The sequence below is a fragment of the Ornithorhynchus anatinus genome, chromosome 7 (assembly GCF_004115215.2).
Source record: "Ornithorhynchus anatinus isolate Pmale09 chromosome 7, mOrnAna1.pri.v4, whole genome shotgun sequence".
Taxonomy (NCBI): Eukaryota; Metazoa; Chordata; class Mammalia; order Monotremata; family Ornithorhynchidae; genus Ornithorhynchus; species Ornithorhynchus anatinus.
The window spans coordinates 41540704-41608891 of record NC_041734.1 but is presented as its reverse complement, the minus strand read 5'-3'; the positions used below and the strand labels follow the sequence as shown (position 1 = coordinate 41608891).

The 68188-nt window shown below is 54.6% G+C and overlaps 9 protein-coding genes across 9 annotated transcripts in view; all 9 read left to right on the top strand.

Moving 5' to 3' along the window:
* Positions 1-5615, top strand: part of LOC120638514 (keratin-associated protein 10-8-like) — an 8314-nt gene extending 2699 nt beyond the window's left edge. The window contains exons 2-5 of the mRNA XM_039912729.1: positions 1416-1791; positions 2462-2616; positions 5184-5421; positions 5560-5615. Of these exons, the coding sequence (XP_039768663.1) occupies positions 1416-1791; positions 2462-2616; positions 5184-5421; positions 5560-5615 (825 nt within the window). The remainder of the gene's footprint in view (positions 1-1415; positions 1792-2461; positions 2617-5183; positions 5422-5559) is intronic.
* Positions 5616-7871: 2256 nt separating this feature from the next.
* LOC120638513 (keratin-associated protein 4-12-like) lies at positions 7872-10762 on the top strand. The gene is made up of 4 exons (XM_039912728.1): positions 7872-8238; positions 8697-8713; positions 9989-10075; positions 10226-10762. Exons 1-4 carry the CDS (start codon positions 7872-7874, stop codon positions 10760-10762), a joined length of 1008 nt encoding a protein of 335 aa, XP_039768662.1.
* A 3125-nt stretch (positions 10763-13887) lies between these two features.
* LOC107547874 (keratin-associated protein 10-7-like) lies at positions 13888-17340 on the top strand. Its single transcript, XM_029068827.2, has 3 exons — positions 13888-14078; positions 16857-17116; positions 17285-17340. The coding sequence occupies exons 1-3, from the start codon at positions 13888-13890 to the stop codon at positions 17338-17340; spliced, it is 507 nt and encodes a 168-aa protein (XP_028924660.2).
* A 2412-nt stretch (positions 17341-19752) lies between these two features.
* Positions 19753-28589, top strand: LOC100083616 (keratin-associated protein 10-6-like). Its single transcript, XM_039912727.1, has 3 exons — positions 19753-20119; positions 23434-24261; positions 27775-28589. Exons 1-3 carry the CDS (start codon positions 19753-19755, stop codon positions 28587-28589), a joined length of 2010 nt encoding a protein of 669 aa, XP_039768661.1.
* A 3146-nt stretch (positions 28590-31735) lies between these two features.
* On the top strand, positions 31736-39269 carry LOC100083668 (keratin-associated protein 10-7-like). Its single transcript, XM_029068826.1, has 3 exons — positions 31736-32532; positions 33320-33465; positions 38407-39269. Exons 1-3 carry the CDS (start codon positions 31736-31738, stop codon positions 39267-39269), a joined length of 1806 nt encoding a protein of 601 aa, XP_028924659.1.
* A 2481-nt stretch (positions 39270-41750) lies between these two features.
* Positions 41751-42647, top strand: LOC100083708 (keratin-associated protein 10-7-like). The gene has a single exon (XM_016227566.2). It carries the CDS (start codon positions 41751-41753, stop codon positions 42645-42647), a length of 897 nt encoding a protein of 298 aa, XP_016083052.2.
* Positions 42648-45206: 2559 nt separating this feature from the next.
* LOC103164677 (keratin-associated protein 10-7-like) lies at positions 45207-52346 on the top strand. Its single transcript, XM_007669833.3, is given in 4 exon segments — positions 45207-46000; positions 48341-48530; positions 48870-48975; positions 51368-52346. Coding segments are annotated over 4 exon segments (1926 nt in total). The 3' UTR covers positions 52204-52346.
* A 4394-nt stretch (positions 52347-56740) lies between these two features.
* LOC100681893 (keratin-associated protein 10-2-like) lies at positions 56741-57550 on the top strand. Its single transcript, XM_003428484.2, has one exon. It carries the CDS (start codon positions 56741-56743, stop codon positions 57548-57550), a length of 810 nt encoding a protein of 269 aa, XP_003428532.2.
* A 5709-nt stretch (positions 57551-63259) lies between these two features.
* LOC114813150 (keratin-associated protein 10-3-like) lies at positions 63260-64063 on the top strand. The gene is given in 1 exon segment (XM_029068311.1): positions 63260-64063. A coding segment is annotated over 1 exon segment (804 nt).
* Positions 64064-68188: the final 4125 nt, after the last annotated feature.

Below are 68188 nucleotides of genomic sequence, written 5' to 3'. Positions count from 1 at the left end.
GAGAGGAAGTGGAGGCAAAGGGTGTAGATAACTCGCTAAAAGATTTTGGAAGGGGAATGGAGAGAGATGGGGGTAATACCCGGAGGGTGCTGTGGAGTCAAGAGAGGGAGTTTGGTTTTTTTTTTTTTAGATCAGGAGATACGTGGACATGCTTGGAAGCAGTAGGAAAGGAGCCATTGGAAAGTGAGTTGTTGCACTTTGAGGGAGGATGGGATGGGGGAATTATTTTGATTAGGTGGGAAAGGATGGGGTCAACAGTGCAGGTAGAGGGGCTAATATTTGAGGAGGAGGATAGAGATCTATTAAGATACTGCTGGGAAGGATGGGAGAGTCATACATCTGGCAGGAGGAGGGAAAGACTGAAAAGGAGCAGGGGAGATTTTAAGAATATCATGCCTAAAAGTGTCAATTCCATCAAAGAAGTACGTGGCAGGGTTATCAGGGACAAAAGACCGGAGGGCGCTCCGCTCCTCTGCTGCTAACCTCCTCATTCTCACCTGTCCCACCGTTGACCCTCGGCCACGTCCTACCAGTGACCGGGAACGCCCTCCCTCCTCACATCTGCCAAACTCTCTTCCCCTCTTCAAAGCCTTACTGAGAGCTCACCTCTTCCAGGAGGCCTTCCCAGATTGAGCTCTCCCTTTCCCTCTGCCCCTCCTCCCCTCCCCATTCCGCCTACTCCCTTCCCTCTGCTCTACCCCCTTCCCCTCCCCACGGCTCATGTATATTTGTATATATTACTCTATTTCTTTCATTAATGATGTGTATATATCTACGATTCTATTTTTCTCTTTTGATGGTACTGAGGCCAGTCTCCTTGTTTTATTTTGCCGTCTCCCCCTTTCAGACTGTGAGCCCGTTGTTGGGCGGGGATTGTCTCTGTTGCCGAATTGTATTTCCCAAGCGCTTAGGACAGTGCTCTGCACACGGTAAACGCTCAATAAATACGATCGAATGAACGAACGAACGAAAGAGGTGGGAGGGGCAGGGTCACAACAGGCTCGAGGAGGGTGTTAAAAGTATCTCGGAAACACAAACACACGGACCTAATACCCCATTTGAACCGTCCTTCAGTCCAACAGGAAGTGAGTGCCTATTTTTGGACAACTACACCATAAAAAGGGGGTGTCATATAATGGGGGAGTCAAAGAGACGACAGTTTACGTCTCTGTAGCTGGAAAAAGAAGTCTGCCGTTTCTGGGGGAACAGAGCCCTAAGAATAGGCCTAGGGGAGTTATGATCGTCAGTTAGGACAGTATGAGTGCTGTTTCCTGGTCAACTTCACTATGTGCTAATGAGCTGGGAGCAGGGCCTTGGGTCTAAACAATAATAAGGAAAAGGGCTCCAAGCCATGACGCGACACATCCTCCAGAGGGGTATAAGGGCTCCCAGAGTGAGAGACGTCATCATCCCAGTCGCTCAGTAACCCCCCTGAAACCCCAACCGCCGACACCATGGCCGACAACTGCTGCTCGCCCTGCTGCCGGCCGTCTGGCTGCGTGCCCGTGTGCTGCGAGCCCGTGTGCTGCGTTCCCGTCTGTTGCGAACCCACGTGCTGCCCCACCCCGTGCTGCCGCCCAGCCTCCCGCGTGGCTCTGCTCTGCCGCCCGGCCTGCGGTGCGCCCTGCGGGGCCGGCTGCGGCTCGGCCTCCTGCTGCCAGCCGGCCTGCGGCCGGGACGGTTGCTGCGGCTCGGTCTGCTGCGGGTCCGGCCCCTGCCAGTCCTCCTGCTGCCGACCGTGTTGCTGCACAACCCTCTCCTGCCGGCCGGTCGCGTGCGTGCCCGTCTGCTGTAAGCCCGTGGCCTGTTGCCCCTCCTCCTGCTGCCCACCAGGCTCCTGCCCTCCTCTCCTCTGCCGACCTGCTTGTCCCAGCCCTGCCTGCTGTTGAATGAGTTCCCTCTGATGTTAACTGCTATGAGCCTGGGCCACTCTCCTCATCAGCAGGACATCTATTCAGACCACATCTGTCTTGGGTAGTGAATGGTCAAGCCTGGTTTCAAATCAGAGGCTTCACCGACGCTCTAAGGTGGACCTTCTCCAAGAGGCGCCGCACCTCACCCCATCTCTTCGCAACGGTCACTTCAACTCAGACCAGGTCCTGTTCTTCAGGGGCTTCCTGCCCCGCCAGACACTACCCTATTCCCAGTCACAAGCAACTTTTCGGTTCCATCTAATAAACCGTTTGATAACTGGCACCTTGCAAATTAATTTTTATTCTAGCCAAGACGTGGTCACGCCCTTTCGACAGAATATCCACCACACTAACTCCAGAGCTACTTTTTCGCATTCAGTTTCGGCTTCTATTCTATATCGGGGGTCTTAGTCAAACAGGGTTTACGGGGGACTGATATGTGGTGTTCGTCTCTTCTCGTTCAGTCATCTCTACCCATTCAGAAGTGAGAAATCATACCGGTCAACCCTTCATCCAATGCTTGTTCACTGAGTAAAATTTTTACGAAGGTTTTCCTGCGGGTTTGAGGCACCTGAGACGACGCGAATGTCAAAAGCAGGACGGCGCGTTCTTCACACGGAGTGGAGCAGCTGGCGGTTTGAGCAGTGGATACCTCTCAGGCTCCCTTGGCTACGGGAAAATCCCGAGTGTATTCAATGAGTCCGTGAGATTCATGGTCGCATCTTCGCAAGGCCTTCCCCAATTAAGCCCTCTTTTCCCTGGCTCCCTCTCTCTTCTGTGTCATCTACGGCCTTGGAGATGTGACCTTTGGGCATTTGGTATTGGCTCCACCCTCAGCCCCACAAAACTTATGTACATATCTATAAATTTCATATTATAAATTATTTATTAATCTCTCCCTCTAGATTGTAAGCTCCCTGTGAGCAGGGAATGCGTCTACCAGGTCTATTGCACTGTAGTAATAATGACGACGTTGGTATGTGTTAAGTGCTTACTATGTGCAGAGCACTGTTCTAAGCACTGGGGTAGCTACAGGGTAATCAGGTTGTCCCATGCGAGGCTCACGGTCTGAATCCCCATTTTACAGAGGAGGTAACTGAGGCACCGAGAAGTGAAGTGACTTGCCCACAGTCACACAGCTGGCAAGTGACAGAGCCGGGAGACGAACCCGTGACCTCTGATTCCCAAGCCCGTGCTCTTCCCACCGAGCCACACTGCTCCCAAGCGCTTAGTTCAGTGCTCGGCACGAAGTAAGCCATTTAATATTAATAATAATTGCGGCATCTGTTATGCACTGACTCTGTGCCAGGCACTGTATTAAGTGCTGGGGTGGATACAAGCAAATTGGATTGGACACAGTCCCCGTCCCACGTGGAACTCGGAGTCTCAATCCTCATTTTACAAATGAAGTAACTGAGGCACAGATAACTGAAGTGACTTTCCCACTGGGATTAGAACCCACAACCTTCTTGACTCCCAGGTCCGACCTCTATCCACTACACCAGGCTGCTCTTCTACACCTTGCTGCTCCTCCACTTGTCTGCTACATGACCTTGGGCAAGTCACTCTTCTTCTCTGTGTCTCAGCTACCTAATCCGTAGAATGGGGATTAAGACCACGAGCCCTATCTGGGGCAGAAATTGGGTCCGACTTGATTAGCTAGCTATCTACCCCAGCAGCTTGGCACCTAGTAAGCTCTTAACAGATATTATAAAAAAGTAAGCACTCCATAAATACCAATGGTTGATTCATTCATTCATTCATTTCATTCATTCAGTGGGTTTTTTTTGAGCCCTTACTATGTGCAGAGCACTGTACTCAACACTTGGAAAGTACAATTTGGCAAGAAATAGAGACAATCCCTACCCAACAACGGATAATAACGTTGGTATTCGTTAAGCGCTTACTATGCGCAGAGCACCGTTCTAAGCGCTGGGGTAGACGCAGGGGAATCAGGTTGTCCCACGTGGGGCTCACGGTCTTCATCCCCATTTTACAGATGAGGGAACTGAGGCCCAGGGAAGTGAAGTGACTTGCCCACAGTCACACAGCTGACGAGTGGCAGAGCGGGATTCGAACCCATGACCCCTGCCTCCAAAGCCCGGGCTCTTTCCACTGAGCCACGCTGCTTCTCAACGACGAGATGGAACGAATTATTTTATGGTGTTTGCTAGGTGCTTATTATGTGTCCAGAGCTGTTCTAAGTGCTGAGGTGAAGAGTGCTTAATGTTTGCAGAAGACCGCCGAGGAGGTCTTAGGGAGAGTACGGCAACGTACACACACTCTGGCCCTTCGAAGCGCTCACAGTCACAACCTTACCCCGAGGGTTTGCCGCTTCCAAAGAAATCATGGAGCCCAGCTCCAGAAGAGACCCATCGTTTGCCAAAGGATGTTATGCATCAGAGGGTGAAACGCAGGTTCTCCTCCCAAAGGCAGCACATTTGGGACAACCCCCAGGGACAGTTACGGGGAATCTGGTCTTTAGTCAGAGGGACTGACACACAAACCAAATGCCCCGCTGAGAGCCAGAACACGGTGGCTCAGTCCGATCTGGGTCTGACTACAGAGATGGAAGATTTCGTCCCACGGTACCACGGAGTTTTAGGGGCCCTCGAAAGGCCCGTTCGTCCTACCAGAGGTATGGTCTGCGCGTGTGCAAGTGAGGCGCGTGCAGAATTCCATCAGATTTTTGCGTGCTGGCAATGGGTAACTAAACCCATAAAGAATCACCTTTTTATTTCCACTCACTAGAAATGTTTCTGGAAAAAAAGAAACGCACATATTGTCACTATCGCACATCCGTGCCAAGCTTGCTCGGTGCCCGAACTGGATCGTTCCTCAGGCACACAGGAAGGGTCTGCCTTACTTTAACATCTGCGTCTTAAAGGACAGGGCTGGACATCTCGTGCGAGCAACGTCAAGTTAGTTCTAGTTCCTGTATCCAGGAAAAGAAACCCGCTGGTTCTAAACGGCAGAGCCACCCGAAAAGGCCCAGCGTATCTCCAAGCATCAGTTAGGACAGTCAGAGCTATCTCATGGTGAACCTCACTACAAGCTAATGAGACGGTAGCAGGGAAATTGGTCTAAACAACAATAAGGAAAAGGTCTTGGAGGGTGACAGAACACATTCCTCGGAGGAGTATAAGAGCCCCCCAAAGGAAGACGAGTCATTCCAGTCAGTAACCTGACACTCGAACCACCGACACCATGGCCGACGACTGCTGCTCCCCCTGCTGCCGGCCGTCTTGCTGCGTGCCCGTGTGCTGCGAGCCCGTGCGCTGCGTGCCCGTGTGCTGCGAGCCCGTGTGCTGCAAGCCCGTGTGCTGCACGCCCGTGTGCTGCAAACCAGTGTGCTGCACTCCCGTCTGCTGCACACCCACTTGCTGCCCCACCCCGTGCTGCCGCCCAGCCTCCCGCGTGGCTCTGCTCTGCCGCCCGGCCTGTGGTGCGCCCTGCGGGGCCGGCTGCGGCTCGGCCTCCTGCTGCCAGCCGGCCTGCGGCCGGGACGGTTGCTGCGGCTCGGTCTGCTGCGGGTCCGGCCCCTGCCAGTCCTCCCGCTGCACAACCCTCTCCTGCCGGCCCGTCGTGTGCGTGCCCGTCTGCTGTAAGCCCGTGGCCCGTTGCCCCACTTCCTGCAGCCCGCCAGCCTCCTGCCCTTCTCTCCTCTGCCGACCTGCTTGCCCCAGCCCTGCTTGCTGTTGAACGAGTTCCCTCTGACCAGCGCGCCGATCAACACAGGATGGGGGCTGTGACGCTCATCCTGATGATGCTGGGCCATGATCCTCACCAACATGACTCCCATCCAGACCCCAATTGCCCTAGCCTACTGAATGAACCAGTCTGGTTCCCAAGCAGGGATCATTGGAGGGAAGGCTTCCAATCTGCTCCCTCACCTGGTCTTCCCATTTGCCATTTCACCCTGAAGCAAGCTCCGCACTCCTAGGTCTGGACCGGACCTCACCCTCTTCCAAATCACAAGCGACTTTTCAATTTGACGTAATAAACTGTTTGGCACCTGAAAAATGGATTTTTCTTCTATCTAACAGACGGTCAGGTCCTCCGGCTCAGAATATCCACAAGGATATCTAACCTTGGGCTCCACTTTCTTACGTTCAACACCTACATCGTGTGAAGTCATACAGGGTTTCGGGGAGACTAATATGTAATGATTGGAAAAATCCCATTCCGACGTATTCAGGACAAGACGCATCAACACAGGGACCTTGCCGTCGCGTGTCGGTAGGAGGCTTGTTCGGGACAGCGGTGGCTAATGCCAGAGCACCCAGGGTGAATTTGAGAGCGACCAGGGAAGGTGTTACTGGGCTGCGACCCAAGGTGGCAATTCTAGGGCTCAGTAATACCTGGGGCACATCAGAAGAATGGTTGCCCCTGGAACTCTTTGAGATCCGGGCCTTGTTGCCTCTATTCGATACCAGACTAGCAGGGGCATCAGAAACCCTGGTGTTCAGTCTGGCTCCCAAATTTGACTCAGCCTGAACTCTTTCCTCCTCCCAAAGACACGCTCTGGTCAACAGCAGAGCAACAAGTTCTTCGTAGGGGGAAGCGGCTGGTAGCTCAGACAGTCGATGCCTCCAGGGCTCCCAAATGTAAGGGAAAATCCCAAGTACATTTCATCAGTCCATCTATCACTGGTATATGTAGAGCATTCACTGCATGCAGAGTGAATGAGCCCTTGGCAAAGCACAATAGGGTAGATACACAACAACCGGGCCCTTAGAGTGCTTACAATCTCAACGCCTCCCTAGATCTTAACCTGACATTTCGGCTCGTGGCCTGGAATTCTGCGAGCAGAAAGCCCCGCGTCCTGCATCGGAAAGACCCATAGGGAACTTTGGCCAAAGGCAACATGTCACAGTTTTGCATCAGAAGAAAATGAAATGTCCCTGACAAAGGCAGCACATTCGGGGCGTCCCCGCAAGACAGGGAGAGGAGCCGTGTCCTCAGTCACGGGTGCTGACACGTGAACCGAACAGCACGTCGGGAAACGATCTCAAGAGCTCAGTCCGATCAGGGTCCGATTACTGAGCTCGGTAATTGTACCCCCATGGTTCTAGAATAGATTTCCAGGGTCCCTTGAACATCCATTCGTCATCTTCAATTTACGGCTGGCATAGTTTGGGATGCGGCATATATGAAATTCATTCAGGTTCTGCTATATTGATTTTGGTTATTTCCCCTCCCTTGAAAACTTCACGAGGAAAACACACATACTTGTACACTCCCTGTCACAAACAGACACACACACACACACACACAAATACACAGACTCTATGTTCAATTTGAACTGTCCTCAGTCTGAAAGGAAGTGAGTATGCCTCATTTTGAAAGCTCCACCTTAGCACTTTATGTTCCTACTAATAATAATAATGTGTGGTATTTGTTAAGAGCTTACTATGTCCCTGGCAGTGCACTAAAGGCAGGAATAGATTGCACAGTGTAATCGGATTGAACACAATCCCTGTCCCACATGGTGGCTGATAATCTTCATCCCCATTTTACAGATGAGAGAATTGGGGCACAGAGAAGTCACAAAGTAGACAAATGATAGACCCGGGATTAGAACTCAGGCCCTTTGCTTTATCCACTGGACCATACTACTTCTCTTGGCTCCTATCAAATCAAAGTAAAAATCGGTTCATGCATGTGTAACCGGGAAAAGAAGCCTGCAGTATTCGAAGGACAGAGTGATCCAAAAAAAGCCCAGGTTTGTACCCATCATCCAAATATTTGGGAAGGTGAAAAGCTGTCTCGTGGTCAACTCCACTTCAGGCTAATGAGATGGTAGCAGGACCAACAATAAGGAAAGGGCTCCAAGCTGAGACTAAAATATTCTCATAGCCGTGACTAAAATATTCTCCCGAGGGGTATAAGAGCCACCAAAGGGAGACGTCATCTCAGTCAGTCAGTAACCCTCCAGAAACTCCAACCGCCGACAACATGGCCGACAACTGCTGCTCCCCTTGCTGCCGGCCGTCTTGCTGCGTGCCCGTGTGCTGCAAACCCATGTGCTGCGAGCCCGTCTGCTGCACGCCCGTCTGCTGCAAACCCACGTGCTGCCCCACCCCGTGCTGCCGCCCAGCCTCCCGCGTGGTTCTGCTCTGCCGCCCGGCCTGCGGTGCGCCCTGCGGGGCCGGCTGCGGCTCGGCCTCTTGCTGCCAGCCGGCTTGTGGCCGGGACAGTTGTGGCCAGGACAGTTGCTGCGGCTCGGTCTGCTGCGGGTCCGGCCCCTGCCAGTCCTCCTGCTGCCGACCGTGTTGCTGCACAACCCTCTCCTGCCGGCCCGTGGCGTGCGTGCCCGTCTGCCGTAAGCCCGTGGCCCGTTGCCCCACCTCCTGCTGCCCGCCGGGCTCCCGCCCTTCGCTCCTCTGCCGACCTGCTTGCCCCAGCCCTGCTTGCTGTTGAACGAGTTCCCTCTGACCAGCACGTCGACGCACAGTTCGAACAGGATGGGGGCCAAGGTGCTCATCCCCACACACCTGGGCCACCAACTCTCATCCACCCAGACGCCGTTTGGCTCAGCTAACTGAACTAGCAGCTCAGCGCTAGTTTGGTTCCCAAGTGGGAATCCCCTAACCCTGTCGGAGGGAAGGTCCCAAATCACCTCTTACCTTGCTTTTCCTATGGCCATTTCACCTTGGCCCAGGTGCTCTCTCTCGAGGCAGTACCCCTTCTCGACTCCACCCTCTTCCGAGTCACAAGCAACTTTTCAGTTCCACCTAATAAACCGTTTGGCACCTTAAAAACGGATTTTTCTTCTAATAGATGGCCAGGTTCTCCAGGTCAGAATATCCAGAAGGCTATCTAACCCTGGATCCACGTTTTTACATGCAATTTCAGCACCTACTCCATGTGAAGGGCCTTGGTCCAACAGGATTTTGGGGAGACTGATACACAATACCTGAGAGATTGCTATTCAAACTCATTCGGGACAGGACACATCAGGGAACTTGCCACAGGGTGTCGGCTAATGCCGGAGCGCCCTGGGCGAACTCAAGAGTGACCGGGGGAAGGTGTGACTAGGCTGTGTGGCCCAAGGTGGTCATACTAGGGCTCAGCAGTATCGGGGCGCATCGGAGGAACGGTTCGCCCTGGAGCTCTGAGATCAGGGGCTTGGGAAAGGATCAGGATTTCTTCCTATTGCCTCTGTTTGCGGCCAGGCAAGCAGGGCCATCAGGAACACCCGCTGGTCAACCTGGCTCCCAATTTTGACTCAGCCTATATATTTTGTCCCACAAAGAACAGAGTGCTCAAAATACGGAGGAAAATCCCAAGTACATTCCATCGATCCATTTACCACTGGTATATGCGGACCACTCACTGTGTGCGGAGTACCGTGCTGAGCCCTTGGCAGAGGACAATAAGGTAGACACACAGTAATCGGGCCCTCAGAGTGCTTACAATCACATCGCCTCCCTAGCTCTTAACCTGACGTGTCGGCTCATGGGCTGGAATTCCGGATCCAGAAAGCAGTGAGTCCAGCACCGGAAAGACCCATAGGGAACTTTTGCCAAAGGGAACATGTCACTATTTTGCATCAGAAGGTGAAAATCAAGTGCCCCTGACAAAGGCAGAGCAATCGGGTCATCCCCAAAAGACATGAAGAGGAGCTGGGTTCTCGGAAACAGGTGCTGACACATGAACCAGACAGCCTGCTTGGGAAACCATCGCAACAGCTCAACCCAATCAGGGTCTGATCACTGAGCTTGGAAATTGTGCCTCCATGGCTCTAGATTAGATTTCTAGGGTCCCTCAAACATCCATTCATCGTATTTAATTTATGGCTGGCCTAATATGGGATGCTGCATGTATGGAATTCATTCGTGTTCTGCTGCGTTGATATTTGGTTACCACGATGCCAAGGAACTGCAGTATTTCCTCTTCCTTGAAACCCTCAAGAGGAAAATACACATACTTGTGCACTCCCTGTCACGGAGAGGCAAACACACATACACAGATTCCATGTGCCATATGAATTGTCCCTCAGTCCAACAGGAAGTGAGCCTGCCTTATTTTGAAAGCTCCACATTAGCCCTTTCTGCTTGTCCTCCTGACAGGCCAAAGTAAAAATCATTTCTTGGATATGTACCCAGGAAAAAAGGCCTGCAGTATTTGGAGGACAGAGTGTTCCCAAAAAGGCCCAGGTTTGTACCCATCATCCAAATATTTGGGAAGGTGGAAAGCTGTCTCGTGGTCAACTCCACTTCAGGCTAATGAGATGGTAGCAGGAACATCGGTCCAAACAACAATAAGGAAAGGGCTCCAAGCCGTGACTAAAATATTCTCCCGAGGAGTATAAGAGCCACCAAAGGGAGACGTCATCTCAGTCAGTCAGTAACCCTCCAGAAACTCCAACCGCCGACACCATGGCCGACAACTGCTGCTCCCCTTGCTGCCGGCCGTCTGGCCGCGTGCCCGTGTGCTGCGAGCCCGTGTGCTGCGAGCCCGTGTGCTGCACGCCCGTGTGCTGCGAGCCCGTGTGCTGCGTTCCCGTCTGCTGCGAACCCACGTGCTGCCCCACCCCGTGCTGCCGCCCAGCCTCCCGCGTGGCTCTGCTCTGCCGCCCGGCCTGCGGTGCGCCCTGCGGGGCCGGCTGCGGCTCGGCCTCCTGCTGCCAGCCGGCCTGCGGCCGGGACGGTTGCTGCGGCTCGGTCTGCTGCGGGTCCGGCCCCTGCCAGTCCTCCCGCTGCACAACCCTCTCCTGCCGGCCCGTCGCGTGCGTGCCCGTCTGCTGTAAGCCCGTGGCCCGTTGCCCCACCACCTGCTGCCCGCCGGCCTCCTGCCCTTCCCTGCTCTGCCGACCTGCTTGCCCCAGCCCTGCTTGCTGTTGAACGAGTTCCCTCCGACCAGCACGTCGACGCACAGTTCAAACAGGATGGGGGCCGAGATTCTCATCCCGACACACCTGGGCCACCCACTGTCACCCATCCAGACCCCGATTTTCTAGGTTAATGAACGCACGAGTCTGGTTCCCAACCAGAGATCTCCCTAATCCGGTTGGAGTGAAGGTCCCCAGGCTGCTCCTCACCTCATCTTCCAATTGGCCGTTTCACCCTGCTCTCTCAGCGCTTCACCCCTTCTGGATCCATCCTCTATCGAGTCAAAAGCAACTTTTCAGTTCCAACCAATAAACTGTTTGGTACCTTAAAATTGGGTTTTTCTTCTAATAGAGGGCCACGTCCTCCAGCTCAGAATATCCACAAAGCTATTTCTAGATCCACCTTTTTACGGTCAATTTCAACACCTACATCCCGCGAAGGGCCTTGGTCAAATAGGGGAGACTAATACATAATATCTGGAAAAATCCTGTTTCAAATTTCTCAGGACAAGATGCATCAACACAGGAACCTTTCCACAGAGGGTCAGTAGGAGGATTATCTGGGATACTGGAGGCTAAGACTGTGAGCCCCACGTGGGACATCCTGATTCCCCTCCGTCTACCCCAGTGCTTGGAAAGGTGCTCGGCACATAGTAAGCGCTTAACAAATACCAACATTAATATGCCAGAGCATCCTGGGTGTACTCTAGAGTGGCCAGGGGAAGCTGTACTGGGCTGTGACCCAAGGTGGTAACGCTAGGGCTCAGCAGTACCTGGGGAATATCCGAGGAAGGGTTTCCCCCCGGAGCACGTTGAGACCGAGGCCATAGGCCAGGATCAGGATTTTCCTCTTGTTGCCTTTATTTGAGGTCTGACGAGCAGATGATGAGAATCACCGCTGGTCAGCCTGGCTCCCAATTTCGACTTGCCCCTCCCAGGGACGTGCCCCGGGGTCAACGGTAGAGCAGCAAGCTCTTCGCAGGGTAAAGCAGCCGGTGGCCCAGGCAGTTTACACCTCCAGGGCCCCCAAATGTGGGGGAAAATACCAAATACGTTTCGTCGATCCATTTAGCGCCGGTTCGTGTGGAGCCCTCACCGTGTGCAGACTACTGTGCTGAGCCCTTGGAAGGGTATAATAGGGCAGGTACTCAACATCCCGGACCTGGCAGCGTGGTTTGCGGAAAGAGCACGGACTTGGGAATCAGAGGTCTTGGATTCTAATCCCGGCTTTGCCGCTTGTCAGCTGTGTGACTCTGGGCAAAGTCCCTTAACTTCTCTGTGCCTCAGTTACCTCATCTGTAAAGTGGGAATTAAGACTGTGAGCCCTATGTGGGACAACCTAATTCCCTCATATCTACCCCAGAACTTAGAACAGTGCCTGGCACATAGCAAATGCTTAACAAAGACCATCATTATTACTTTGAGAAGCAGAGTGGCTCAGTGGAAAGAGGACGAGCTGGGGAGTCAGAGATCATGGCTTCAAATCTCGGCTCCGCCGCTTGTCAGCTGTGTGACTTTGGGCAAGTCACTTAACTTCTCTGTGCCTCAGTTACCTCATCTGTAAAATGGGGATGAAGACTGTGAGCCCCACGTGGGACAACCTGACCACCTCGTACCCTCCCCAAGTGCTTAGAACAGAGCTTTGCACGTAGTAAGCGCTTAACAAATGCCAGCAGTATTATTGTCATTAAAGTACTTACAATCATCATGCCTCCCTAGCCCTTAACCTGACGTGTTGGCTCGTGGGCTGGAATTCTGGGTTCAGAAACCACAGTCATGATCGGGAAACACTCATAGGGACTTATGCCCAAGGGAACGTGTTGCTATTTCGCATCAGAGGTGAAAATAAGGTGCCCCTGCCAAACCGGCACCTTCAGGGCAACCCCAAAAGCTAGGGGCAGGAGCCCTGTTCTCAGTCACAGGTGCGGACACCTGAACCAAATAACCTGCTGGGAAACAAATCCCAGCAGCCCAGTCCAATCTTGTTCCTAGAATAGTAGTAGTAATCATAACGACGGTATTTGTTAAGCACTTAACTACGTGCCAGGCACTGTACTAAGCGCTGGGGTCGTTACAAGCAAATCGTGTTGGACAGAGTCCCTGTCCCACGTGGTGCTCACAGTCTCAATCCCCATTTTACAGATGAGCTAACTGAAGCCCAGGGAAGTGACTTGCCCAAAGTCAGCCGGCAGACAAGTGGCCAAGCTGGGATTGGAACTCATGACCTTCTGATTTCCAGGCCTGTGCTCTATCCACTAGGCCATGCTACTTCTTAGCAGGTACAAGGTGGATACACAGTTGGGTTGTCACCTTTGGGACTCAGTCTTCATCCCCATTTTCCAGATGAGGGAACTGAGGCCCAGAGAAGTGAAGTGACTTGCCCGAGATCACACAGCAGACAAGTGGAGGAGCCAGGGTTAGATAGAACACCTTCCCGGGAGCGCAGGGACCCCGACCTTCCACGTCCACCCCTCCTCCGACTCACTAAGTTTCTAGGGTCCATTCGACACACCACTAAGTTTCTTGAAGGTCCATTCGTCATACCTGACGTAATCTGGGATGCTGCGTGTATGAAATTCATTCAGGTTCTGCTATGTTGCTATTAGGCTACCAGGATGCCAAGGGTCTACAATATTTCCTCTCCCTTGAAAATTTCAGGGAGAAAATGCACATGCTTGTACACTCATTCTCCAAAAGGGGCAAAAACACATGCACAGATACCATGTCCAATATGAAGTGTCCCTCAGTCCCACAGGAAATAAGCCTCCCTTATTTTGAAAGCCCCCCTTTAGCCTTTTATGGCCCTGCTCCTGATGAACCAGAGTAAAACTCAGTTTGTGTATGTGTAGCCAGGAAAAGAAGCCTGCAGTATTTGGAGAACAGAGTGCTCAAAAAAAAAAAAACCCCAACAGTCCAGGTTTTCCCATCATCCAAACAGTTGGGAAGTCGGAGAGCCAACTCGTGGTCAACTCCATTTGAGGCTAAGGAGATGATAGCAGGGAAATTGGTCTAAACAACAAGGAAAAAGGCTCCAAGCCATGACATGACACATCCTCCAGAGGGGTAAAAGAGCCTCCAAAGGGAGACTAATCAACTCAGTCGCTCAGTAACCCATCAGAAACTCCAACCGCCGACACCATGGCCGACAACTGCTGCTCTCCCTGCTGCCGGCCGTCTTGCTGTGTGCCCGTGTGCTGCGAACCCGTGTGCTGCAAACCCGTGTGCTGCGAGCCCGTGTGCTGCGTTCCCGTCTGTTGCGAACCCACGTGCTGCCCCACCCCGTGCTGCCGCCCAGCCTCCCGCGTGGCTCTGCTCTGCCGCCCGGCCTGCGGTGCGCCCTGCGGGGCCGGCTGCGGCTCGGCCTCCTGCTGCCAGCCGGCCTGCGGCCGGGACGGTTGCCGCGGCTCGGTCTGCTGCGGGTCCGGCCCCTGCCAGTCCTCCCGCTGCACAACCCTCTCCTGCCGGCCCGTCGCGTGCGTGCCCGTCTGCCGTAAGCCCGTGGCCCGTTGCCCCACCTCCTGCTGCCCGCCAGGCTCCCGCCCTTCGCTCCTCTGCCGACCTGCTTGTCCCAGCCCTGCTTGCTGTTGAATGAGTTCCCTTCAATCTCCACATGATGAACAGTTTACACGAGATGGGGACCGAGATGGTCATCATGTTGCTCCTGGGCCATGATCCACACCACCAGGCCATCCAGCCAAACCACAACCGTCTCGGCTACTGAATGGGCGATTCTAATTCCCACCCAATGATCTCCACCACCCTGCAAGATGGAAGATCCCCAGCAACTACTCACCGGGTCTTCCCTCTGGCCGTTTCCCTCCAGACCAGATCCTGCTTTTCAGGAGACTCGGCCCCCTCACTGGACTCTGCCATATTTCAAGTCACGGATAGCTTTTCAATTCCACCTAATAAACCGTTTGCGTTAACTGGCACCTGAACAATGGATTTTTGCTCCACCCAAATCACGGCCACCTCTTCTACCCTAGAATGTCCACAAGATTAGCTAACCATAGAACCGTTTCCTTGTCTTCCATCTCAGCATCCGCTCAAGGGGTAAAGCCTGGGTTAAAGAGGGCATTTGGGAGAAAGATATGATAATAATTGATCATTACCATGGCCTTTATTAAGCCATTACAATGTGCCAAGCCCTGTACTAAGAGCAGGGGTGGATACAAGCAAATCGGGTTGGACGTGGTCCCACGTGGGGCTTCCGGTCTCGATCCCCATTTTACAGACGAGGTAACTGAAGCACAGAGGAAGTGAAGTGACCTGCCAAGGTCACGCAGCAGATAGGTGGTGGAGCTGGGATTAGAACCCATGACCTTCTGAATCCCAGGCCCATGCACTATTATTCACTACACTATATGTGGTGTCTAGAAGAATTCCTCTCCCTTCTCAGTCGGGACAACACGAGAACTTTGGCATAGGGTATCGGGGCAAATGGGCTACTGGGCTGTGGTCCAGTGTGGTAACTTCAGGGCTCAGCAATGTTTGGGGCACATTAAAGGAATCATTTGGCCTTGGAGGTCTCTGGAGACCAAGAGCCATGGGGAAGGATCAGGATCTCTTCTACTGCCTGGGTCTAAGAGTGGCATCAGCCATCAAGATGACACCCCACACCCAACACTTGTTCATCAGCCAGGATGATAAAGGATTTCCCACTTTCATCAACTTCCCAAGGGGAGGCAGGTGTTCACAGCAGAGCCGTGAATACCCCTTTCAGAGGGAGTAAGGCAGCCTGTGGCCTGCGCAGCGGAACCCTCCAGGACGCCCAAAGTTATCAGAAGAGCTGTACTAAGCATGTAGGAGAGAACAATAGGGTCACTACAAACAACCAAGGCCCTCAAAATGCTCACAAATCAAAACCCCTCCCAGTGATTAGCCTGCCATACTGGCTAATGGGCCCTGAGGCAGACAACATAAAACCCTGTCCCCAGAAAGACTAGGGAAGTTTGCCAAAGGGAATATGCCACTGCTATGCATCAGAAGGTGAAAAGGAGGTTCATCTTCCAAAGGAAGGGTTTTCAGGGCAACTCCCACCTACAGGCTCGGGAGGCGGTGGCTAATAGTCACAGGGTGACACACCAACCAAATGCCCTGCCGGCAGCCAAGCACAGCGACTCAGTCCAATCTGGATCTGACCACTGAACCTGCAGATGTTTGTCTCTGTGATACTAGACTGGTTTTCCAGAGGTCCTCAAAAGTCCATTTATCACACCAGTGGGAGCGTCTGCCATGCTGGGGTACGTGTGCTAAATTAATTCAGGTTCCTGGTATGCCGACATTGTGTTACCGAGTAATCCCTGGAATATTTCCATTCCCTAGAAATGCTTCAGGAGGAAAAGAGATACATAGGTGCTCTATCCCATCCAACCATGCACAACACCACAAACGTGCACACACAGGCACATAAACAAACTAAATTTCCGAGTTAGATTTTTTTCTTGGTCCCGCAATAGCTATTTCCATATTTCGAGAGTTCCACTTTAATAATGATAATGATAGTACCTGTTAAGCACTTACTTTGTGCCAAACACTGTTCTAAGTGCCGGAGTAGGTACAAGGTAATTAGGATGTCCCACACGGGGCTCACAGTCTTAATCCTCATTTTACAGATGAGGTAACTGAAGCAGAGAGAAGTTTAGTGGCTTGTCCAAAGTCACACAACAAAGAAGTGGCAGAGCCGGGATTAGAACCCACGTCCTCTGACTCCCAAGCCCGTGTTCTTCCCACTAAGCCATGCCGCTTCTCGGCCCTTTGGGCTTCTCATGTTGAGAAGCAAGAGCGATATCTGTTTCAGGAACTTCAGAGCGGAAGAGAAGCCTGCTATTTCTGGAGCACGGAGTTTCCCTCACCCCCAAAAAAGACCCAGCGTAGCTCCAAGCATCCAATCGGTTGGGACTGAACGCTGACTCAAGGCAAACTCCACTGCAGCCTAATGATAAGGTAGCAGGGCCATTGGACTAAACAATAATAAGGAAAACAGCTCGAACCGTGGCACAACACATCCTCCAGGCAGGTATAAGAGCCCCCACGGTGAGAGAAGTCGACATCTCAGTCGCTCAGGACCCACCTCGTACTCCAACCGCCGACACCATGGCCGACAACTGCTGCTCCCCTTGCTGCCGGCCGTCTTGCTGCGTGCCCGTGTGCTGCAAGCCCGTGTGCTGCACGCCCGTGTGCTGCAAACCCGTGTGCTGCACGCCCGTCTGCTGCACGCCCGTCTGCTGCGAACCCACGTGCTGCCCCACCCCGTGCTGCCGCCCAGCCTCCCGCGTGGTTCTGCTCTGCCGCCCGGCCTGCGGTGCGCCCTGCGGGGCCGGCTGCGGCTCGGCCTCTTGCTGCCAGCCGGCTTGTGGCCGGGACAGTTGTGGCCAGGACAGTTGCTGCGGCTCGGTCTGCTGCGGGTCCGGCCCCTGCCAGTCCTCCTGCTGCCGACCGTGTTGCTGCACAACCCTCTCCTGCCGGCCCGTGGCGTGCGTGCCCGTCTGCTGTAAGCCCGTGGCCTGTTGCCCCACCTCCTGCTGCCCACCAGGCTCCTGCCCTTCTCTCCTCTGCCGACCTGCTTGCCCCAGCCCGACTTGCTGTTGAAGGGGTCCCCTCCGACAGTTCACACTGGATGCGGACTCAGATGGTCATCGTGACATACCTGCCCAACGATCCTTACCGATATGTCATCATTCCAGACCCTATTTATTTGTCTTGGCTACTGAACAGTTCATCTGTTCCCAAGCAGGAATCTCCCTGGTCCTGTGGAGTAGACGATCTCTACACAGCTCACCTCATATTCAAGCGCTCAATAAATACAATTGAATGAATGAATGAACTCCCATTGGCCTTTTCACCCTGGACCGGGTCCCGTTCTTCAGTGGCTTGCGGTCCACTGGACTCCACGCTCTTCCCACGGTCTTAATCCCCATTTAAAGATGAGGTAACTGAGGGCGGGGAGGCGAAGTGACTTGCCCGAGGTCACATAGCAGACAACTGGCAGAGATGGGATTAGAACTCAGGTCCTCTGACTCATGTTCTTCCCACTGGCCACGCTGCTTCTCTTTCGCTCTCTCTGGTAAAACTAGGGCTCAGCAGCCGAGGAGCGTCCGTGGTTACCCGAAGAAACTGTCCACCCAGGATCTCATTAGAGCTGCCAGGCCATGAGGAATGATCAGGATTTCTTTTGGCTGCCTTTGTCACCCGGAGACCAGGCAAGAGAGTGACATCAGAAACACTCTGGTTACTTGGCTCCCAATGCCTGCACACTCTGAAAGTTTGGTAAAGGGATCTTCCCACAGTTCTGCCCCCGCCGAGGAGATTCCAGGGTCGACGGCTTTTCAGAGAGGGCAAAGCAGCCTCAACTGGGAGAGTGGGTACTTCCAGGGATCTCCGTACTGTAGAAATAATCCCAAGAACATTAATAATCCCAAGCACATTCATTAACAACCTACGTCTAGCAATCGGCCTGCCTTGGAGAAGCAGCGTGGCTCAGTGGAAAAAGAGCCCGGGCTTGCGGGTCAGAGGACATGGGTTCTAATCCCTGCTCCGCCGCTTGCCAGCTGTGTGACTCTGGGCAAGTCACTTCACTTCTCTGTGCCTCAGTGACCTCATCTGTAAAATGGGGATTAAAAACTGGGAGCCCCACGTGGGACAACGTGATCACCTTGTATCCCCCAGTGCTTAGAACGGTGCTTTGCACATAGAAAGCGCTTAACAAATACCACCATTTTATCGGCTCACAAGCCTGAATGCCCAGGTCAGAATCGGAAAGACCCACTGGATCTTCGTCAAGGGGAACATGTCACTGTTTAAGGCATCAACAGCCTTAAAGCAGGTTCACCTCCGAAAGGCAGCACAGTTGGGACAACCTCAGGAGACGGATATGGGCTCTTCATGTCTTCGGTGGGTGGCTCAGTGGAAAGAGCCCAGGCTTGGGAGTCAGCGGTCTTGAGTTCTAATCCCGGCTCCGCCGCTTGTCAGCTGTGTGACTTTGGGCAAGTCACTTAACTTCTCCGAGCCTCACTCACCTCATCTGTAAAATGGGGGTTAAGACTGAGCCCCACGTGGGACAACCTGATCACCTTGTATCCCCCCCCGCCCCAGTGCTTAGAACAGTGCTTTGCACATAGTAAGTGCTTAACAAATGCTATTGTTATTATAGCCCACGTCCTGCCCATAGCGAAAGCTTGGTGGCTCAATTCAATCTAGGTCTAACTATTGAGCCTGGAGATTTTGCCCTCCTGATAACTAGATTAGTTTTCTAGAGGGCCTCGAAATGCGACAAAATAGAATTGTGCGCAGTGGACACCGGGGTGGAGTATGTATTAAATTCAGCTGGGTTCTTGCATGTTCCCCCGATTAGGCCGTAAGCCCGTCAAACGGCAGGGACCGTCTCTATCTGTTGCCGACTTGTTCATTCCGAGCGCTTAGTACAGTGCTCTGCACATAGTAAGCGCTCAACAGATACTATTGAATGAATGAATGAATGAATGTTGACACTGTATTATCAGCATATCAAGCAACTAACATATTATTTCAACTCCTGGAAATGCTTCAGAAGGGAAAATAAAACCCCACTTAAACACTATCTCAAAGGTATGAGTTCTCTCTCACACACACACCCGCTCAATGCCCACCACAGGTTGACCTTCAGCCTCACATAGCATAAAACTCTTATATTTCAAAAACCCCACTTTAACCTCTTGTGTTCCTCCTCTTTCTGAGAGAGAGTGGCAACAGCTCACGTATGGGCAACCCGGAAAAGCAGCCTATTTTTACTGGAAGACACAACACTCCAAAAAAGCCCAGGGCAACGCAAAACGGCCAGTCGATTGGGAACGTCGCTTCAATCCAATGAGATGGTTTTAGGGCAATTGGTCTAAACAACAATAAGGAAAAGGGTTCAGATCACGTCACGACACATCCTCCAGAGGGGTATAAGAGCCCCCGGAGTGAGAGAAGTCGTCATCTCAGTCAGTCAGTAACCCTCCAGAAACTCCAACCGCCGACGCCATGGCCGACAACTGCTGCTCCCCCTGCTGCCGGCCGTCTTGCTGCGTGCCCGTGTGCTGCGAGCCCGTGTGCTGCGAGCCCGTGTGCTGCGTTCCCGTCTGTTGCAAACCCACTTGCTGTCCCACCCCGTGCTGCCGCCCAGCCTCCCGCGTGGCTCTGCTCTGCCGCCCGGCCTGCGGTGCGCCCTGCGGGACTGGCTGCGGCTCGGCCTCTTCCTGCGGAGACGGCCCCTGCCAGGCCTCCTGCTGCCAGCCGGCCTGTGGCCGGGACAGTTGCTGCGGCTCAGTCTGCTGCGGGTCCGGCCCTTGCCAGTCCTCCTGCTGCCAACCATCTTGCTGCCGGCCCGTCGTGTGCGTGCCCGTCTGCTGTAAGCCCGTGGCCTGTTGCCCCACCTCCTGCTAGTCTTCCAGCTGCCCACCGGTCTCCTGTAATTCTCTCCTCTGCCAAACTGCTTGTCCCAGCCCCGCTTGCTGTTGAACGAGTTCCATCTGACCAGCACGTCGCCGCACAGTTGACGCAGGGTGGGGGCCAAGGTTCTCATCCCGATGCACCTAAGCCACGCTCCTCATCAACACGTCACCCATCGAGACCCCGATTGTCATGGCTACGGAATGGGTGAGTCTGGTTCCCAACCAGGGCTCTCTCCAACCTTGCTCGAGGAAAGTTCCCCAAGCAGTTCCTCACTTGGTCTTCCCCTTGACCATTTCACCTTGGTCCAGGGCTTGCTCTTCAGGGACTCGCCACTCCTCCAGACTCTGCCCTTCTCCACATCGTGAGCCACCTTTCAGTTCCACTTAATAAACTATCTTGTACCTGGCACTTGAAAAATGGCTTCTCATTCCACCCAGGCTACGGCCATGCTCTTTAGCCCAGACTGCTCAGAAGACTTGCGAACCACAGAATTGCTTTTTTCTCTTCAGTTTCAGCACGTGCTCCACGGGGAGGGCCTTGGTCAAAGAAAGCAATAATCCCCCTGGAGGGTCCCTCTCTCTGCTCAGTCAGGACTACATGGGTTAATCAAGCAATCAGTGGTATATATCGAGAACTTACCGTGTGCAGAATACTAGGCTAAGAATACGAGATTTGGTAGATGCGATCCCTGTCCATAAGGAATTTACAGTCTATACAGAGAAGCCAGGGACCCGACTCTTCTTCGTAGGGCTCGTTAGGGAAAGCGGAGGCCGCCGTCAAAGCCAAAGCACCCTCGGCAAGCTCCGGAGTGTCCCGTGAAGGCTGCGGACTTGGGTCCAGTTCGGTAGAACTATAGGACTGTAGTGACTGAGGTAACTGTAAAGACCAGACTGCTGCCCTGGAGTTCTCTGGGCAAAGTTTGGGGACAGATCAGGATTTCTTCTCACCGATTTTGTCTATTGTCTTTGGGAAGCAGCATAATCTACTGGAAAGGGCACGTGCCTGGGAATAGGAGGACCTAGGTTCTAATCCCAGCTCTTCCACGTCTCCTGCGTGACCTTGGGTAAATCACTTAACTTCTCTGTGCCTCGGCTATCTCATGGGTAAAATGGGGGTTAAGACTTTGAGCATCATGTGGGACATGAACTGTGCCCAACTTGATCTACTCCAGTGCTTAGAGCAGTGTTTGAGACCTAGCAGTCACAGACTGCTTACCACTAAACAAATAGTAGAATTTTTTGTCTATATGGAGGCCGGGATAGCTGGCAAAATCCGAAACATCACTGGGGAGCCTGGCTTGCTCTGTATGTTTGACGGAGATATTTTCACGTAGTTTTCCCCTCCTGAGGAGATGTCCATGTCGACAGCAAGCCCTTCAGAGAGGGTCAAGCAACCAGTGGCCGGGACAGGCTTTCCGAGGTCATGAGAAAATCCCGAGCATATCAAATCAATCAATCAAGGGAATTTATTGACCACTTACTTGGTAGAGATCACTGTAGTGTGCAGATAGATAGAGTAGGTACCCATAACCCCTGCCTCAAAGCACTTACAATCACCACCTCTCCCTAGTGATTAGCCTGCCATTTCAGCTTCCAAGCCAGGAACTGAACCCTGCATGCGGAAAGACCCAGAGGGATCTCCGCCAAAGACAACATAACATTGTTGTGCATTAGGAGGCAAAAAGCAGAATAATGTCCCAAAGGCAGGACATTTGGGACGAGCCCAACAGAATGACCCAGGGGCCAGGTCACGTCACACGGGCTGGCATAAAAATTCCACCTGGGAGCCGATCTGCTCTAAGCCAACGGGCTGTTGCCCTACCTCCTGCCAATCCCACTGCTGCCCACCAGTTTCCTATACATCCTGCAGATCCTGCGAATCTCGAATCTGCTGACACACCTGTGATTCCCAAGACATCATCTGTCCAAAATCTAATTCAGGAAAGAAGCGCTTAACTCTCATTGATTTGGTATTGCTTCTTTCACTTTAATGAAAACATTCCCCGATAACAAACCTTTTCTTGGGAAAGTGAATATTCAAGCAACATGATGAATGAAAATAAAATTGTTCTATTAACTTTCCTTACAACAAGCAGAGTCGGGGTCATTCCTAAATATGGAATATCATTCCTTTGTGGAAAAAATAATTTTGGTGTTAGCACCCTGATATTTACCGAGTCCTTTTGAGAGGATATTTTTAGAGTTTGGTGAAGCACACATTAGATCCTCTGTGAGTGCACTCTGCTTCTGCCGTCATTCTCAGGTACATCTAAGGTAATTTAACATTCAATAATATGTTATTTCACTATGTTGTGTTGATAGTCATTTTGAAAACGCATCTTGATTTGCTTAATAAATGGACACCGTCTGGCAGGTAGCATATGTGATTCTATTCGTTCTTCCTTGTTTTGGGGAATGTCTCAACTCACATAAGCTTGTGTCTGTATTATTGCTTTTATGATTATCCGTCAGTAATTTTGAATCGACCTCCCATAGGGTGTATAATCCCCTTCCAAGGGTATGAGAAGAATTGCTATAAGAAGACTGTGCCCGGAGAGTACCAGTGAGATTGGGGCAGGTGTTAAACTGAAGTAGGAGACAGAGAGACACACTTAAGCAAAAGTAGGAAAGAATCCACATCCTCAGTTCTGGTAAAACCTTTGGGTCAGCCTGTGGGATTTGACTAGGAACCTGATGATAATGGCTGATAAAACCATTCAACTACAACTTTAAGAGTTGAAGTTCACCTTTCTGGAAAACATGCCAGTCACCCCCATTGAGTTTAATCCATTTGGAGGTCTACGTGGAAGGCAAATCTCTGGATTGCAGGTCTCAGACATATTTTGTCTACCCTGGTTTATAAAGTCAATCATTCTTTCATCGTTTCCCACCAGGATCGTGCCGCTGTTCATTGTCAACTATGAGAAAGATGATAATCTTGGCTAGAGAGAAAGTTCTATCTGAAAAGCGGAGGAGCAGAGCGCGCAGCTGAAGCCAGTCCAGAGCTGATACACTTCGATCTTTGATTTATGATTGGGTGCTGAGGGAGACAGGTAGCAGCCTGGACGAGCCATATCAGCCTCAAACCAAACTAAGAACGTTAAGAGTTGAGCCTATATCCACTGCTAATGGGCCGTTCGGAAGGAAACTGATCTACCCGACAACAACAAGGAAAAGATGCTCTGCCACAAATCAGGCTGGCCATGGCAGATATAAAACCCCCGCCTGGGGGGAGAGGCTCATCCTTTTTCCACTCACCTCTCCCCCTCAGCCCAACCGTACCCGGCAACCGACGATACGGACGCCACCTTCTGCCCCGGGCCCTGCATTCCCACGGCCTCCGCCGTCTCCGTCTGCTCAAGCGAGGGAAGTTGCGGGAGTCTCGTCCGCCCGCCCGGTTCTTGCAACGGTTCATCGTGTCCCCTGGACAACTGCCAAGAGACCTGCTGCGAACCTCCCTGCTGCGCGCCATCCTGTTGCAGACCTAGCCGCTGCCAGCCCGCTTGCTGCAGCGCGGGGTCCTGCCCACCCCCCCGCCGCGTGGCTCTCCTCTGCCGGCCGGTTTGCGGCGCGCCCGCCGGCTGCCAGTCATCCTGTGGCCCCAGCACCTGCCAGTTGGCCTGCACCGGCTCCTGCTCACCATCTTGCTGCCAAGACTCATGTTGCCAACAGTCTTGCTGCCAAGACTCTTGCGGCCAATCCGCTAACTGTCAATCAGCTGGCTGCGAAGACTCTTGCTGCCTCCCCACTTGCTGCAAACCAGTCTGCTGCGTCCCCGTAGGCCGCGAGCCAGTCTGCTGCGTGCCCACCCCCTGCCCAAATGCCTCCTGCGGAGACCCCTGCTGCCGGCCCTCTTGCTGCGTCTCCACCTGCCGCCGCCCCGCCTCCTGCGTATCCCTCCTCTGCCGCCCAGTTTGTAGCCGCCCGGTCTGTTGCGTGCCCGTCCGCTGCAAGCCGGCCTGCTGCGTCTCCAGCTGCTGCGCGTCTGTCCCCCGCCAGCCCTCTTGCTGTCGGTCCTCCTCCTGCGCCTCTGTGATCTGCCGACCCATCCGCGGCCGGCCCGCTTGCTGCGGGGTCACTTCCGGCCAGAGGTCTTGCTGTTAACGGGGAGCCCCGCAAAACCAGGGCCGGCCTCCACCACGCTTGGGGGTCCGCCAGTGAGCTGCTCCCCTTCCAGCCCCTTCCCTCACAGCATACTGCACATTATCCCCCAAAAGCTGGGCTAAAGCCCACCAGGCCTACTTTGGGGACCACTTTGGCACCTCAGTCTTCGCACCCCGCATAGTCCACACAGCTCCTGGCTACAGCTCATACCCTAGACTCTTGAGGGGGCCTTCCACACATCAGGACCCCACCTTATGCTGGCAAAAAACCTCTTTTGTTCCTGTTTGGAAAGTTGCTTGGCTGAGTCGTCTCCCAGTCCAGGAATCTCCTGGGTGACTCTAATAAACTGTCAGCTGGCTCCTACCCAACCTGGCTCTCAGCGTTCCGCTGCTCTCTCACTGTTTGGGGTTTGCAGGGTTAGGGTGGATTCGGCTAAATTCCGACTGTGGGCACCAAGCCAAGGGTGGCCTGATCCACTTAGTGAGAATCAGGTTTTGGCTGCCTATGACTCTGAGAGAGAGAGAGAGAGAGAGAGAGAGAGAGAGGTCGGGTGGGGAAAAGACTTGATTCTATTGATCGCCATTGTTCTCGTCTGTCCGTCTCCCCCGATTAGACCGTAAGCCCGTCGAAGGGCAGGGGCCGTCTCTATCTGTTACCGATTTGTCCATTCCAAGCGCTTAGTACAGTGCTCTGCACATAGTAAGCACTCAATAAATACTACTGAATGAATGAAAAGACCCAGGCCCAGACCCAGTTGGACAGGACTGACTGTGACGCGGAAGTACTCGCACCCCAGCTTCAGGAGACACTCCCATGCTGCCATCAGAGTCAGAGCTTGTTGGCTGCCGGCGAGACTCTCCCCACAATGACGAACTCTACTTGCAACGAAGGCTCTGAGGCATCGATCAACTCTCACATCCCACCTAACCTCAATCCTCTCCGTCTACATCTCAGCCCACCCACTTCCCTCCTCTAACACCAACCTACCTACTCTATCTCATCTCATTTGCCAGTGACCCCTGGTCACACTCTCCCTCCTCCACGGAACTCCCTCCACCTTCATGTCCAACGGCCCGCTACTCTCCCCATCTTCAAAGCCTTGCTAAAATCATATCTCCCCTAAACTCTCCCCTAACTTACCACCCTATTCTCTCTCCCTTCTACATTACCTGCACCCTTGGGTCTGTTTATTCATTCCATCATTCAATTGTATTTATTCAGCGCTTACTATTTGCAGAGCACTGAACTAAGCGCTTGGAAAGTACAATTCAGCAACAAATAGAGACAATCCCTGACAGTGGGCTCGCAGTCTAGAGCGGGGGAGGCAGACATCAAAACAAGTAAACAGACATCAATAGCACAGATATGAATAAATAGAATTATATATATATATACATCATTAATAAATAGAATGATAAATATGTACATATATACACAAGTGTTGGGGGGCGGGGATGGAGGTAGAGCAGAGGGAGTGTGTCGGGGCGATGGGGAGGGGAAGAGCGGAGGAAAAGGGGGGCTTAGTCTGGGAAGGCCTCCTGGAGGAGGTGAGCTTTGAAGGGGGGAAGTGTGCTAGCTTGGCAGATGTGAGGAGGGAAGGCATTCCAGGCCAGAGGTAGGACGTGGGCCAGGAGTCGACGGCGGGACAGGCGAGAATGAGGCACAGTGAGAAGGTTGGCACCAGAGAAGCAGAGTGTGTCTGTCGACTGGGCTGTAGAAGGCGAGAAAGGAGGTGAGAGGTAAGAAGGGGCAAGAAGATGGAGAGTCTTGAAGCCAATAGTGAGCAGTTTTTGCCATCAAAGTCAGAGCTTGTTAACTGCTGGCAAGGCTCTCCCCACAATGACAACCTCTCCTTAAAATGTTCCCCTAAGCATTTTATTACTCACCCACTCTGAGCCCCACAGCACTTAAGTATGTTTCTGTATAATTCTGCTGCTTCCCCTATCTGAAATTTACTTTAAAATCTCCCGCCCCACTAGATTGGAAGTTCCTTGAAAGCAGGGATCAAGTCGACCAACTATATTGTAACTCTCCCGAGGTCTCAGCACAATACTCTGCACACAGGGAGTGTTTGAAGAATACCACTGAGTGACTTGTGTCCACCAGGGACTCAGACTTTTGTCCAGGGCCAGGACAAGACAGAGCGGGCTTGGATACGGGCCCGGTGTGATACACGGCATATCCGGCAACTGGGGGTGATGGATGCGCGGGGGACTGCCGGGCTCCGGGAACTGCCGTTTCTTCCTGGACTCTGGGCAATAACCAGAATCCTGCTGGGCCAAAAGGGCAGGAGGTTTCCATCTTTAATCATCTCACTGATTTGTTTCCTAGGAAAGTGAGTGACATTAGAAGCATAGGTAGAAGAGGGACCAGGGCCCTAGGGTCAGCAGGAAACCAAGAGAATGCCCAAAATCCTTGCTAGATTAGATGACCAAACTAGTGAAACTTCACTAGTGTGAGGCTGGCTTTCCCACCCGGTCTGGTTATGGTTTGTGGCCGCCAGGGAAACCAAAGTCTTGGGGTTTGGGAAGCTCACTCGCCACTCGAGTTTGGAGCGGAGCAAGATGAGCCCTGAGCCTGGTGCACCTGGGCAGCCACAATCACTCACAGGAGCTCCTTCCCCAATCACAGCGAGTTCCACCAGGCACCGATGGAGCACAGGACAAGCCAAGGTGACGGGCCTTAAACCAACACCCATCCGCTTAGGGACACACAGGTTTACCCTCATAGAGGCCCTCGAGCCTTCCATCCAGGCTTCTTCTTGGCCAGACTCTCGAACCATCCCATTACACTCACGCTAGGACTTGGCTCTCAGTGACGGGTAAACTCCGCACTACCCACCATGGATGATTGTCTGCTGGACAAAACACTCCTTCAGGATCCTATTCTACAGCCCTCCCAGCCCGAGGGCAGAGGCAAAGCCACTGAATGTCAAGACCAGTTGCCTGCCAGACCTGGATAATCCCGACTGGGAGGGTGGGACATCCCAAAGGATTCTTTTTTTTAACCAGTCCAGCTATCAGGCCACTATCCCAACTCACTGGGCCTTTTCAGAGGGTTTGAGCCCCGCTCAACGGGGACATATATAGGCAGGCACACTCCAGCTCAGGCCTTAGGATCACCGGACCCGCACAGAGAATCAGGGTCCCGGGATTCTCGATTTGGGATGGTCTCTCACCATCCCTACCTGATCGACAGCACGTAAACGGTTCCCTCAGCTAAACACTGCCCGAGGCTGACCCGTGTTGACCATCAGCTTAAGTTTGGAGTCCAAGCGGAGCACACAGGATTGTTAGCCACCGACCAAACTAAGGATGTTATGGGTTGAACCCGATTTCACCGGCACCTAAATCCATCTCTAATGAGCTGTCCAGAAGGAAGCCTACCTAAACAACAACAACAACAAGGAAAAGATGCCCTGCCACGAATCGGGCTGGCTGTAGCGGATATAAAAGCCATGCACAGAGGGGAGACGGCCATCCCCAGCCCACTCACCTCTTCTCCTCAGACCACCCGTACCCAGCCACTGACAATATGGCCTCCACCTGCTGCCCCGGGCCCTGCATTCCCACGGCTTCCGCCGTCTCCGTCTGTTCGAGCGAGGGCAGTTGCGGGAGCCTCGTCTGCCTGCCCGGTTCTTACAGCGTTTCATCCTACGCCCTGGACAACTGCCAAGAGACCTGCTGCGAACCTGCCTGCTGCGCGCCTTCCTGTTGCGTACCTAGCTGCTGCCAGCCAGCCTGCTGCGGTACAGTGTGCTGCCCACCCCCCTGCCGTGTGTCTCTCCTCTGCCGGCCAGTTTGCCGGTCATCCTGTGGCCCCAGCACCTGCCATTTGGGCTGCGCCAATTCTTGCTCGCCATCTTGCTGCCAAGACTCTTGCTGCCAGGACTCTTGCGGCCAATCCGCTGGTTGTGAGGACTCTTGCTGCCTCCCCGTTTGCTGCAAGCCAGTCTGCTGCACCCCCGTATGCTGCAGGCCAGTCTGCTGCACCCCCGTATGCTGCGAGCCAGTCTGCTGCGTGTCCACCCCCTGCCCGAGCGCCCCCTGCGGAGACTCCTGCTGCCGGCCCTCTTGCTGCGACTCCACCTGCCGCCGGCCCGCTTCCTGCGTATCCCTCCTCTGCCGGCCCGTTTGCCGCCGCCCGGTCTGTTGCGTGCCCGTCTGCTGCAAGCCGGCCTGCTGCGACTCCAGCTGCTGCGCGCCTGCCCCCTGCCAGCCCGCTGGCTGCCGGGCCGCCTCCTGCGTCTCCATGATCTGCCGGCCCATCTGCGACCGGCCCGCCTGCTGCGGGGTCTCTTCCGGGCAGAAGTCTTGCTGCTGATAGGGAATCCACCGAGACAGAGCCGGCCTCCACTACGGTGGCCCCCGGTGAGCTGTTCCCCTCAAGGCCCCTTCCACACCGGTGACCGGGACGGACCCCAGCCCGCTGCCCCGGCTCAGCCATGCCAACACCCACCGATGTCACTCAGGAGGCCCGTCTGGCACCTCTGGCTTCACACCCCATCATAGTCCCCGGGCTCCCTGGCTACGGCTCAAGCACCCGGCTCTTCCGTGGGTCCTTCCGCACACCGGGACCTGGCCTCACACTCGCGAATGATCTCTCGTGTCCGTGTCTGGGAAGTTGCTTGGCGGAACTGTCTCACAGTCAGGGACCTCGTGGATGACTCTAATAAACTAAGCCGGCTGGCTCTTACGGAACCTGGCTCTCCGTATTGATGCTGCTCTGTCACTACTTGGGCTTCGCCAGGGTTAGGGTGGATTTGGCTAAATCCCTACTCGGGGCAGCAGGCCAGGGACGTCTTGATCCTCTTGGTGAGAGCTGGATTTCGGCTGCCTGGGACTCTGAGAGACAGAGGCCGGGTGGGGGCAGGTGGGAAAAAACCCAGACCTGCGCTCTAATAGGGCTGCCAGTGCCTCTGGAGGGCTCGCACCCCGGGTCCCAGGAGACAATCGCACTGCTTCCTGCAGTGCCAGGGCTTACTGACTGCTGCCAAACTCTTTCCACCACAACCAAATGTCCGTGCAACAAAGTACTTTTGACTTTAAGGGGCTCAATCAGCTCTCCCACCCCACCTAACCTCAATCCTCTCCCTCTGCAACCCAGTCCGCCCACTTAACTCCTCTAACACCAACCTATGTGGCTTGGGAGTCAGCGGTTGTGGGTTCTAATCCCGGCTTCGCCACTTATCAGCTGTATGACTTGGGGCAAGTCATTTAACTTCTCTGTGCCTCAGTTACCTCATCTGTAAAATGGGGATGGAGAATATGAGCCCCACGTGGGACAACCTGATTACCTTCTACCTACCCTACTGCTTAGAACAGTACTTGGCACATAGTGCTTAACAAATACCATCACTGTTATTATTATTATTATTACTTTTAACCTCATCTCTCTTTCCTGAAACTTGTCTCATCACCTCGTGCTCAGTCTCCTCCTGCCTGAAACTCCCTCCACCTTCATAACTGAGAGACCACCACTTTCCCCATCTTCAAGGCTTTGATAAAATCATATCCCCACTAAACCCTGCCCTGACTAATCTCTCATCTCCCCACCTTATTCTCTCTCCCTTCTGCATCAGCGAGACCCACGGGTCTCTTCCTCCTAAGCACTTTGATACTCACACCACCCCGCAGCCCCACAACACTTCCTTATACTCTGCCGCCTCCCCTTTCTAAAATACATTTTGATTTCTGTCTTCCCACTAGATTGTAAGTAGGGCCGTCTACAACTATATTGTACTTTCGCAACAGTCTAATAAAATGTTCTGCACCCAGGGAGTGCCCAACAGACGCCACTGAAGGACTTGTGTCCGCCAGGGACTCAGACTTCAATCCGGGTGCTCTTCCCCAAGACAAGACTCGGTGTCCTCGGACACAGTCCCGGGACGACAAAGCGGACACCCAGCAGCTGGGGCCGGCTAGTGCTCGGGAGGCTCCCTGGTTCTGGGAACTGGTGTTCTTGACCCCGGGGTCTGGGTAATAACCAGAATCCTGTTCACTATAGGAAGATAGGAGATGCTTTCCTCAGGCATCTGGGTGCTTGGATGCTAAGGAAAGTAAGTAATGTTAGGGGGAAGGCGGAGCAGAGGGTTCATGGCCTTAGAAACAGTGGGAAACACAGAGAGTGCACAAGAGCCTTTCCAGGTTGGATGATCACTTACTGACCGGTGGCACAGCTCTCATACTCCTTGCAATAAAGAACCACCTTCTGTTCCCAGGAACCCAACCAATCCGCAGCTCAACGATGCATTCAGACCTGACTGCACACCACCAGAGTGGACACCTGCCAGCTGGGGAGGGTCAGAGGTCAGAGGACTCCTTCACTCTGGGACCTGCTGATTCTCTCCTGGGGTCTAGGTGATATGCGGAATCCTCCTCAGGACCGGACAGGAATCCTCTGCGGTACAGACAGGGTAGGGACAGGGTTCTTGGAAGAGCAAGAACCACAGGGCATGCACAAAGCCTCACCAGAATACCTAGTAACTGCACTGTGGGCCCCTTCCCAGCCCTTGACTGGTTATTTGTGGCCCCAAGGGGACCTGTGCCGGTGCATCCTAGAATCCCACTTGGAGACCGTAGGGCAGGTGGTTTGCTCACAGCGCGGTCTTCTCCCATCACAGCACATTCCACCGGAATCTTTGGAGGACATCCCTTTCCAATCTTGCCAGCTCAATGGGGGGCAAACCCCCCACGACTCCCCACAGAGGTGTGTCTTGCTGGATAGAAGCCTCCCACCAGGAACAGGCGAGATCTCCCTTAAAACTTCCCCTAACCTACTCAGTCCCTCTCCCCTCTAACAGTCCTTTTCACCCTCTCATCCTTTCCAGCCACCTCTCAATGAAGAGATCTCCCACCCACTTCCCAGATCTACCACCTGCCCCTGCCACGAGCTGACCTGCTCAGGCCATCAACTGTCAGAAGCAGCACGGCACAGTGGACAGAGCACGGGTTCTAATCCCGGCTCCGCCACTCGTCCGCTGGGTGACCCTGGGGCAACTCACTTCACTTCTCCGAGCCTGTTACCTAATCTATAAAATGGGGGTTGAGACTGAGCCCCAGGTGGGGCAGGGACTGTGTCTGCCCCGATTTGCTTGTATCCACCCCAGTGCTTAGCATAGTGTCTGGCACGTAGTAAGCACTTAACAAATGCCACGATCGTTATCATTATCATTATCATTAACTTATGTCTGGGGACTGAATGGGACAGGGAGTAGTCGTCACGTGCTACATCACCCACAACCCAAACTAAGGATGTTGTGGGTCGAACGCGATTTCACCTGTATCTAAAGCGATCGCTAATGAGCTGTTCTGAAGGAAGTTGACCTGCACAACAACAACAAGGAAAAGATGCCCTGCCACGTACCTGACTGGCTGTGGGAAATATAAAAGCTGCACGCAGAGGGAGATGATCATTCTCGTCTTGTTCGCCACTTGCCCTCAGACCAACCGTAGCCAGCCACTGACGACATGGCCACCACCTACTGCCCCGGGCCCTGCGTTCCCATGGATTCTGCCGTCTCCGTCTGCTCGAGCGAGGGCAGTTGCGGGAGCCTCGTCTGCCTGCCCGGTTCTTGCAACGGTTCATCGTATCCCCTGGACAACTGCCCAGAGACCTGCTGCGAACCTCCCTGCTGCGCGCCATCTTGTTGCGTACCCGGCTGCCGCCAGCCCGCTTGCTGCAGCGCGGCGTGCTGCCCACCCCCCTGCCGCGTGGCCCTCCTCTGCCGACCGGTCTGCGGCGTTTCCGCCGGCTGCCGGTCGGCCTGCACCGGCTCCTGCTCGCCATCTTGCTGCCAACAGTCTTGCGGCCAAGACTCTTGCTGCCAGTCAGCTGGCTGCCAAGACTCTTGCGGTCAGTCAGCATGCTGTCAAGATTCTTGCTGCATCCCTGTTTGCTGCAAGCCATTCTGCTGCACCCCCGTATGCTGCAAACCAGTCTGCTGCGTCCCCGTAGGCCGCGAGCCAGTCTGCTGCGTGTCCACCCCCTGCCCGAGCGCCTCCTGCGGAGACCCTTGCTGCCGGCCCTCTTGCTGCGACTCCACCTGCCGCCGGCCCGCTTCCTGCGTATCCCTCCTCTGCCGCCCAGTTTGCAGCCGCCCGGTCTGTTGCGTGCCCGTCTGCTGCAAGCCGGCCTGCTGCGACTCCAGCTGCTGCGCGCCTGCCCCCTGCCAGCCCGCTGGCTGCCGGGCCGCCTCCTGCGTCTCTGCGATCTGCCGACCCATCTGCGGCCGGCCCGCCTGCTGCGGGGTCACTTCCGGCCAGAGGTCCTGCTGCTGAGAGGGAGTCCACAGAGCCAAAGCCGGCCTCCACCACCCCCAGTGGTCCCCCCAGTGAGCCGCTTCCTTTCCAGCCCCTCTCCGCACCGGCGACCGGGACGGACCCCAGCACACTGCCCCACAACGGCCGGGCCGACATCCACCTTGGCCACGCAGAAGGTCAGTGCCGTGGCCCCGGCCTTGCACCGCGGCAGAGCCCGTGGAACCAACTGGCTACTGGTCCAGCACTCAGTTCCTGTGCTGTTTCTTCTCTACCGGGACCCTGCCCTACCCCATGAAGGATCTCTGGTGCCCACCTCTTGAACGTCGCTCGGCTGAGTCCGGGAACCTCCAGGATGACCCTAATAAACTAAGTTGGCCGGCTCCTACCCAACCTGGCTCTCGCCGCCGCCGCTGCCCCATTACCACTCTGGGCTCTGTCACTCCTCTGGGCTCACAGGGTTAGGGTGGCGTTAGCCAAGTCCTAAGTGGGGCACCAAGTTCAGGATGGCTTGGCCCTCTTGGCAAGGAATGACCAGACCCCAAAGGAAAACCGGCATGGTTGGAGGCTGGGGGAAGTTCCCAGTGCTGCCCTCCAGCAAAGGGGATGACGGTGCCTCCGGAATGCTCGCGCGCCAGCTCCTCAAGAGCACATCCGTGCCCTATTCCAGCACACAGCTCACTGACTGACCCCACGGTGACAAAACGTCCAGGCAATAAAGGATCACCTCCCATCTCTCCGGCTAAAAGAAGTACTCGGATGTGACTCGGCATCGCCATATTAGATGCCCGTCAGTTGGCAGGCTGTGGTCAGGGGACTCCTCCGCTCCATGAACCGCTGCTTCCGACCGGGGCTCCACGCTATAACCAGACTCCTGAACGGGACACGAGGACAGGAATCTTCTGTCCTCAGGTACCCGGTCACCTCGAGTCCGCGGAAAAGTAGCGGCGCTAGGCTCTGTAACCCTAGCCACCGTGGAATAGCGGGAACCAGAGGACACGCCCGAGAGCTTCTCCAGGTTACAAAGTAACTCCACTGTGGCTCCCTTACCAGCTCTGGACTGATTATCTGTGGCCCCCAAGAGACCCAAAAGCTTGGACAAAGATTACATGCCACAACAATGAGGTCCAGGGGCAAGATGATCCCTGATACTGGTTTACCTGGGCTCCACAGGTCGGGTTCTGCAGGGAAGAAGGTCACAGCATGTATTACCAGGGACTGACAGAGGAACACGGGACAAGCCACGGAGGAAACCTTGCCTAGAATCCCCATCTGATCGGGGCCTTGAAACCTCATTCTTGCAGTGGCCCCTAAACCTTCTCCCTAGACTTCTCTTTGACCAACCTCCCCAGAATCCCCTTGGCAATCATGTCAGGCATGTTGTGCAAACATGGGAACATTCCATTCTACACAGGGTATCTGTTGGACAGAACCCTCACACCAACAGCGATCGTGACCACCCCAAAAACTTCCCTTGAACTACTCAGTCGCTATCCGCTCTTACCAGTCTCACTCACCTCCCATCTTTCCCAACTGATTCTCAATGAGTAGGCCTCCTGCCTACTTTCAAAATCGATCACCTCCATCTTCCCTTCTGACCCCCTTACCCCGTAGTTTATCAAAGCATTTGCATTCATCTTTCTTCTCTCCCGGACCTCCAGCTTTAACAGATCACTCACCAGTGGCTCAGTCCCTTCCATTTTCAAAGATGCCTACACAAGTCCTGTTATAAAAAATCCCCACCTGGCCCCTTCTGCATCATTCTAGGTATCGCTCCTCATCTCCCTTGACCATTTCTGTCCAAGCGAGTTGTTCACTCTCGCTGTCTCCATCTCCATACCCTCAAATCCAGCCTCCGCCCTCTCCACTCCAGTGAAACTGCTTTTTATAAAGCCATCCATGACCTCCTCCTTGCCATCTACTGCAAGGGGTGTCTTCTGGATAAGCTTTGATACTGGGGAAAATCCCCTTCTGGAAACACTAAGAAGCCTTGGTTTCTCTGCAAAACTTTCCTCTCCTGCTTTCCTCCTACCTCTTTGGCCACTTCTGTCACTATTTTATTTTCTCTTCCTCTTATTCCCATTCTAAACTGTGGGATCCCTCCAGATTCAGTTCTCTGTCCACTTTTATACTCCATTTGAACCCACTCCTTTGGGTTGTCATCCCCTTCCACGGCCTCAACTGTGATCTCTTTGCAGTTGGCTCCCAAATCTATACGTCCTAGCGTGACCTCACCCCTTCCCTAAAATTGGGCGGTTCCTCCTGTCTTCAAGACACATCTACCCATCTATCCCACCATCACCTCAAACCCAACATGTCCAAAATATGAATTCTTTACCTTCTCTGCTAAAACCTCCCCTCCACTTTCCCATCACTTGCTACAACATCACCATTCTCCCTGTCTCTCAAGCTCACAACCTTGACTCATCTCTCTCCAACTCTTCATTCATCTAGTCGATTCACCGAGTGCTTCCCGTGTGCACAGCACTGTACTAAGCACTTGGGAGAGTACAGCAGAGCAATAAGCAGACACATTCCCTGCCCACGGCGAGCTTACATTCTAAAGACTAACTACTAAGAGCACGGGTTTGGGAGTCAGAGGTCATGTGTTCTAATTCCGCCTCCACCACTTGTCGGCTGTGTGACTTTGGGCAAGTCACTTCTCCGTGCCTCAGTTACTTCATCTGTAAAATGGGGATTCTGACTGTAGCCCCAGGTGGGACAACTTCATTACCTTATATCTACCCCTGTGCTTAGGACAGAGCTTGGCACAGAGTAAGTGCTTAATAAATACCATTATTATTTTTATTACTAACTCTCCAAATTTGGCCAGGTCTCTCTTCACACCATCTCCAGAATCCACCCCTCCCCTTCCAACCAACTTGTAATCATATCGCATTGGTCCAGTCGCTTGTCATATCCCTTCTGGATGACCGCATCAGCCTCCTCGCTGACCTCCCTACTTCCAGTCTCCCCTCTCCAGTACTTTCTTCACTCTGCTGCCCAGACTGTTTTCCTATGAAATCATTCTGTGATCATCTCCCCACTCACCAAAAATGTCCAATCACTGCCCATCCAACTCCCCAAACAGAAACTCCTCTCCCACTGTAGCGCAGCCCAAACACATCTTCATCTAATATCAACTTACTTTGCCTCGTTCTTATTAATTATAATAATTATTACAGTATTTGTTAAGCACTTACTACGTGCCTAGCATTGTTCTAAGCACTGGGGTAGATACAGGACATCAGGTTGCCCTACATGGGAGTCATACTTTTAATCCCCATTTTTCAGATAAGGTAAACGAGTCACAGAGAAGCTACGTAACTTGCCCAAAGTCACACAGCAGACAAGTGGCGGAGCTGGGATTAGTACCCATGTCCTCTGACTCCCAAGTCCGTGCTCTTTCCACTAAGCCATGCCGTTTCTCTTCTTGCTCTCTTGCCATCCAACCCTTTCTCATGCCGGGCCTCCTGCTTCAATGTCCTTCCCCCTTCACAAGTGGTGGACCACAACTCTCCCGATCGTCAAATTCCTATTAAAATCACATCTCGCCATAGAAACTTTCCTGATTGATCTCTCATCTCCCCCTGCTTTGGTCCCTCCCTCCTACGTCACCTGTGTGCTGAAGTCCACTCCCCCTTAACCCTTAGGTTCTCTTCCTCACACACACACACCCACCCGCCCCACACAGCTCTTGTATACTTAGCCATATAATCGGATGTCCGGACTACATGTCGTTTATTGTCCGCCTCCTCCCCTAGTCTGCTACCTCTTTAGGTGCTGGATGATATCTGCTTATACTATTGTCTTGACTCTGAGCTCATTTGGGGCAGGAATGTGTCTACCAGCTCCGTTGTCCTCTACTCTTTCATTCATTCAAGAGAATTTATTGAGCGCTTACTATGTGCAGAGCACTGTACTAAGCGCTTGGAATGGACAAATCGGTAACAGTGACAGTCCCTGCCCTCTGACGGGCTTACGGTCTAATCGGGGGAGACGGACAGACAAGAACAATGGCAATAAATAGAAGCAAGAAGGGCTTAGTACAGTGTTCCGTGCCCAGTAAGCATGCAATAAATGCCATGGATAATGAAGTAACATTGATGATATTGTGTTCTTTCAAGTGCTTAGTACATTGCTTAGTACAGTACTCTGCACACAGTAAGCGCTCAATAAATACAGTTGAATGAAGGAATGCTGCAACAAACTCCTCACTCTAGGCTTCGAGGCTCTCCGTCACCTTGCCCCTTCCTACCTCTCCTCCCTTCTCTCTTTCCACCGCCCACCCCGCACGCCCCGCTCCTCCGCCGCCCGCCTCCTCGCCGTCCCCCGGTCTCGCCCGTCCCGCCGTCGACCCCCGGGCCGCGTCCTCCCGCGGTCCCGGGACGCCCTCCCTCCTCGCCTCCGCCAAACTCATTCTCTTCCCCTCTTCAAATCCCTACTTAAAGATCACCTCCCCCGAGAGGCCTTCCCAGACTGAGCCCCCTCTTTTTCCCTCCGCTCCCTCTACACCCCCTTCACCTCTCCGCAGCTAAACCCTCTTCTCCCCCCTTTCCCTCTCCTCCTCCTCTCCCGTCCCACCCCCTCGGCACTGTACTCGTCCGCTCAACTGTATATATCTTCATCACCCTATTCATTTTATTTTGTTTAATGAGATGTACGTCACCCCGATTCTTGTCTGCCCCTCTCCCCCGATTAGACCGTAAGCCCGTCAAACGGCAGGGACCGTCTCTATCTGTTGCCGACTTGTTCATCCCAAGCGCTTAGTACAGTGCTCTGCACACAGTGAGCGCTCAATAAATACTATGGAATGAATATTTAGTTGCCATTGCTTTTATGAGATGTTCTTCCCCTCGACTCTATTTATTGCCATCGTTCTCGTCTGCCCGTCTCCCCCGATTAGACCGTAAGCCCGTCAAAGGGCAGGGACCGTCTCTATCTGTTGCCGACTTGTTCATTCCAAGCGCTTAGGGCAGTGCTCTGCACATAGTAAGCGCTCAATAAATACTATTGAATGAATGGATAAGCAGGCATTAAATAGCACTGTTTGATAGGAATCCATTCCAGCATTCACACACCTTGAAGGCAGAGACAAAGTGCCACAATTTTGGTACCAGATATTCCCTACTACCCCTCGCTGCGCATGGCTGTTGGGGTGGACACAACTATCCTGACTCCACCACGTGTCCGCTGCGTGAACTTGGACAGGTCACTTCGCTTCTCTGTGCCGCAGTTCCCTCATCTGTAAAATGGGGATTGAGACCGTCAGCCCCATGTGAGACCTGGATGGCGTTCAACCCGATTTACTTGTATCTACCCCAGCACTTAGTACTGTGCCCGGCACATAGTAAGCGCTTAACAGATACCATAATTATCATTATTCATTAACAACCATCTCCCCACACACGAACTCATCGGGCCAGTGATGATTACTCACTGGATGTTTACAGAAGGCTTTGTGTCCAACCAAGCAGGACCACACAAACATATGCATATACTATTCCTCACCACCCATAGGCCACTACTCTAGGGTAGCTAATCAGCCACTGAAAACATGTTCGGGAAGGCCTCTCATACTCCATTCCTGCCCCGCCAATCGCATGCCAGCAGGCTTCAATTTTTGTTTGAGTGCAGACTGTGGCAGAAAACAGGCTGGAAGGGCCACATCAGCCCCAAACCAAACTAAGGATGTCATGAGTAGAAGGTAATTTCACCAAAATCTAAATCCACCTCTAACGAGCTGCTCGAAAGGATGCTGACCTACCCAACAACAACAAGGAAGAGATGCCATTCCACAAATTAGGCCAGCTGTGGAGGATATAAAAGGCCCAGATGGGGGAAAGATGGTCATTCTCGTCCCACTGACCGTTCGAAAGCAGTCCTGACATACCCAGCCACGGAAGATATGGCCGCCACCTGGTGCCCCGGGCCCTGCGTTCCCATGGATTCTGCCGTCTCCGTCCGCTCCAGCGAGGGCAGTGGAGGGAGCCTCGTCTGCCTGCCCGGTTCTTGCAATGATTCATCTTGTCACGTAGAAGACTGCCCAGAAACCTGCTGCGAACCTCCCTGCTGCGCGCCATCCTGTTGCGCACCCAGCTGCTGCCAGCCCGTCTGTTGCAGCTCACTGTGCTGCCAACCCACCTCCCGCGTGGTTCTCCTCTGCCGACCAGTTTGTGGCACGCCCACCGGTTGCCGGGCATCCTGCGGCCCCAGCAGCTGCCAATCGGCCTGCACCAGCTCCTGCTTGCCACCTTGCTGCCTACAGTCTTGTTGCCAACTATCTTCCTGCCAGCCCTCTTGCTGCCAGGATTCTTGCTGCCAATCAACTGGCTGCCAAGACTCTTGTTCAGTCCCAGTTTGCTGCAAGCCAGTCTGCTGCGAACCAGTTTGCTGTAAGCCAGTCTGCTGCACCCCCGTGTGCTGCGAGCCAGTCTGCTGCGTGTCCACCCCCTGCCCGAGCTCCTCCTGCGGAGACTCCTGCTGCCGGCCCTCTTGCTGCGACTCCACCTGCCGCCGGCCCGCTTCCTGCGTATCCCTCCTCTGCCGGCCCGTTTGCAGCCGCCCGGTCTGTTGCGTGCCCGTCTGCTGCAAGCCGGCCTGCTGCGACTCCAGCTGCTGCGCGCCTGCCTCCTGCCAGCCCGCTGGCTGCCGGGCCGCCTCCTGCGTCTCTATGATCTGCCGGCCCATCTGCGGCCGACCCGCGTGCTGCGGGGTCTCTTCCGGGCAGAAGTCTTGCTGCTGATAGGGAATCCACCGAGACAGAGCCGGCCTCCACCATCCCCAGTGAGCTGCTGCTCCCTATCCAGCCCCTCTCCGCACCGGTGACCAGGATGGACCCCGGCACACTGCCCCACAACAACCGGGCCAACAGCTACCTAGCCACACAGGAGGCCAGTCCGGGATCCCCGGCCTCACACCCGGCAGAGTCCTTGGGGTCCATAAACTAGGCTTCTGAGCGGGTCCTTCCATACACCAGGACTCCATCCTGCACTGTCAAAGGATCTCTTTCATCCTTGTCTGGAAAGTTGCTTGGCTCAGTTGTCTCACAGTCCAAGAACCTTCAAGGTGATGCTAATAAACAAAGTCGGCTGGCTCCTACCTAACCTGGCTCTCAGTTTGCTGTTGATGCTCCGTACTCGCTTTTGGCTCACGGGGTTGGGGCAACCTCAGTCAAGTCCAAACCAGTGCATCAGGCCAGGGGTGGCCCAGTCCTCCTGGCAAGGACCCCAGGCCGCCCAGGACCCCAAAGAAGAAGCCGATTTGGGTTGAGGGACGGGGAACCGCCCAGGTCGGCAGTCTGGCAGGGGTGACTGTGACAATCGAACTGCTCGCACCCCAACTCCTCAAGAACACCTGCACTGTCCCCCCTCCACTGCCCCAAAATACCACCGAGCTGTGGCACGGCTCTACTCACTACATCAAAGTGTCCTCGAAACAAAGCACCGTCTCGTATCCCCTTGGGACTCAGCCAGTCCACGGACAAGACAAGGCATTCGGGGACGTAGCTCCGCACTGACTTGGTGGCGCCGGTTGGGGCGGGTTGGTGGTCAGGGGACTCCCTCGCTCCGGGAAATGCTATCTCTGGCTGGAGATGTTGTGCAAAATACAGAGATCTACTCATGACGGGAGGACCAGGAACTCTCCGTCCTCAGATACCTGGTCACTTAGACGCCAAGGAAAGGAAGTAACCCTGGGGGGAGTGACTACCCTAGGATCTTGGAATGGAAGAACCTCAGAGAACTCCTGCTTAAGAGATTGGCAAGGTTAGATAGTTACTCTGGTGACAGTGCCTGACTGGCATTTGTGACTGATCGAGGATCCTGAGAAATGGGAAGAGACTCCGTAGTGGGACCTGAAATGTTTCCCTGCTGCTCCCATCAGGGCCGGAGCAGGACGAGCCCTGAGACGGGCGCATCTGGGCAGACAAATGTAGGGATGGTTGCCGACTTGTTCGTTCCACGTGCTTAGTACAGTGCTCTGCACACAGTAAGCGCTCAATAAATACTATTGAATGAACGAAAGGGATGCAGGAAACAGACTTCACTTGCCAGGACACCTTTTCCCATCGTAGCACATTCCACCAGCCATCAACAGAGAAGCATGGGCTGAGCAGATACGGACGCTTTGAACGGAAAAGTCACCCGCTCACGAACTCACGGTTTTCCTTTTGCAGTGACCCCCAAAGCCTTCTGTTCAGGTTTCTTCTTGCTCTGGCTCTTAGAACATCTCTTGGGAATCACGTCAGGGGCCGTGTTTAAGGGATGGAAAAACTCAACCCTACCCCCCGCTGCAGGGTGGTGGCTGGACTAAGGGCTTCTGTCAGAATAATAATGATAATCATGGTATTTGCTAAGCGCTTACTACGTGCGAGGGACTGTACTATTCCTTCAATGGTATTTATTGAGCGCTTACTATGTGCAGAGCACTGTACTAAGTGCTTGCAATATACAAATCGGTAACAGATAGAGACAGTTCCTGCCCTTAGGCGGGCTTACAGTCTAATCGGGGGAGACGGACAGGCAAGAACAGTAGCAATAAATAGAATCACCCTATCATACCCCGACACACGCTCAGAGCAGAGGCAAATTCCCGGAATGCAGACATAAAATGGTCCCAGCCGGACCTGGCCGCTCATGACTGAGAGGCTCTGGACCTGGATGTTTCCCCTCATGACAATCATCGGGCTGTCTCACCTTAGTCACTGGTTTGAGCTTTACTGAAAAGACCTCATCTAGGCCTCACACACCCACTCCACTGCTTTAGGATTGCTAGTCACTCAGTGTCAACCAGGGCCCTAAGACCACTGGTTTAGAACAGCCTGTCCTTAGACCGCTGATTTAGAAAAGCCTCCCCATCCCCTTCCCCGCTGACCAAACGCCAACATATCACACCGCGGAAACCGGCCTCGGGCTGACACGCTTTCACTGTCAACATATGTTTGGAAGCCAGGGTGGGCGGACTGAAATCTGAATGGGCCAGCTCAGCCACAAACCAAACTCAGGATGTTATGAATTGAGTTCAGTGGCCCGGGCACTTACGTCAACAGCTAATAAATCGATCAGAAGGAAACTGACGTGCACAACAACAACAAGGAAATGATGCCCTGCAACAGATCTAGCGGCTCACGGAGCATATAAAGGGCTCACACAGAGTGGAGATGGTCATTCGCAACCAACTCACCACTTGCCACTCACCGGCCCAACCGTAGCCAGCCACAGACGACATGGCCGCCACCTACTGCCCCGGGCCCTGCCTTCCCATGGATTCTGCCGTCTCCGTCTGCTCGAGCGAGGGCAGTTGCGGGAGCCTCGTCTGCCTGCCCGGTTCTTGCAACGTTTCATCCTACGCCCCGGACAACTGCCGAGAGACCTGCTGCGAACCTCCCTGCTGCGCGCCACCCTGTTGCGAACCCAGCTGCTGCCAGCCCGTTTGCTGCAGCATGGTGTGTTGCCCACCCCCCTGCCGCGTGGCTCTCCTCTGCCGACCGGTTTGCGGCGTGCCCGCCTGCTGCCAGTCGGCCTGTGGTCCCAGCACCTGCCGGTCGGCCTGCACCGGCTCCTGCTCGCCATCTTGTTGCCAACAGTCTTGCGGCCAAGCCTCCTGCTGCCAGTCAGCTGGCTGCCAAGACTCCTGCGGTCAAGACTCTTGCTGCCAAGACCCTTGCTGCCAATCAACTGGCTGTCAAGACTCTTGCTGCCAATCATCTGGCTGCCAAAGCTCTTGTTGCATCCCAGTTTGCTGCAAACCAGTCTGCTGCACTCCAGTATGCTGCAAGCCAGTCTGCTGCACCCCAGTATGCTGCAAGCCAGTCTGCTGCGTGTCCACCCCCTGCCCGAGCGCTTCCTGCGGAGACTCCTGCTGCCAGCCCTCTTGCTGCGCCTCCACCTGCCGCCGGCCCGCTTCCTGCGTATCCCTCCTCTGCCGCCCAGTTTGCAGCCGCCCGGTCTGTTGCGTGCCCGTCTGCTGCAAGCCGGCTAGTTGCGTCCCCGGCTGCTGCGCGCCTGCCCCCTGCCAGCCCTCTTGCTGCCGTGCCGCTTCCTGCGTCTCTGTGATCTGCCGACCCGTCTGCGGCCGACCCGCTTGCTGCGGGGTCTCTTCCGGGCAGAAGTCTTGCTGCTGATAGGAAGTCCCTCAAAGCCAGAGCCGGTCCAAGTGGTGCCCCAGCAAGCTGTTCCCTTTCCGGTCTTTCTCCAAACCGGGGACCAGGATGGGCCCCAGCACAGTGCCCCACGACAGCCAGGCCGAAGCCTACCTGGGCCAGGATCCCTCCCCAGTAAAGTCCGTGGGGCCACTGGCCACAGCTCAAACATCCAGCTCCTGAGTTGGTCTTTCCCTCCATCAGGACCCCATCTTACACTCGTCAACGATCTCTCGTGTCCGTGCCTGGAAAGTTGCTTGGCTGAGTTGTCTCAAAGTCCTGGAACCTGCAAGTTGACCCTAATAAACTCAAGTCAATAGGCTCTAGCAAACCTGGCTTTCAATGGTGCTACTTCTCCGATACTGCTCTGGGCTTACGTGGTTAGGGCAGTTTCTGCCAAGTCCCAACTTGGGGCATCCGGCCCGGGGTGGCCCAGCCTTCTTGGGAGGACCCCGTTCTTCCCAGGACCTCAAAGGAGAGGCCGGATTGGGTTGAGGGCAGGTACCGGGCTGGCCCTCTGGCAGAGTCGACAGTGATATTGGACTGCTCACACCCCAAATCCTCAAAAACACTTCCACTGCCCCCCCCCCCAGTATTTGAAAACACTGAGTTGTGGCGTGGCTCCACTTCCTACAACAAAATGTCCTCGAAACAAAGCACCACCTCGTATTCCCTTCGAACTCAGCCAATCTGCTGGCTGCTTCCCTTACGAAAGGACAAGGCGCTTGTGGACATGAGTCTGCACTTAGGCTCCTGCCGGGTGGGGTGAGTCGGTGGCCCGGGGACGCCCTCGCTTCCGGAAATGCTGTTTTTGGGGCCTGGATACTGTGCTAAAACCAGAATTCTAGTCATGACAGGAGGAACCAGGAGATCTCGGCCCTCAGACACCCGGTCACTTGGATGCCAAGGAAAAGCAACCATCTCTGGAAGAGTGCGCAGCGGAGGGTCTTTTCCAAGAGAAGGCCAAGGGTAGACGGTCACTATGATGACGCTGGCTTGCTAGCCCCGACTTTCTGGCTCTCGTGGCTGAGGATCGAGAACTTGGGGAGGCTCCGGAGTGGGGTCCAAAATGCTCCCCTGCCATTCCAATCAGAGCTGGGACGGGATGAGCCCTGAGAAGGGTACATCCGGGCAGGCAAGTGTCGGGACGCAGGGAAGCGATTTCACTTACTGGGACACCTTCTCCCATCACGGCGCATTGCACCGGGTATCAACGGAGAAGCACGAGACGAGCGGATGTGGATATGTTCAACGCAAACCCCACCCCACATGGACCCACGGTTTTCCTTATGAAGTGACCCCTAAGGCTTCTTTCCAGGCTTCTTCAAGGTCAGGCTCCCAGAACACCGGATCAACCAATCAATCTATGCTGTCTACTGAGAGCTTACTACGTGCAGACTCTTGTTAATAACGTTGGTACTTGTTAAGCCCTTACTATGTGCAGAGCACTGTTCTAAGCGCTGGGGGAGATACAGGGGAATCAGATTGTCCCGCATGAGGCTCACAGTCTGAATCCCCATTTTACGGACGAGGGAACTGAGGCACAGAGAAGTGAAGTGACTCGCCCACAGTCACACAGCTGATGAGTGGCAGAGCTGGGATTTGAACCCTGACCTCTGACTCCAAAGCCCGGGCTCTTTCCACTGAGCTACGCTGCTTCCCATCTCGTTCTTAGCGCTTGGAAGGGTACAAGAGAACAAGTTGACAAGTTCCCTGCTCAGTGCGAGCTGACAGTCGAGAGGATGATTCCAAAAGGGTTTGGGCTCAGTTCAACAGGGCCTCATATAGGTAGGCACGCCCATCCCATTGCTTTAGGATTACCAGTAACCCAACGCCAAACAGGATCCTAGGACCGGTGATTTAGAATGGCCTTTCCATCCCCACCCCGCCAATCGAATGGCAGCCCATCACACAGCTGAAACCAGCCCGGGGCTAACACACTTGCACCATCAATTTATGTCGGGGGTCCAGGAGAGCAGACTGGGAACTGGATAGGCCACGTCAGCCTCAAACGTAGCTAAGGATGTTGTGGCTTTTGTCCAATTTCACAGGCAGGTACACTCACCACTAATAAATTCGTTTGTTTTTTTTAAAAAAATCAAAAATAGTATCGATTCAGTGTTGACTCTGTGCCAGGCACTGTTCGAAGCGCTGGGGTAGATACAAGCTAATCAGGTTGGACACGGTCCACGTCTCACCGGGGGCTCACAGCCTTAGTCCCCGTTTTACGGACGATGCAACCATGGCACAAAGGAGCTAAGTGACCTGCTCAAGGACTCAAAGCAGACAAGGGGCAGAACTGGGATTAGAACCCAGGTCCTCTGACTCCCAGGCCCATGCTCTTTCGAATAGGCCACGCTGCTTTTCTTAATTATTCAGAAGGAAGCTGAGGTGCGCAACAACAACAGGGAAATGATGCCCTGCAACGAATCCAGGGGGCCATGGAGTATATAAAAGGGACACACAGAGTGGACATGGTCATTCGCGTCCAACTCATCACTTGTCACCAACCCAGACCGACCATATCGAGCCACTGACGACATGGCCGCCACCTACTGCCCCGGGCCCTGCGTTCCCATGGATTCTGCCTTCTCCGTCTGCTCGAGCGAGGGCAGTTGCGGGAGCCTCGTCTGCCTGCCCGGTTCTTGCAACGTTTCATCCTACGCCCTGGACAACTGCCAAGAGACCTGCTGCGAACCCCCCTGCTGCGCGCCATCTTGTTGCGTACCCAGCTGCCGCCAGCCCGCTTGCTGCAGCGCGGCGTGCTGCCCACCCCCCTGCCGCGTGGCCCTCCTCTGCCGACCGGTGTGCGGCGTGCCCGCCTGCTGCCGGTCGGCCTGTGGTCCCAGCACCTGCCGGTCGGCCTGCACCGGCTCCTGCTCGCCATCTTGCTGCCAACAGTCTCGCGGCCAAGACTCTTGCTGCCAGTCAACTGGCTGTGAAGATTCTTGCTGCCAATCGTCTGGCTGCCAAAGCTATTGCTGCGTCCCAGTCTGTTGCAAACCAGTCTGCTGCGTCCCCGTAGGCCGCGAGCCAGTCTGCTGCGTGTCCTCCCCCTGCCCGAGCGCCTCCTGCGGAGACCCTTGCTGCCGGCCCTCTTGCTGCGTCTCCACCTGCCGCCGGCCCGCTTCCTGCGTATCCCTCCTCTGCCGCCCCGTTTGCAGCCACCCGGTCTGTTGCGTGCCCGTCTGCTGCAAGCCGGCCTGCTGAGACTCCAGCTGCTGCGCGCCTGCCCCCCGCCAGCCCTCTCGTTGCCGATCGGCCTCCTGCGTCTCTACGATCTGCCGACCCATCTGCGGCCGGCCCGCCTGCTGCGGGGTCACTTCCGGCCAGAGGTCCTGCTGCTGAGAGGGAGGCCCGCGAAGGCAGAGCCGGCCTCCACTGGCCAAGATCGTCTCCCGGCAAGCCGCTCCCTTCAAGGCTCTTTCCATACCCCTGAACGGGACGAGCCCCAGCCTACAGCCTCACGGGAACTGGGCCAAAGCCCACCCGGGCCACTCGGGAAGTCAGTCCATCTCCCGGGCCTCGCGTCCCTTACCACGGCCTAGACGCTCGGCTCCCGAAGCGGTCTTCCGCACACCGGGACCTCACCTCACCTCGCAAAAAATCTCTTGTTTCTGTATCTGGGAAGTCGCTTGGCTGAGTTGTCTCTCAAACCAGGAACCAACTGGGTGACTCTAATAAACTAAGTTGGCTGGCTTTCGGTGCTCATGCTGCTCTCTCACTACTTTGGGCTCCCAGGGCGAAGGCAACCTCAGTGGATTTCCAACCGGAGGGACCAGGTATCCTTGGTGAGGATCAAATATTGGCTGTCCAGGATCCTGGAGAACAGACAGGTTCAGCTGGAGATACTTGAAGCCTTTGGTCCCACCCACCACGCAGGGCCGCCATAATCAGAATCTTAAGGGCAGAAAGCCTCCATCCCGAGCCATCCGGTCACTTTGATGCTCAAGGATGAAAAGGAACTAGGGGTGTAGAGCGTGGAGGGAACCGGCCCCTACCGGATGGCAGAGACGCATGAAATGCCAAAGACACTCGCCTGTTTAGCTGTCACCCTGGTGAGACCCACTTTCCAGTCCCTCGTAGGTTGCCCTGGGAGGCCGGTTGAAGACCCAGAGGTTTGGGCACGGAATCCCCGCCAGGGTCTCGAACTCTTCCTCCCCACTCCAGTCCGGGTCAGAGTAAGGGGACTCCCAAGACGGGTCCATCTGGGCAGCCTCAAGGAAGAACCTCCACTCACGGCGCCACTATCCCCCAGTCCAGCACTTTCAACTGGGCCATCAGTCAATCATATTCACTGAGCGCTTACTGTGTCCCGTGCACTGTACTAAGCGCTTGAGCGCTTGAGAAAATACAGCATAACAGAGGGGGGGAGATATGGTCCTAAGAAGCATAGACCAAACCAAGGTGGAGAACTTGAATCGTCGCCCCACCCTCTCAGAGACCTATTCGTTCATTCGTATTTATTGAGCACTTACTGTGTGCAGAGCACTGTACTAAGCGCTTGGAAAGTACAACTCGGAAACAGATAGAGACAATCCCTACCCAACGGCGGACTCACAGTCTAGAAGGGGGAGACAGACAACAGAACAAAACCCGCGGGCTAGTCCTGCGGTTGCCACGTAGGCTTCAATCCGGGCTTCTTCTCGGCAGGCCTCCCAAAACACCATTTAGCGATCATACCAGCGCACGTCTCTCGTTGTTCAAAAACCCCCACGTGACACCCTTCATCGCAGAGTGTCCGTCGGACGGATTCCCCCGCCAGGATCCTATTGAACCACCCACGCACCCCTAGATTGGAGGCAAATCCTTAGAATGCTTAGAGGAAGCATCACCGGTCCCGACTGCCCACTGCTAGGGTTAGGGACTCCTGGGGTATTTTCCCAAGAACTCCCAGAGCCAGCCCCCCGCGTTGGCTGGAATGATAATAGAAAGGTTTGGGCCAAAGTAACAGGACCACACATAGGCATAGAAACCACTCCTTAGGCCACCGTCGTAGGATTGCTTGTCACCCCTCGCAGAACAGCGTCCCGGGAACCCTGTTTCGGGGTGGCAACTCGAAACTCAGTGGCTCGCCTGAAGGTCCCACGGCCGAAGTCTGCCGGGGGCTGTGGCTCTTTGGCCGTCAATTTACGTTTGGGGTTGAATGGGGCAGGCAGGAGTCTGCAGGGGTTGTGGCAGTCAGAAACTAAACTAAGGATGTTATAGGTTGAACACCATTTTACCCGTACCTAAATTCACTGCTCAGGATCTTTTCAGAAGGAGGTTGACCTGCACGGCAACAAAGAAAAGATGTCCCGCCACAAATCAGGCTGGTCGCGATGGAGATCAAAGCCTCGTACAGTGGGGTGATGGTCACTCTCACTCATCTTTCGTCACCGATACCACCGCCGCACGCCACTGACAGCACGCTCTCCCGGGCCCTGCGTTCCCACGGCCTCCGCCTCGGCCACCTCCATCCGCTCGGGCGAGGGCAGTCGCGGGAGCCTCGTCTGCCTGCCCGGTTCTTGCGGTGATTCGTCCTGCCACCTGGATGAGTGCCGGGAGACCTGCTGCGAACCTCCCTGCTGGGCACCATCCTGTTGAGTTACCCAGCCGCTGCCAGCCCGCGGGCCCGACATGCTGCAGCCCCGCATGGCTCCCCTCTGCCAACCAGTTTGCGGCATGTCCACCAGCTGTCAGTCATCTGGCAGCTCCAGGACCCGCCAGCTGGGCGGCACCAACTCCTGCTTGCCATCTTGCTGCCAACTGTCTTGCTGCCAAGACTCTTGCTGCCAATCAGCTGGCTGCCGGGACTCTTGCAGCCAGTCGGCTCCCCGCCAAGACCCTCGCTGCCGATTATCTGGCTGCCAATATCCTTCCCGGGTACCCGTTTGCTGGAAGCCAGTCTACCTGACCGCACCCTGCCAAAGTGCCTCCGCGGAGACTCTTGCTGCCAGCCCTCTCGCTGCGTCTCCACCCGCTTCCCCCCCCCCCTCCCCCCCGCTTCCTGCGTATCCCTCCTCTGCCATCCGGTTTGTAGCCAACCAGCGTGTTGCGTGCCTGTCTGCAAGGCGGCTTGCTGCACCTCCGGCTGTTCTGCGCCTACTTCCCGCCAGTCCACTTGCTTCCGGTCCTCTTCCCGCGTCTCTGTGATCTGCCGAACCATCCGCAGCCAGCTCACGTAGACGGGGACAACCTCCACCGCCCCCGGTTGTTCTTCAGATATCTGCTTCCCTTCCTGCCCTTTCCACACCAGTGACCAGGACGGACTCCGGCACCGTGCCCCACGATAGCCGGGCCGAAAGCAACCAGGCCACGCAGAAGGCCGGTCTGACACCCCCAACCTCTCTCCCTGCGAAGTCCACGGGGCCCGTAAATGCAGCTTAAGCTCTCAGCTCCTCAAAGGGTCCTTCCACACACCGGGACCCCGCCTAACGCACGCAAAGGATATCGTACATCTGCATCTGGAAAGTTGCCTGGCTGAGTTGTCTCACAGTCCAGAAAGTGCTGCCCGCGAGCCCCACGTGGGACAATCCGATCACCTTGTATCCCCCCGGCACTTAGAACATAGTAAGTGCTTAACAAACGCCATCATCATCATCATCATTATTATTATTATTAAATAAACTCACGTCAGCTGGCTTCTACCGAATCCGGCTCTCAGTGCTGCTGCTGCTGCTGCTGTCGCTGCTCTGGGTTCACGAGGTTAGGTCTCAACCGAGTCTAAAACTGGGGCACCTGGTTTTCGCAAGAACCGGATGGTGGCCGCCCTCAACCCCGGAGGAGAGGCCGGTTGGCGTGGAGGGATGGGAAGGACCCCGGCCCACGCCCCGGCAGGGCTTGTGGTGACACGGGCCTGCTCCCATTCCAGTTCCCGAGGAGACATTCCCACTCGGATGTGGGAGGCAGCTGATTGAGTGCTTTAAAACTAATAGTAATAGTTTGATGTGGAGGTAGATGGGCAACCAGTTCTTAAGTGGGGAGATGTGGATTGAACCGTTTTGTAAGAAAAATCATCTGGGCTGCAGAGTGAAGTATGGATTGCAGTGGGGAGAGACAGGAGGCAGGGAGGTCAGCAAGGAGGCAGACGCGGTAGTCAAGGAGGATTAAGAGCCTGGGCTTCGGAGTCAGAGGTCACGGGTTCGGCTCCCGGCTCTGCCGCTTCTCAGCTCTGTGACCGTGGGCAAGTCACTTCACTTCTCTGTGCCTCAGTTACCTCATCTGGAAAATGGGGATTAACTGTGAGCCTCACGCGGGACCACCCGATTACCCTGTATCTACCCCAGCGCTCAGAACAGCGCTCTGCACGTAGTAAGCGCTTAACAAATACAGATACCAACATTACTGCAAGTGCTTGGGTCAGCAGAATAGCGGTTTAGATGGAGAGGAAAGGGTGGGTTTTAGTGATGTCACGAAGGTAGAAAAGCAAGCGATTCTAGAGGTGTGGACAGCAGACAGTCAGGGACAGTGGGAAGCCCAAAGAATGCCCAACGGCCTTGCCAGGTTAATACCAGGGCATGGCTCTCAACGACTGGTAAATTCCACAGCACCCACCGTGGACTGGTGTCTGCTGGATAGAACTCTAATAATGTTGGTATTTGTTGAGCGCTTACAATGTGCAGAGCACTGTTCTAAGCGCTGGGGGAGACACAGGGGAATCAGGTCGTCCCACGTGAGGCTCACGGTCTTAATCCCCATTTTCCAGATGAGGGAACTGAGGCCCAGAGAAGTGAAGTGACTTGCCCACGGTCACACAGCTGCCGAGCGGCAGATCCTCTGCTGCCAGGGCCCTATTCTAATAATAATAATAGCGTTGGTATTTGTTAAGCGCTTACTATGTGCCGAGCACTGTTCTAAGCGCTGGGGTAGACATAGGGGAATCAGGTTGTCCCACGTGGGGCTCACAGTCTTAATCCCCATTTTACAGATGAGGGAACTGAGGCACAGAGAAGTTAAGTGACTTGCCCACAGTCACACAGCCAAGTGGCAGAGCTGGGATTCGAACTCATGAGCCCTGACTCCAAAGCCCATGCTCTTTCCACTGAGCCACGCTGCTATTCTACCACCCACACACCCTGAGGGCAGAAGCCAGTCACCGAAATGCGGGAAGAGATGTTGCCTGCTGGTCCCGTCTGGCCACGGTTGGGGGTCTAGGGACTCCTAGAGGATTTTCCTGCCGACTCAGTCACAGGACTGCCTCAACCCATTCACCGGACGATGCCAAAAGTGTCCGGACCAAATTGAACAGGGACACATATAGGCATGACTAGCTCTCCACCGGCCACTGTCGTAGGATCTCTAGTCACCCACAGTGGAACAGGATCCCGGGGTCACTGGCTTGGGACTACCTCTCCGACCCCATCCTTACCTGGTCAGTCACATGTCTGAGGGGCCTAAAGCTGAAGCCCTCCCGGGACTGACAAACGTTCACCACTGACTTATTTTGGGGGGGGGGGGGGAAACAGGGGTGACGAGCAGTCGCGATGGGCTGTGTCAGCCACGAACCAAACTGAGGATGTTATGACTCGAACCCATTTCACCAGTACCTAAATCCATCACTAATGAGACGTTGAGAAGGAAGTTGACCGGCACGACGACGACAAGGAAATGATGCCCTGCCACGAATCGGGCCAGACACGGTGGATATAAAAGCCCGGCACGGTGGAGAGACGGTCATTCTCACCTCACTCATCCCTTGTCACCGATCCAACCGCGTCCAGCCACTGACGACATGGCCGCCACCTGCTGCCCCGGGCCCTGCGTTCCCATGGATTCTGCCGTCTCCGTCTGCTCGAGCGAGGGCAGTTGCGGGAACCTCGTCTGCCTGCCGAGCTCTTGCAACATTTCTTCGTATCCCCCGGACAACTGCCAAGAGACCTGCTGCGAACCCCCCTGCTGCGCGCCATCCTGTTGTGAACCCAGCTGCTGCCAGCCCGCTTGCTGCAGCGCGGCGTGTTGCCCACCCCCCTGCCGCGTGGCCCTCCTCTGCCGGCCGGTCTGCGGCGTGCCCGCCGGCTGCCGGTCGGCCTGCACCGGCTCCTGCTCGCCGTCTTGTTGCCAACAGTCTTGCGGCCAAGACTCCTGCTGCCGATCAGCTGGCTGTCAAGACTCTTGCTGCCAAGACCCTTGCTGCCAATCCGCTGGCTGTCAAGATTCTTGCTGGCAGTCATCTGGCTGCCAAAGCTCTTGCTGCATCCCCGTTTGCTGCGAGCCAGTCTGCTGCGTCCCCGTAGGCTGCGAGCCAGTCTGCTGCGTGTCCACGCCCTGCCCGAGCGCCTCCTGCGGAGACTCCTGTTGCCGGCCCTCTTGCTGCGTCTCCACCTGCCGCCGGCCCGCTTCCTGCGTATCCCTCCTCTGCCGCCCAGTTTGCAGCCGCCCGGTCTGTTGCGTGCCCGTCTGCTGCAAGCCGGCCTGCTGCGACTCCAGTTGCTGCGCGCCTGCCCCCTGCCAGCCCTCTCGCTGCCCATCGGCCTCCTGCGTCTCTATGATCTGCCGACCCATCTGCGGCCGGCCCGCCTGCTGCGGGGTCACTTCTGGCCAGAAATCTTGCTGCTGATAGGGAGCTCCACCGAGCCAAAGCGGCCTCCGCTATCCCAGAGAGCTGCTCGCCTTCCAGCCCCTTTCCTCAACAGTGACGAGGATGAACCCCATCATGCTTATCTGAAAGAGCCAGGCCAATGTTTTCCAAAATCCACATGATCCCAGTCCTGCGCTCCTGGCCCCGAGCCCTGGAAAAGTCTGCAAGAACCCTGGCTGCCGCCAAAACACTCGGCTCCTGCAGGTGTTCTTCCGGACACCGGGACCCCGCCGCACACTCGCAAAAGATCTCTCGTGCCCGTGTCTGGGAAGTTGCTTGACCGAGTTGTCTCACAGTCCAGGAACCTCCAGGGTGACTCTAATAAATTAAGTCAGCTGGCTCCTACCCAACCTGGCTCTCGGTGCTCGCTGCTTCTCCGTCACTACTCCGGACGCTCGCGGGGTCAGGGCGGCCTCAGACGAGTCCCTACCAGAAGCGTCGGGCCTGGGTTAGCCCGGCCTCCTTGGGGAGGACCAGTTGTTGGCTGCCCAGGACCCGGAAGGAGAGGTTGGGTTGTACTGTACACTGAAGCCCTCGGGCCTACAATGGATCAAAGCTTAGAGTGATCTCGGACTGCTCACACTCTGGCTCTCCAGGAGATACTCCCACTGCCCCCATCCAGCGCCAGATCTCACTGGCTTGGTGGTGCCCATAACAAAAAGGTTCCCACATAACGACAAACCCCTTTGTGTTTCCCAGGAACTCAGGTAGGCTTCTGGCTAATGGATATATTTTGAACGTGACTCCACACGGCCATATTACACTTCTGCCTGCTGGGCCTGCTTAGTGCTCATGGGACCTGGGGGCTTCGGATGATAACCGGAATCCTCCTCGGGACCAAAGGCCAGGGATCCTCCACCCTCAGCCACCTGGGCTCTTTGATTCCTAAAAAGCGAAGTGGCCTCGGGGAGGCAGGCGGTGGAGCGGCCAGGGATTTGGGAATGGTGGGAACCAAGGGAATGCAAAGAGCATGACCAGGTTACGGTAGTCACTCAGTGTGGCTCCCTTGCCAGCCCTTGACTGGTTAATTCTGGCCCGTGGGAGACACAGACGCAATGGCAGAAACTGCACGCCAGGGTCTGGAACTCCCCGTTGCTGTCCCAGTTGGGTCCAGAGCAAGAGGAGCCCTGAGACCAGAACTTCCGGGAAGCCACAGGTGGGGACCACAGGGAAGATGATTGATTTGGGGGCTATGGGACCTTCCCCAATCATAGCATGCTCTTGTCTTGTCTTATGCTGCCTAGTCTTCGCCGACCCATAGCGACGCCATGGATACATCACCCCCAGAATGCTCCACCTCCCTCTGCAATCGCTCTGGTAGTTTATCCAGAGAATTTTCTTGGTAAAAACCCACAAGTGGTTTACCAATGCCTTCTTCCACGCAGTAAGTTTGAATCTTGGCCCTCTGCCAGACACCAAACGGAGAAGCAAAGGACAAGCCAAACCGAAGGCCTTCGGTGGACATCCCACCCACTCAGGGATCTGACTCTTTACCCTCGCGGAGGCTTCTAAGGCTTCTATCTAGTTGGGTTCTTGGTCCCAAAACATCCCTTTGCGATCTTGCCGGAGAATGATTCTCAATGGATACGTGGATGACTCCCCAGTCTTTATCTCCAACACGGACTTCTCCTCCTCCCTGTAATATCGTATTTCCTCCTGCCTTCAGGACATCGCTACCCGAGTGGCCCACCATCACCTCAGAGTCAACATAGCGAAAACTGAACTCCTTATCTTCCCTTCCCTTCAATTTTCCCATCGCTGCTTTCATCAGCACTATTTTCCCTGCCTCTCAAGTTCACAACCTTAACTCACCTCTCTCCTTCAATTTTCACAGTTACCAAATCCTGTCAGGGCTATCTTCACACCATCTCCAGAATCTGCCCCTTCCACTCCATCCAAACTGCTACTATATCATAGTGGTCCAAACACTTGTCATAGCCCATCTTGATGACTGCATCAGTCTCCTCACTGATTTTCCTTCCTCTAGTCTTTCCCCTCTCCAGTGCATTCTTCATTCTGTTGCCCAGATCATTTTTCTAAGAAATCATCTGCTGTCGTCTCCCCACCTGTCAAAAGCACCTTATATTTCCCCATCCATCTCCCTTTCAGTGCCTCACCTGCAACTTTAAGGGCACCCAACTAGGTCTGTCTCTCTTCTCTCACTACAGCACAGCCCGAAGATGGATTCGTCGGTTCGATTTACTTTGCCTCACTCTCTCTGTCTTGCCATCCTCCTCTCGCTCATGCCCTCCCTCCCACCTTGAACTCTCAATGGCTTCATAACCGGCAGACCACCACTTTCCTGATCTTAAAATTCCTACTTAAATCCCATCTTGCCAGGGAAGCTCCCCTGACTAATCTCTCATTCATTCATGCATGCAGTCAATCAGTCATATTTATTGAGGACTTACTATATGTAGAGCATTGCATTACGCGCTTGGGAGAGCGCAATACAAAAATAAATAAGCAATTTTCTGTGCACAATGAGCTTACAATTTAGAGGGGGAGACAGACAATTCATATAAATATATTACCGATGTGTACATAAGTGCCGTGGGGCTGGGAGAGAGGATGAATAAATGAAGCAAGTCAGGGCAATGCAGAAGGCAGTGGGAGAAGAGGAAAGGGAGGCTTAGTCAGGGAAGGCCTCTTGGAGGAGATGTGCCTTTGAAGCAGCAGGGGAGTAATCTGTCATCTCTGAGGAGGGAAGGTGTTCCAGGAAAGAGGGAGGACGTGGGCGAGGGGTCGGCAGCAAGATAGATGAGATGGAGGTACAGTGAGAAGGTTAGCGTCTCACTGTGGTCCTTCCCTCTTTTATCACCTATACACCTTAGTTTGCGCCATCTAAACACTTAGGAGCTGATCTTCATCCCTCACAGTACTTACATACCTATCCTTATAATCATATACCTTCACTACCATCTCCCCCGATAGAGTGTAAGTTCTTTGAGGTGATGGTATCTGTTTATTCATTAAATCGTATTTATCGAGCACTTACTGTGTGCAGAGCACTGTACTAAGCGCTTGGAAAGTACAATTCAGCAATAAAGACAATCCCTGCCCACAATGGGCTTACAGTCTGGGGGCGGGGGCGATAGTAACTCTAGGATTTGCTAAGCACTTAGTATGTGCCAGGCACTATACTAAGCACTGGGGTGGACACAAGCTCATCAGGTTGGACACAGTCCCTGTCCCACATAGGGCTCACAGTCTCTATCCCCATTTTACAGAGGAGAGAACTGAGGCCCAGAGAAGTGAAGTGACTCGCCGAGGCCACAGGGCGGACAAGTGGCGGAGCCCAGATTAGAACCCATGACCTTCTGACTCCCAGGCTTTGGAGTCAGAGGTCATGAGTTCGAATCCCAGCTCCGCCACTTGTCAGCTGTGGGACTGTGGGCAAGTCACTTCACTTCTCGGGGCCTCAGTTACCTCCTCTGTAAAATGGGGATGAAGACTGTGAGCCCCACGTGGGACAACCTGATTCCCCTGTGTCTACCCCAGTGCTTAGAACAGTGCTCGGCACATAGTAAGCGCTTAACAAATACCAACGTTATTATTATTATTATTACTATCTACTACACCATGCTGACTTCCCTATACTGGAACGTTTTTGCCATTCTCCCTCAAGTATTCTCCCTCAAGTGCTTAGTATAGTGCGCTACATAAAATAAGCACTCGATAAATAGCTTAGACTGACTGTTAGGATCCCATTCCACCACAGACACACTGTGAGGCCAGAGGCAAAGCGACAGAGCAGTGGATAGAGCGTGGGCCCGGGAAGTAACAAGGACCTGGGTTCTAATTCTAACTCTGCCACATGTCTGCCGGGCGACCTTAAGAAAGTCACTTCGATTCTCTGGACCTCAGTTATCCGTAAAATGGGGGATTAAGACTGTGTGCCCCATGTGGGACAGGGACTGCGACCAATCTGATTCATCTGTACCTACCCCAGCATTTAGTACGTAACAAGTATCGTAATTATTATCATCGCCATCATATTCCCTGCGGGCCCCAGTTGCAGGGTTGGGTACGCCCGCAGATCATCCTGCCTGCCCTAAGGGAACTATCCGTCTCTCCTGAGTGTTTACAGGAGAGCTGTTGTCCGAGCAAACGAGGACACACAAACACGTGCGGACATCCTCCTCCTCCCCGCCCCCACCCCCCTGAGCCTGCAGAAACCATTCCCGTAGGTTCCCTAATCACCCGTCGAGGAAGATGACCCCGGGATCACTTTTAGGACGACTGGCAGGGGGTTCAAGCAGCAGCCTGAAAGAACTGCATCTGTCAAAAAAACAGACTAAGGATGCTTTGAGGTAAGCGCCATTTCACCAGCATCTAAATCTACAGCTAATGAGCTGTTCCAAAGGAAGTGGACCTGTACAACAAAAACAAGGAAAAGATGCCCTTGAGACAGCCAGGGTGGCTATAAAAGCCCCGCAGCAGGGAGGAGACGGTCAGTCTCATCCAGCTCACCACTGGTCACCAACGAACCCAACCGTAGCCAGCCACTGACGACATGGCCGCCACCTACTGCCCCGGGCCCTGCGTTCCCATGGATTCTGCCGTCTCCGTCTGCTCGAGCGAGGGCAGTTGCGGGAGCCTCGTCTGCCTGCCCGGTTCTTGCAACGTTTCATCCTACGCCCTGGACAACTGCCAAGAGACCTGCTGCGAACCTCCCTGCTGCGCGCCTCCCTGTTGCGTACCCAGCTGCCGCCAGCCCGCTTGCTGCAGCGCGGCGTGCTGCCCACCCCCCTGCCGCGTGGCCCTCCTCTGCCGACCGGTCTGCGGCGTGCCCGCCGGCTGCCCGTCGGCCTGCACCGGCTCCTGCTCGCCGTCTTGTTGCCGACAGTCTTGCGGCCAAGACTCCTGCTGCCGATCAGCCGGCTGTCAAGATTCCTGCTGCCAAGATCCTTGCTGCCAAGACCCTTGCTGCCAATCCGCTGGCTGTCAAGATTCTTGCTGGCAGTCATCTGGCTGCCAAAGCTCTTGCTGCATCCCCGTTTGCTGCGAGCCAGTCTGCTGCGTGTCCACCCCCTGCCCGAGCGCCTCCTGCGGAGACCCTTGCTGCCGGCCCTCTTGCTGCGTCTCCACCTGCCGCCGGCCCGCTTCTTGCGTATCGCTCCTCTGCCGCCCAGTTTGCAGCCGCCCGGTCTGTTGCGTGCCCGTCTGCTGCAAGCCGGCCTGCTGCGACTCCAGCTGCTGCGCGCCTGCCCCCCGCCAGCCCTCTCGTTGCCGATCGGCCTCCTGCGTCTCTATGATCTGCCGACCCATCTGCGGCCGGCCCGCCTGCTGCGGGGTCACTTCCGGCCAGGGGTCCTGCTGCTGAGAGGGAGGCCCGTGAAGCCAGAGCCGGCCTCCAGATCCCCTTCTGGTCCCCCAGCTCTCCTTCCAGCCACTTTCCACACCTGTGACCAGGACGGAAGCCGGCACGGTGCCCCACGACAGCCGGGACCACACGCACCTACTCAGGTGGCCAGCCCAGCCCGACTGGCCTAGTCGACGGGGCCCTTGGCTTTGGCTCCCACACTTGGCTCCTGCACCGGGTCTTCCACACCATGGTCCTGACTTAAATTCCCAAAGGATCTCTCCTGTCCGCGTCCGCCAAGTTCCTTGGCTGAGTTGTCTCACGGGCCAGACCCTCCGGAGTGACTAATAAACTCATCTCAGCTGGCTCCTACCCAACCTGGCTCACCGTGTTGCCTCTGCTCCGTCAGTATCGCGGGCATATAGGGTTAGGGTGGCCTCTGCCGAGTTCCAACTGGGGCACCCGGCCGGGGATGGTCTGCCTTCTGAGATTGGCTGTCCGGGATCCCAGGGTAGAGGTTGGTCTGGCCCGAGGCACAGGGAATCAGCCAGGCCTGCGGTGACCTTGGAATGCGCACATCCCATCTCCTCTCGGGCTAGAGGTGAAGCTCTAGCGACGACGACAGTGTTCACACAACAGAAAATCACCTTTTGCCTTTGTCCGCCTAAAATCCCCCGAGCCAAAATCACGTGCCCTCGGACTTGCCTCCCCACCAACAGAGCGGGCACCTGGGAGCTGGAGGGTGGTGATCCAGGGACTCCCTCCCTCGGGGCACCGTTCTTTCTGGACCCGGGCTCCAAGCAATAACCGGAATCCCGCTCAGGCAGGACAAGAGGCCAAGGACACGACACCTGGTTGCTTTGAGGCCAAGGAAAGGAAATGGCACTGGAGACACAGGCGGTGGAGGGGCCAGAATCTTTCGGACAGCAGGATCTCAGTGAATTTCTTCCTAAGAGCCTCAGCGATGGCCACTCTGCCGATGCCCTATTCTACTCCATTGACTGGTTGCCATGTCAGGCTCCCAAGGGACCCGGGGCAGGTAGAAGCTCCCTGCCAGGGCTTTTAACTCTCCTTTTCTGCCCCAGTCAAGGCCAGAACAACATGGGCCAGAGGGCTGTGCGTCCAAGGAGGCATAGACAGGGATGCGAGGAAGAAGCTTGGCCTGTTGGGACATTTTTCCCATCGCGGGCACTTTCCACCAGACACTGATGGAGGAGCACAGGAAACACCAAGGTGGAAACCTTGAAAAGACATCCCACCACCTTCTCAGGGCCCTGCAGATTTACTCTCACGGTGGCCCCTAAGGTTTCTAGCCAGGTGTCTGGTCCAGCCTTCCGAAACTCCCCTGGACATTCACTCTAGCTTGTTGTGGGCAGGGAACGGGTCAACTCCGTCACGGTGTACTCTCCCAAGCATTTAGAACAATGCTCTGCACACGGTAAGCACTCAGTAAATTCCACTGGTGTGCAAATGGCACAGGAGCCTCCCCCACTGCTAGCTGCCGGATATAGACCCTTCCCACCAGGATTCCATTTGACCACCTCCACACCCGGATGGCAGAGACTAAGCCCCAGGGCTTGAATAAGATATCCCCTGCTGGTCCCGACTGGCCTTAGATAAGATGGGAAGCAGCGTGGCTCAGTGGAAAGGGCCTGGGCTTCGGAGTCTGAGGTCGTGGGTTCGGCTCCCGGCTCGGCCACTCGTCAGCTGACTGCGGGCGACTCACTTCACTTCTCTGTGCCTCAGTGACCTCATCGGGAAAATGGGGATTAACTGTGAGCCCCACGTGGGACGACCTGATTATCCTGTACCTCCCCCAGCGCTTAGAACAGTGCTCTGCACAGAGTAAGCGCTTAACAAATACCGACATTATCATTATTATCATAAGACGGTCAGACACCCAAGGGCTCTGTCCGCTAGCCCAGCCATCGGGCCGGCTCTCTCCCTTTCCTGACCATTTTAGAAGGAGTTGGGCTCATCCAATCTAGAGCTCTCACAGATGCACACCCAACTCCTTTGATGTTTTGGGGAGTCAGCCCTAAAACCCAACCAAAATAGGCCCTGGAGTCACTTTAGGAGGATTCCACCCCAAACTAGCCCGGACTGGGTTCTAAATCCCTCCAGCTCCTCCCCACACGGAATGGCAAACCCTGAATCCCTTCCCCCCCCCCCCCCCGCCCCGGCCCCCTCCCCTGGTCTCTCTGATGTCTCTCGGAGAGTCAGATGTCTCTCTCAAGACAAGTGAATCTCTCACTGGCTAGCCGACCATCCCTCTCCTTGGGCTGAATAGAATAATGATGTTGGTATTGGTTAAGCGCTTGCTACGTGCCGAGCACCGTTCTAAGCGCTGGGGGAGACACGGGGGAATCAGGTTGTCCCACGTGGGGCTCACAGTCTTCATCCCCATTTGACAGATGAGGGAACTGAGGCACCGAGAAGTGAAGTGACTCGCCCAAAGTCACCCAGCTGACGAGTGGCCGAGCCGGGATTCGAACCCATGACCTCTGTCTCCAAAGCCCGGGCTCTTTCCACTGAGCCACGCTGCTTCTCAGGAAGCTCACAGAAAGATCACTCTCCCTGCTCCCTAAATCCGCACGCCTCCCCAGAACCTGTAACCTCTCCTCTCACCCTACCACAGGCAGACACCCTCAGAGAGCTCAGTAACCTTTAATAGTCTTCTGGCAATATTCGAGAAGCGGCGTGGCTCAGTGGAAAGAGCCCGGGCTTGGGAGTCAGAGGTCATGGGTTCGAATCCCGGCTCGGCCACTCGTCAGCTGTGGGACGGGGGGCGAGTCACTTCACTTCTCTGGGCCTCAGTTCCCTCATCTGTAAAACGGGGATGAAGACTGTGAGCCTCACGTGGGACAACCTGATGATCCTGTATCTACGCCAGCGCTTAGAACAGTGCTCTGCACCTAGTAAGCGCTTAACAAATACCGACATTATTAGTAACTGGGTAATATACAAAATTTCTGCCCAAATAGTCTTTCCCTAGGGTCTAACCCTTTCCCCACAACCCCTAGAGCCCTCTGTAATTTTTTGTTGGTTTTGCAGGTATGACACCACCAAACTCCACCCCTTACTCTCCATCCAACCCGCTACCACATTAATACGAGCACTGATCTTTAGAACAGTGCTCAGCGCTTGGAACAGTGCTTGGCACATAGTAGGTGCTTAACAAATACCATCATTATCATAGAGAAGCAGCGCGGCTCAGTGGAAAGAGCCCGGGCTTGGGAGTCAGAGGTCATGGTTTCGAATCCCCAGCTGTGTGACTGTGGGCAAGTCACTTCACTTCTCTGGCCCTCAGTTCCCTCACCTGGAAAATGGGGATTAAGACTGTGGGCCCCACGTGGGACAACCTGATTCCCCTGTTTCTACCCCGGCGCTTAGAACGGTGGCTCTGCACATAGTAAGCGCTTAACAAAGACCAACATTATTATTCTCTGTGCCTGTTACCTCATCTGGAAAATGGGGATTAACTGTGAGCCTCACGTGGGACAACATGATTCCCCTGTATCTCCCCCAGGGCTTAGAAGAGTGTTCTGCACATAGTAAGCACTCAACAAATACCAACATTATTATTATTATTATCTGCCTTGATTATTGAATCAGCCTCCTTGCTGACCTCCCTGCCTCCCGTCTCTTTCCACTGCAGAACATACTCCATTCTTCTGACTGAATCATTTTCCTTCAAAAACGTTCAGACCATGTTTTCCCGCTCCACGAGAAACTCCAGTGGCTGCCCATCCACCTCCAAATACAGCCAAAACTCCTCACCATTGGCTTTAAACCACTTAACCACCTTGCCTCCTCTTAACCTCACCTCGCTGTTTTGCTCCTACAACCCAGCCCGCACACTTTGGTCCTCTGGTGCTGACCTTCTCACTGTTCCTCCATCTAGCCTTTCTCACCGCCAAACCTCTCACCCACATCCTTCCTCCGGACTGGAACACCCTCCCTCCTCCTATCGGGCAGATAATTACTCTCCCCCCACTTCAAAGCCTTATCGAAGGCCCGTCCCCTCCAGGAAGCCTTCCCTGCCTGAGCCCTCCTCTCCTCTTCTCCCACTCTCTTCTGCGTCGCTCGTACGTGCTCCTTCATTCAGACTCCCTCCCTTCCCCGCGTCCCGTATGTACATATCTGATTGATTGATTTATTCGTATTAACGGCCGTCTCCCCCTCTAGACTGTGAGCTCGCCGTGGGCAAGGAATGCATCTGATGTTCTATGGTACATCATCGTGATTATAGCTATTGTATAGATATTCTGTTCTACTGGGAGACCAAGTGCTTAGTACAGTGCTTTGCATACGGTAAGTGCTCAGCAAATACTATTATTATTAATAATAACAATGATGGTAATTCCCCTTCCGCTGATATTTTCTCCCCCTTGGGTGCAGGAGACTTGCTCCTCCAGAGTACAAACCTCTGGACCCGGAACCTTCAAGGGAGCCTTGACCCCGGCGGATCATATCTCTGATCCCTTTGTCCTTCCTGGGTCATAGCTCTGAGCCTTCCATATGCGTTGCCCTCCCAGGATCACAGCTCATACCTTGTCCCCTTAAAATGGCTAACGGGCTTCCCCTTCAACTACCTGCCCCCTCCTACATCCTTCCCAATCACCCCTGACTCGGTTCCAAGTTAACAGCATACATGAAATTAGTAGCTGCTTAACTTAATCAATCGGTCGGATTTATTGAGCGCTTACTGTGGGACCACTGAACTGAGCTCTTGGGAGAGTACAGTATAACAGAGTCGGAAGACACGTCCCTTGCCCAAAACAAACTCACAACTTAACTGAGAAGCGGCGTGGCCTAGTGGAAAGAGCACAGGTCTGGGAGTTGGAGAACCTGGGTTTTAATCCTGGCTCTGTCACTTTTCTGCTGTGTGACCCCGGACAAGTCACTTCACTTCTCTGTGTCCCAGTTACCTCACCTGTAAAATGGCGGTTAAGATTGAGCCCTCTGTGGAATAGGGACTGTGTCCAACCAGATTATCTTGTATCTACACCAGTGCTTAGGTCAGGGACTGGCACATAGTAAGTGCTTAACAAAACCAGCAAAAAAAAAAAAAACCACAATAAAAAAACTTCCGTCGGGGAAAGGCACTTAGGAGCGCAGCTCCTGGGTTCCTCCCCACCCTCCTGAGTGTGGGGGCTAGTTGAAGGGAACGTCACAATCGCTCATCAGTCACTGTGGAACGGGGTCCCAGAATCCTTAATTTGACACGGCCTCGCCGCCCACATCCTCGCCCACCCAATCCCAGGCCAGCAAGTCCCACGGCTAAAACCCGCCCACGGATGAGATGGTTGACAGTCATTCTGTCGTATTTACCGAGTGTTTACCGTGTGCGGAGCGCTGTCCTAGACCCTTGGGAGAGTACAGTATAACGATAAACAGACACATTCCCTGCCCATAGTGAGCTTACAGTCGTAGGTTGAGGTGCTGAGGAGAGGCATGCAGCAGTATGGATGCACTGTATCAGCCACAGATCAAAATAAGGATGTTATGAGTTGAACAACATCTCATTCGTACCTAAATCCTCGGCTAATGACCCGTTCGGAAGGAAGCTGACCTGTACGGCATTAACAATAACAAGGAAAAGATGCCCTGCCGTGAACTGGACCGGGCTTGGTGCATATAAAAGCCCCGCACGGTGGGGAGATGTTGGTTCTCGTCCCAGTAGCCACTTGTCACCAACCGGCCCAACCGCACCCAGCCGCTGACGACATGGCCGCCACCTGCTGCCCCGGGCCCTGCGTTCCCGTGGATTCTGCCGTCTCCGTCTGTTCTGGCGATGGCAGTTGCGGGAACGTCGTCTGCCCGCCCGATTCTTGCAACGTTTCATCGCGTCCCCCGGACAACTGCCCAGAGACCTGCTGCGAACCCCCCTGCTGCGCGCCATCCTGTTGCGCACCCGGCCGCCGCCAGCCCGCTTGCCGCAGCGCGGCGTGTTGCCCACCCCCCTGCCGCGTGGCTCTCCTCTGCCGGCCGGCCTGCGGCGTGCCCGCCGGCTGCCGGCCGGCCTGCACGGGCTCCTGCTCGCCATCATGCTGCCAACAGTCTTGCGGCCAAGACTCTTGCTGCCGATCAGCTTGCTGCCAAGACTCTTGGGGGCAGTCAGCATGCTGTCGAGATTCTTGCTGCCGATCCACCGACTCTCGTTCCATCCCAGTTTGCTGCAAGCCAGTCTGCTGCATCCCCGTGTGCTGCGAGCCAGTCTGCTGCGTGTCCACCCCCTGCCCGAGCGCCTCCTGCGGAGACTCCTGCTGCCGGCCCCCTTGCTGCGTCTCCACCTGCCGCCGGCCCGCTTGCTGCGTATCCCTCCTCTGCCGTCCCGTCTGCAGCCGTCCGGTCTGTTGCGTGCCCGTCTGCTGCAAGCCGGCCTGCTGAGACTCCAGCTGCTGCGCGCCTGCCTCCCGCCAGCCCGCTTGCTGCCGATCGGCCTCCTGCGTCTCTGCGATCTGCCGACCCGTCTGCGGCCGGCCCGCCTGCTGCGGGGTCACTTCCGGCCGGAAGTCTTGCTGCCGATAGGGAGCCCTGCACGTAGAGGGCCGGCCTCCACCGACCCCGCTAACCTTCTCCAGGGAGCTATTTCCCTTCCAGTCCCTTCCTGCGCCGATCAACAGGATGGGCCCGATCACACCGCCCCACGACTGCCGGGCCAAAACCTACCCGGGCCACCGAGAAGGCCACTCCGGAACAGTCCACAGAACTCCTGGCTACGGCTCAAACCCTAGGTTTCTGATTCGGGCCTTCCGCAAACCGGAACCCCGTCTTACGCTCGCAAGAGATCTCTCGTGTTCTTGTCTGGGAAGTTGCTTGACTGAGTTGTCTCACAGTCTGGGGACCTTCGGGGTGATTCTCATAAACTAAGTCAGCTGGCTCCTACCCAACCTGGCTCTTGGTGTTGCTGCTCTCTCGAGTCAGAGGACTTGGGTTCTAATCCCAGCTCCGCCACTTGTTTGCTGTTAGACCTTGGGCAGGTCACTTCTCTTCGCCTCAGTTACCTCATCTGTAAAGTGGGGAGAAAGACTGTGAGCCCCACGTGGGACAAGCTGATCACCTTGTGTCTCCCCCATTGCTTAGAACAGTGCTCGGTGACTGTGGGCAAGTCACTTAACTTCTCGGTGCCTCAGTTACCTCATCTGTCAAATGGGGATTAACTGTGAGCCTCCTGTGGGACAACCCGATGACCCCGTATCTCCCCCAGCGCTTAGAACAGTGCTCTGCACATAGTAAGCGCTTAACAAATACCAACATTATTATCGTCGTTAACAGATACCATCATTTTTATTCCTTTGAGCTCCCAGGGTTAAGGTGACCTCGGCCAATTCCCTACAGGAGGGACCAGGGCCGGGATGGCCCAGGGTCCTTTACGAGGGCCCCATATTGGCTGTCCCAAGACCCCGGAGAACAGTCTGGTTCAGCTGGGGGCACCGGGAATGCTCCCACCCACCTCCCCAGGAGACACTGCCACTGTCCCTCTCCAGTGTGTGAGCTGGCTGTGGCGGGGCTCTCCCGACGATGATAAAATGTCCTTGCAGGAAAGGACCACCTCATATCTCCTAGGGTCTCAGCCTCCTCTGTCTATGCCCCCCTGAGATAATAATGTTGGTATTCGTTCAGCGCTTACTATATGCAGAGCACCGTTCTAAGCGCTGGAGTAGATAGATACAGGGTAATCGGGTTGTCCCACGTCAGGCTCACAGTTAATCCCCATTTTCCAGATGAGGGAACTGAGGCCCAGAGAAGTGAAGCGACTCGCCCACAGTCACTCAGCTGACAAGCGGCAGAGCCGGGAGTCGAACTCATGACCTCTGACTCCGAAGCCCGGGCTCTTTCCACGGAGCCACGCTGCCTCCCCACGCTGAGATGACACAACTCGCTCTTGGACATGGCTCCCCGCCATCCTATTGGGCACCCGGTACTTGGTACTGGTTGCGAGCGGCGCTCTGGGCACGGCTCTTTCTGGCCCAGGGCTCTGTGCCATAACCAGAACCCCGCTCAGGACAGAGGGACAGGAAGCCTCCGTCCTCATCCGTCCGGTTGCTTTAATGTCGATGAAAGGAAATGGCAGTGGAGACTCAGGCAGTGAGAGGGGCCAAGGCCTTGAGACAAAGGAAAATACTTCCAAGAGCCTCGCCGGGTTAGAGGATCACTCCGGTGAGGTCGGCTTGCTTACCTTTGCCCGCTTGGGGTTGGCGGGCTCCGGCGTATTCAGAGGCTTGGGCAGGGACTGCCTGACGGGGTCTCAAGCTCTCCTCCGCTGTGCCAACAGGCGCCAACGCAAGAGGCAGGTCACCGCGGGGCCCCAGGGAAGACGGTTCACTCCCTCATGGCATCACACCACCCGGCACAGCACAGGCACCGACGGAGGAGCACGGGACAAGCAAGGTGGCGTTACCCTTGACTCCTCTCTCTCGTTTAACCCGCGCATTCAATCTATCACTAAATCCTGTCCATTTGACCTTCACAAGATCACTACAATCTGCCTTTTCCTCTCCATTCAAACTACTGCTACGTGAATCCAGGCACTTATCCTATCCCGCCTTGATTATAATAATAACAGCGATGGCATTTGTTAAGCACTTACTCTGTGCAAAGCACCGTTCTAAGCACTGGGGAGGATACAAGGTGATCAGGTGGTCCCACGTGGGGCTCACAGTCTTAATGCCCATTTTACAGAGGAGGTAAGTGAGGCACAGAGAAACTAAGTGACTTGCCCAAAGTCACACAGCTGACAAGCGGCAGAGCCGGGATTTGAACCCACCACCTCTGACTCCCCAGCCCATGTTCTTTCCACTCTTCCATGCTGATTCTCTAATTGAATCGGCCTGCTTGCTGACCTCCCTGCCTGGACCGTCCCTCCCTCCTCAAGTCTGACAGTGACTCTCCCCACCTTCAAAGCCTTTTTGGAGGCCCATCTCCTCCAAGAGGCCTTCCCAGACTAAGCCCCCCTTTCCTCATCACCCACTCCCTTCCGCGTCGCTCTGACTTGTTCCCTTTGCTCTTCCCCCCTCCCAGTTCCACGGCACTTATGTACATATCTGTCATTTTATTTATTTGTATTCATGTCTGCCTCCCCTCCCTAGATTGTAAGCTCACTGTGGGTAGGGAATGTGTCTGCTTATTGCTGCACTGTACTTTCCCAAGCGCTTAGTACAATGCATGGCACACAGTAAGCTCTCAATAAATAGGATTGAATTGACTTAATGAATGTCCCCCAGTCTCTCCCCACTCCAGTCCACACTTTACTCTGCTTCCCAGATCATTTTCCCACAAAAATGTTTGGTCCACGTTTTCCCACTCCGCATCCCATCCCCCTGCGCATCCAACAGAAACTCCTTACCGTCGGCTTTAAAACACTCAATCAACCTGCCCCCTCCTACCTCGCTACTCTCCTACCGCGTCTCGGCCCACCCACTTCACCCTTTTAATGCCAACCTTCTCACTGTACCTCGATCTCGTCTACCTCTCTGCCGACCTCTCACTCGCATGGTGTAGCGGATAGAGTACGGGCCTGGGAGTCAGAGGGTCATGGGTTCTAATTCCGGGTCTGCCATTTGTCTGCTGTGTGACCTTGGGCCAGTTACTTCACTTCTCTGGGCTTAATTTACCTCATCTGTAAAATGGGGATTTAAAGTATGAGCCCTATGTGGGACAGGCACTGTCCAGCTGATGACCTCGTATCCACCCCAGAGCTTAGAACAGTGTCTGGCACATAATACGTGCCTAACAAGTACCATAACGATTATCATTACTCTCCCAAGTGCTTAGTACAGTGCTCTGCACATTAAGTGCTCAGTAGATACTACTGATTGATTGAGGAGCACCTCACCCACTCAGGTGCCTGCAGGTTTACTCTCGAAGCAGCTTGCCCCGCAGTCAAATGTGTGCCCACTTATGAATGACATCTCACTCTGATCTGTCCTTAATTGCCTCCAACCAAACACTGTTTTGACAGCTGCAAAATCCCACGCAATTTAAGTGCTATGGTTTTCTTCCAGTTATCTTTTATTACCATACTCCCATCATGATACAGTTTTGTTTTTTTTTTTTAAGATTAAGACTATGAATCCACCACCATCCACCCAACCTTATCAGTCCCCAACCCCGGCATCATCCTTATCATTCTCTTCAGATCATTTCCAGAATCTACCACTTTCTCTCCGTCGAAAGTGCGGCTTTCACTGGTCCAGCTCAACTACTGCATCAGTCTCCTCTGGCCTCCAGCCTTCCCCCTTTCCAGCCATCACTATGCTGTCCATATTATTTTTCTGAACATCTTCTGCACTCATCTCTCCACTCCTCCAAAACTTCCAGTTGTTGCTCATCCTCACTGTCGGCTTTAAGACACTCACTCAGCTTTCACCCACTATGAATCCTTGCCACACTACCACTACAATCCTGCTTTCACACTATTCCTCTCTAATATCACCCTATTCACTGGTTCTCCATCCTGTTTTTCTAGCTGTTGACTTCTTGCTCCCTCCTGCCTGGATCTCCTTCCTCCTCCCATCCAGCAGATCACTCTTCTCCCCGTCTTCAAAGCTCTATTAAAATCATATCTCCTCCAGGAAGCCTTCCCCGACAACTCCTCTCATCTCTCCATCCTATCTCCCAGTTTTATCTTTGTGTATTTCAAACTTCTTTATT

Bases quoted from the DNA above. Each gene is read 5' to 3' on its own strand.
- LOC120638513 (XM_039912728.1), top strand. From the start codon at position 7,872: ATGGCCGACAACTGCTGCTCCCCTTGCTGCCGGCCGTCTTGCTGCGTG. The intron at 10,076-10,225 runs GTTTGTACCCAT...TCTCCCGAGGAG, and splicing joins GTGTTCCCAAAAAGGCCCAG to TATAAGAGCCACCAAAGGGA.
- LOC107547874 (XM_029068827.2), top strand. From the start codon at position 13,888: ATGGCCGACAACTGCTGCTCTCCCTGCTGCCGGCCGTCTTGCTGTGTG. The intron at 14,079-16,856 runs CGGTGCGCCCTG...CATGGCCGACAA, and splicing joins CTGCTCTGCCGCCCGGCCTG to CTGCTGCTCCCCTTGCTGCC. The intron at 17,117-17,284 runs GTTGTGGCCAGG...GCTGCCCACCAG, and splicing joins GCCGGCTTGTGGCCGGGACA to GCTCCTGCCCTTCTCTCCTC.
- LOC100083616 (XM_039912727.1), top strand. From the start codon at position 19,753: ATGGCCGACAACTGCTGCTCCCCCTGCTGCCGGCCGTCTTGCTGCGTG. The intron at 20,120-23,433 runs GTAAGCCCGTGG...TCTCCCCCTCAG, and splicing joins CGTGTGCGTGCCCGTCTGCT to CCCAACCGTACCCGGCAACC. The intron at 24,262-27,774 runs GTTAACGGGGAG...TCTTCTCCTCAG, and splicing joins TTCCGGCCAGAGGTCTTGCT to ACCACCCGTACCCAGCCACT.
- LOC100083668 (XM_029068826.1), top strand. From the start codon at position 31,736: ATGGCCACCACCTACTGCCCCGGGCCCTGCGTTCCCATGGATTCTGCC. The intron at 32,533-33,319 runs GTCCTGCTGCTG...GATGCCCGTCAG, and splicing joins GGGGTCACTTCCGGCCAGAG to TTGGCAGGCTGTGGTCAGGG. The intron at 33,466-38,406 runs GTAGCGGCGCTA...GTTCGAAAGCAG, and splicing joins CACCTCGAGTCCGCGGAAAA to TCCTGACATACCCAGCCACG.
- LOC100083708 (XM_016227566.2), top strand. From the start codon at position 41,751: ATGGCCGCCACCTACTGCCCCGGGCCCTGCCTTCCCATGGATTCTGCC.
- LOC100681893 (XM_003428484.2), top strand. From the start codon at position 56,741: ATGGCCGCCACCTACTGCCCCGGGCCCTGCGTTCCCATGGATTCTGCC.